This window comes from Phodopus roborovskii, unplaced genomic scaffold (assembly GCF_943737965.1).
Source record: "Phodopus roborovskii unplaced genomic scaffold, PHOROB, whole genome shotgun sequence".
NCBI lineage: Eukaryota > Metazoa > Chordata > Mammalia > Rodentia > Cricetidae > Phodopus > Phodopus roborovskii.
The window spans coordinates 438797-510885 of record NW_026126773.1 but is presented as its reverse complement, the minus strand read 5'-3'; positions in this window follow the sequence as shown (position 1 = coordinate 510885).

Here is a 72089-nt window from a genome sequence, read left to right as displayed (position 1 = left end):
AGGGATTTTCTCACATCATCTTTGAAGGCCTCTATCAGTTTTATTAAGATATTTTTTTCAGTCATTCTATTCTGCCTCATCTGTTTTCAGGTATTCAGGTCTAGTTGGTTTAGAGTCCCTAGATTCTGGTAGTGTCAAGCTTCTGTTTCTATAGTTAGGTGTTTTCTTGTATTGCCATCTTCCCATCACTTCTTCCAGTAGGTGTAGGTAGGGTCTTTCTCTCTTTCTTTCTCTCTTCTCTCTCTCTCTTACTCCCCAGCGGTGCTTAGGTGGGTCATAAGTTCGAAGTGTGTAGCTCTGTGTGGTCCAAGCTCTCTAGAAGGTCTCTCCTCAGGCAGAGATGCAGTTATGGGGTCAAAGATCCAGCAGGAAGGGTTTGGGGATGATCCTGTGGAGATAGGTGGGTCTCATATGCTCAGAGCAGCTCCAGGAAGTTCCTCGAAGGTGGCAGGATTGTTGGATCAGCCCTCTGTTCTAGTGCTCAGCCAGAGAGGGGGGCAGTGGGCAGGGTATGGCACAGGGTGGGTGGAGGTAATGCCCTTCGTGTATGTGGTAGGTGTGTATCAGAGCACCAGGAACACTCTTGCTGGGGACAGGACACAGGGGGAAGTAAGATTCAGGACCAATCCAGGGAGTTCCCAGGGAAGGATGTGGGGGAGAGGGGATTCAACTCAAACTGGTCCCAGACATACCTCTCAATAGCTTGGTATTGGCACAAAAATAGACAGGTAGACCAATGGAATTGAATTTAAAATCCTGATATTAACCCACACTCATGAATACATGATTTTTGACAAAACAGCTAAAATTATACACTGGAATTAGGAAAGCTTCTTCAAAAAATGGCTCCCTGGCATTATACAGAATATCATGTCCAGAGTGGTAATCTGGTTATGGAACTGGCAGTAACCAAAGTCATTGACTTTACCCACATCTTTCAAAGAACCAAAGAGGCATTTATAAAGATTAGTATTACAGTGTGTGTGTGTATGTGTGTGTGTGTGTGTGTGTGTGTGTGTGTGTGTGTGTGTGTGTGTACCCATATATACATGTAAATGAAAATGCCTGTAGAGGCCTGTGGTGCTGTGTCCCATACAGTTCCAGTGTGACCTTGGTGTTGGGAACCAAAGTCTGCAAAAACACTGTGTGCTTTTAGCTGCTGAGTCATTCCTACAGCCCTGGAGGAATTTTCTTAAACTAAAATAAACGAACAATCAAATAGACAGACAAAACACATAAAGCCCAACTAAAATAAACAAATCCCAGAGTAGTTGATCAGAGATTTTTTCTGATTTTTAGCCTGCATTTCGTTTTTAGTGTTAGACTTTTTTCTGCTACAAATCAAAACACACATACTTCAACATGTTTATCTTGAAGTGGAAAACGAACTTAACAGAAAAAAAAAGCTTAAGTAATTCTCAGATATGAGTGAAGAACATGAAAATGAACCTGCCTGAAATATGATGCTTCTCTTTTCCCCTACAGGACTCACAATGGCCTTTTCAGTCAACATTTTAGATCAGCTAACACACTGTGTCTTAGAATTTAACCCTTTTCAATACCATCCTTGTTGCTCCATGGCCTAAATGTAATAGAAACATTGTTTACTTTAAATAGGCATTTAGTATACCCTATGTTTCTCTTATTTTTAGGTCCTGATAAGTTACATTTAGTGAACACTCTCTTTTGCAAACCTACATGAAAACGAAAACAAAATTAATATAAAACAATTTTAAAAAGAGAATACATTAGGTGGTGTCATACTACTGTTAGGCAAATAGTGTTAGGAAACATTCATTCAGAAACCTCAGGCATGACTGCACATCTGGCAACTGACCTGATTTCTAGACTCAAAGGCTGAGTGTGTGTAAAATAGACACAATTTAGGTAACTAACTAGCTTTAGGAAGCTAAAATCTCAGAACCACCACATTTTTTTTAACAATCGGTATACATTATTAAGTTTAAAAACAAATGGGTATCTGAAATATCACAATGTGGCAAATCATGTTAGCCTGAATGAACTTTAAAGTGAACAACTATGCTCAAATGATAATGAACTAATATTATTTGCAAATTTTCTATAGTTTCTCAGTTTTTTGTGGTTATATTCTACTTATACTTATTAATTATTGTAAAAGTATGTACTCGACAGGAATAGGCATGGGACTATTGTTAGGAACTAGCAGCCAGCTGACCCTGCCCGACGATGGGCAGGATGCTCATGGCCATGTCTACATCAGCCTTACCTGGTGGCACAAGCTTTACCTAGCGGCCAGGGGACTCAGTTATGTGCTCAAGCACCCCCCTTTTAAAGCAAACGCCCCACACTCTGCTCTCTCTCTCTTTCTGCTTTCGGTTGGCCACCAGCTACCCCCTTCCTCTCCCCTCTCTCGATAAACTCCACGTGGGCACTGAGTCTCCTGTTTGTGTTTTATAGGCATTAGCTGCAGCAAAAGAACAATAAGTATAATGTGTTGAATTGCAAAGATAGCACAAGAATTTCCTGTACACTTCTCTCCCTCCCTTTCCTGTTATCAGCTTCTGATATTACTATGGTACATTTGTCAGTATTAAGAAACCAACATTGATACAGTGTTTTAGTGAAATTCCAGATAAAATTTTGTGCTTACTAAGTAGCATTCAGGGTACAGGAAGGTACTCTGCAAGCTACCAGAAAAGAAAGGCAATCATCAGCATCACCCATTCACAACATTGAGGATTACAACAGTTAACTGCCTGCAGATGTAATGGTATAATAGTGACCTACTGCTTGACTGGATTTATGATTCACTCTATCAGATGGAAACTATATCTGACAGTCCTAGGAATCAAGAACACAGGGCTAGATAAATCAGAGATTAGACAGGAAGTCTACTAATATTATTCTGGTAAATGGACATGAAACAAATTACTAGTGGCAGACTACTGGACCCATAGGTCAGTGCTTCATTCAGCCCTCATCAGAGAAGCTTCTTACAGTAAATGAGAATTAACACAGAGACCCAAAAAGCACAATATGCAGAAGACTAGGAGATGTTAGCCTTAAATACAATAATTTCATCCAACCCATCCCTTAAGGTTTAGGAATATACCAGGAAGAAGAGATGGGAAGACTGTAAGAGCCAGAGGTGGTGGATGACTCAAAAGAACCAGTGTTTGCTCAATACATGTGGACTCACGGAGACTGAGGGGGCATGCACAGGTCAGTCCCAGCAATGAGAATGAAACTGACACAAAATCTATTTGCAATTGATAGCTGCTTGCAAAGGGAAAGTTATTTTCCTCAAATATGTGTCACTGTGTATATCAACCAGAGCAGACAACATGCGTAGGAGTGGCTGGCCAACACAAAATGGGCTCCAGGTTTTCTTTGACATTGTTGCTGGATTTTTTGTGTGTTTGATTTTGAGGCAGGGGGCTTGTTTCTATTTTTTCTTACTATCTTTTGAGGGCAAGAGACAAAAAAATAAAAGTTGTGTGGGTAGGGAGGTAGCAAATGTCTGGGAGGAATTTCAGTACAGAAAACATGATCAAAATAATATTCCATGAAATCTGAATTCACTTACTTATCCACTCATGTTATTTTTCTCTTCCAAGGGCAATCCATGATGCACACTGGTTTCTTTTGTGTATGTGTGTGTGTAAGTATATGTGCGAATGTGTATGCAAATGAGCATTCCAACAATAAGAATTTCCATTTAACATCTTTATTCAAATGCTCATCCTACAAAACCTAGTAATTTAGAATGTACAATTCCATGGTTAACACTGTTCACAGAGCTATGTAATTATCATCTAATTTAAGAGCACCGTCATAGAAACAAAGGAATCCAAAATCAGTACTTTTCTATTATTCCTGAAAAAGCACTAATATCTGCCTACTCTAAAAAGATCTTATGAATGTGCCATGTACTCTTAGTCTTCAGTGATGGTTCTTTCACTTAGCAAAATATTTCCAGACCCATCCATGTTGTAGCATCATTGTTTTATTATGTTTAAAAACATTCTATTTTACATTTCTATTCATCAAGTAATGAACATTGGGGTTAGTTTGACTTTTCACCTGTTATGAATAATGAACAATCCTTCAACCAAAGAATGGATAAAGAAAATGTGGAAAATTTACACAGTGGAATATTTCTCAGAGGTAAAAAAAAAAAAAAAAAAAAAAAAAAAAAATGACACATCTTGAAATTTCCAGACAAATGAATGGATCAAGAAAGAACCATACTGAATGAGATTACTCCAGACCCAGAAAGATAAACACTCTATATATTCCCTCCTAAGTGTCTATTAGATGACAAGCATATGATAATCAGGCTATACTCTAAAACCCCAGTGAAGCTAGGTAAAAGATTTTCCCTAAGAGGGACACACATAGAAGGACCCAGGAAAGGAAAACATTTAATATCTCCTGGGTAAACTGGGAAGGGAAAGAAGGAAGTGGATAAGGGATGAGAACATGAGGGATCAAGAAGACCAAGTTAGAAGAGGGACAGACAGAAAGAGCAGTGAAAGAGATATCTTGATAGAGGGAGACGTTATGAGCTTTGTGAGAAACATTGGTGTTAGAGAAATTTTCAGGAATCTACAAAGACAACCCCAGCTAAGATACCTAGAAATAATGGAGAGTGTCTTTGCAGGGTCTTCTTCTTTCATTAGAATGGTGACTACTCTAATTGTCATCATAGTACCTACATCCAGTAATTGATGGAAGCAGATGTAGTGCCCCACAGGCAAGCACTGGGCTGAGCTCCTGGAGTTCAGTTGAAGAGATGAAGGAGGGATCATATGAACAACGGGGGGGGGGTCAAAGGCATGATGGGAAAACCACAGAGACAGCTGACCTGATCTTGTAGGAGCTCACCAACTATGGACTGACAACTGGGGAACCTGCATGGGACTTAACTAGACCTTCTGAGTGTGGGTGACAGTTATGTGACTGGACATGTTGGGCGGTGGGATGACAGTGGCACTAGGACCTATCCCTGAAAAAGAACCTGGCTTTTTGGACCCCATTGCCTATGGTGGGATACCTTGATGATAAGCACTGATAAGGGGGAGATGAAGGGTAGGAAGGGGTGGAGGTATGTAAAACAAAAATAAAAAAATAAATTTTTAAATATTAAAACTTTCTGTAGGAAACCTATACAATTTCTAAAAGAGTAAACACCTCACACATTTTCCCCTTCTTTCACTTACCATCCATATCATACAAATGTCCCAACATACCACTCGGAAGAGATGAAATGAAAAAAGCTCCCCATTGTCCAACACAGACTCCAATCACAGGGTTTCAACACTGGAGCTGCCAGTCCAACCTCCCAGCAAAATGGAATCACTTGAGGACATATGCAAGAAATGCACTTCTTCCTACTGTCAGCTTCCCTCTCTCCTCCAATGTAGCAAGTGAGGAAGGACACAACACAACAATAATCACTGCATATGGATGGTTGTCCTAGTCACTTATAACTATAAATATTTTGAGGATGTTGGAGTGTATTGTTAACTTTAAGAAAAGCAAGCATCAAACTCCTAGCTTGCCCATGTACTTTGGTCAGAGATATTTATACCCACAATAATTAGGTTTGGTCAGGTAAACAGTTATAAAACACATCTACTACATTTCTTATTTTAAACACTGTAAACTTAGTACAACTGATTTCAATTATTGCTTCATTCTCTACTTAGTGGTTTTTGAAAAGGCAAGGGATTGGTGTGCTTAAATCTCTGAACTTTGTATTCTGCTAACACCCAGTCCAGTTCAATCTTATGCAATCCAAAAAATGTTATAAAGCATAGTGTTTTCAGGGCCAGGGGAAAAAGAAAAGTTACCCTAACTATAACTTAAATACTGTGGTGGTTTGAATAAGAATCTCTCTCATAGGCAGTGTCACTAGTTGAAGTGTTAGGAGGTGTGGCCCTGTGGAGGTGGGTGTGGCCTTGCTGGAAGAATTAAGAGACTGGGGTTGGCTGTTGGCTGTGAAGTTTAAGATACCAAAGCCAGACCCAGAGTCTCTTTTTCTGTTGCCTAGGGATCAACATAAAGAACTTTCAGCTAATTCTCTTTCATCATGTCTATCAGCATGATGCCATGCTTCTCACCATGAAAGCAATGGTCTAAACCTGTGAAACTGTAAGCCAGTCCCAATCAAACGTTTTCATTTATAAGAGTTGTCATGCCAACCTTCTATGTCTTCAACATCAGAGATTACCTGTGATATCACCATTGTTAGACTTAACTGATCAGAGTGGCTAAACAAACCATAGCAAATTGTAATTAATAATAAAAATGCTTTGTTATTCTCTTAAAAAAGAAGAGTTGCCATGTTCATGGAATTTCTTTACGGCAATAGAACACTGACTATGATAGACACACTTTGCTAGTACTGAAGACAATCCATCTCTTGACATTTTGTAAACTACACAACACAGCTGTACAAAATTCTTTCCTACCAAGCCCCCTGGAGTCCCATCAAGAAGAAGGCTGGCAGGTGATGAAACAGTATAATTTCTGTCATCCTTCTGTTCGAATGACATCTTTTGAAATTTGTATAATCATTTGTGAGTTTAGCGTGGGGAATCAATGTCAGAGTGTGAATGTGGCCATCAGAGGACAGCTCTCAGGTTTGGTTCTCTCTAACTATGTGGAATTCTGGAGGATGAATACTGGTCATCAGGTTTAGAGGCAAGTGCATTTACTGACTGAATCATCATATATTCAGAAGCATCATTTTAATACACACTTTCTAAAGTTATCTGTTATATATCAAAGTTATCATTTTAGCCACAAGGAAGCAGCCAATGACACAATATTGGGGAGTATACTAAATCCCTTACTATTTGATGCATTACTAAAAACATGTAATGCTACTAACCTTGCAAGAAAAAGAAAAAAAATCTACACACATGTGAGATGCTCAAGACCTCAAAACATGCAAAGAAAAATAACGATCTGAACTGAAATTTCTATAACTACAAAAGTGTATTTCTGCTAAATTGTTCTTTCTGCCAATTTCACAATAAAGGATGGAAAAGGGCTATGAATGAATTCTTCATTCAGGACTTTAATAGTCTCATCTAGGGGGAGTGTGAAGGACAGACTGTAAACTGCCATCCTTTTCACAGTGTACCATCTGGACCCCACTTTTCTTCAAAAACAAATCTACAAATTAAAGAGTTTGTAAAGCTGGAAAAAGATAAACAAAACAGTTATTTGGTCCTAAACAAACCTAGGCAGGTTAGTCTTGTCTTTAAAACCATCCTACACAAGGATGTAGAGAATTTTCTAGCAAAGACAGGATATAGCAAAACCCATCCTCCTATAGTACTTAAGGAGAAAAAAAATGTCTAGTAGACTATTTATACTACATAGAGTCTCCATTTAGTGAAGGAAGTCAAATTCTATGAAACCCTAAAACAGAAGCATGTATTCTCACATGTTATCACAGTCCAGGGAAGGAAAGCAACTGGTGTCCTGGTCACCCGATTTTGTAGGCAATTATGTGACTCCCTTTTAAATTCCACCTTTTGCCAACATCCTATTCCTCTCCACATACAGCCAGGAAAGAAACAAAAAGCAAAAGGATCGTATGTCCTCGATTCCTGTGATTTAAGAATCATTTCTTGGTTTCATCAGGAAAAGAAGGTTGGATTTCAGGTAAAGAAATGTCAAACAAACCTGAAAACCCAGGCAATACTTGTGAAGGTTATTCACACAGAAAACAAAGCAAAATATCATTTGTATTATTTCTCAAAGAAAACTTTTAACACTAACAGATGCCAAAGTGAAACAACTGAAATTACATTGAAATGACATGTCTGACATGGTCACTGCGTTTCAGTATGATTGAGAGGATACATAAACTAGTTTCATTTGGGAACTAAAACTAATTATCAGCATATCTCCAGTCAACCACATGCTGTGGAATGAATCCACCCAAAACTTAAGAAGGCAAGAGCTTAATGCATTTTTTAAATCCCCAAGACATGAAGGTGTACAAAATTGACACCGATATATCTCAGTCCCTCACCTCATCTGAACCCTTTTCCTTTCAAGAACTGGAGCGCTTTCCTGAAATCGGCAATCCAAAGAATAAAAAAAAAATATTAGGCCACTTCTAGGAATAAAAGTGGATAAGAGGGTGAGGATAGTATTAAAAAAAAAAAAAAAAAGCATATCTGTTTGATGAACTCTCAAAACTACTTCACTGTGGAGCTGAGATGCAAAGACCAAAAACGAAAATGTTGCTCAATCCAATTTTCATTGTAAATTCCTGAATTCTCAGTAGGGTCCAGCAACTTAATGTGAGGCAAGCGTCCTTTTGCAAGATGGGATGGCAATGGGGCTTACACTTTCTCATCGAGAACAAAATTGAAGGTTTCCCCATCAATAGATGTCTTGTAAGTACTATTTACTTTCTAGGTCTGCAAGTGCTAGCTCCTGTCCTAGGGCTTGGTGGCTGAGGATCCAGATGGCACAGTTCCTGGATCATTGCTGCTTCCTGGAAAGAAAGCCTGGAAAAGCCCTGGTTACCCTGCTCAACTGCCCCAAGGAGCACATTCCAGGGCAATAGAGTACCCTAGCCTCAAGGAATAGTCTTCCCTCAGAAGAAAGCCTCAGCAGGAGACACTGAAGCAGACAGCAGGAGAATGGGGATTCTAGGAAGATGGGGTCAGCAGCCACAACTCCCATGCCAAGTAGCTGATGATACAGAGGCAAGTCCCCCATTCTCTTCACACCACTGCAACCTCTCCTCAAAATCCCAAACTGCTCTCAGGGCTTCCTGCCGGCTTATATATAGCTGCTCTGCTCCTTGAGGGCGGGGAAGGATGTAATTGGCTGCTTGCTTGAACAGGGTTGGTGAAGAATAAAGCATCGCTATGGGGATGGGAAGCAAACAACAGCTTCTCCTCTGACTCCCAACAGACCTGTGTACAGCCCTCTCACTTGGGCAGCTTGGAAACCATTAGTAGGCAGGAAAGAGCTTAACGCTATTGGAAGAATCAGCTGTCCATCAAGCGGTGTGAGCCCAATAGAAAGGCTTGCAACTGTTGTCTCAAGAGCTGGGCTGATATCAACTGTGGCCAGAGGAAAAGTTATCAACGTTGGGAGGCTAGCAACAGCTGCTGAGGAAATGCCCACTCATGTTCTCCTACACCCACCATCTTCTGGAGCTGCCCTTCCTCAGTGCTTCTGGTGTTTAACTAAGTCCAAACATTTACCACACATTAACATAATGTACCCTTCTGTTTCATGTCTAACCAAGAAATGGAGTCTTCTGAGTGTCCAAGGAGGAGTAATGCCAGCTACACAAGAAGTGCTTTGGATGGGTGGCTGGCCCATTGACAGGATGAAGAGTATCACAGTATATCTTGTGATTTGAGCTACTCGATCATCATGAAGCCATTGACTTACAGTAGCCCTGGATTTCAGAAATTATCTAGTGGCTTCAGAGAAACAAAGTATGGGCATGTGGCCAGTGATGACTTAAGAGATTATATTAATTGGTTACAGGATTTAATTTCTAATTATTACATATTTTAATGTGTTATTACGGGAAACAGGCCTATCATAACAAACCATTTTTGGCAGATGTTATCTCTTCAGTGAATAGAAAGTAAAAAGATTCTGGGGGTATAAATATCAAGGAATAAACTTGAGGTTTTCTGTGCAGACTAGACTTCATTTATTTTGTTTGAAGTAAGAATGGCAGTTTCTTAGGGGAGGGAGGATATTGACTGGGAAGGAACAGTTCAGAGTCTCTGAAGTATTGGTGCTGTAATTAGATCTAGGTTATTAAAACTTAAATATATGGAAATGCCATGCAGCTGTACCCCTTGGTGAATGCCCCTTTAGAGCTTATGACAGTTGATTGATTTTGGGAATGGGAGAGTAAGTTTTTTTTTTTTTTTTAAGAATTGAATATCAACTGGTCTACAGTGCCTCAGTGAATGGCACAACACCAGTATGTATATGTGCAGCATGAATTAAACACAGTGAATTAAAAGTTTTTAAAGAAAAAAGAGAACAAGAAGTGGTGGCCAGTGGGACGATTCATGAGTTACTGATGTGCACCAAACCTGGTGATTTGATTTGTATCTAGAAAGGAAGGTAAAAGAAATGAAAGGAAGAGGAAGGGGATAGAAAAGAAAGATGAACAAGAAGAATAAATCTGTTTCTGCATCCTGGATGCCCTATATACACTTTTCTGTAGTTCCAAGACACCGGGTGGGGCTGAAATCTGCAGGTGCTTTGCATTCTGTGGCTTTCAGGGTATTTGTGCCTTAGTGGCTTGAGTGATTTGGTGCAATGGCTGGAATTCTAATGACCAGCTCAATCTGTCTCCCTTCAGTACATTACACTGCTCTTTCTCCCCAGGAATCCACTGCAGGTACAGCAGATGCAACCGGCTGCTCCTCAGCAAGTACTGGCCTGGAATTAACTTGTCAGGGAGCATGTTCTGAGACTTCTCTGACTCATAACTGTGGGGATAATTCAGAGCACCAAGCCCCAGCCATTCACTCTTTTACTTTTTCTCTGAGTTCATTCACTAAGGGTTGAGATGTTAATTGTCAGCAGTCAAACCTGTTTATGCGTGAAACTTGGAGTTTAAAGACAATAGAAGGTCAAGTATAATGCTTCTGTCAGATTTGCTTCTCATTGTGTGATTTTCCTTGGCTGAATATATAAGAAGGAAGAAGGGATAGAGAAGAAGGAGAGATGAACAGACAAAGAAAGGAAAAAAGAGAGAAAAACAGAGAGAAATAAAGAAAGGAAGGAAGGAAGGAAGGAAGGAAGGAAGGAAGAAAAGTATTCTATAGGCCCAAATTAAAGCCCAATCTCTTCCACCCTTTTACAGTTTTTCAAGCTCATGGGAAGGCCTGTCATAAATTAAAAAAAATAATCATAACAGAAAGTTACAACAGAAAGGGAATAGATGTTGGATTTATCATATCTGAATAATTGTGTATTAATAGGCAAGTTGAGACAGAGTGCTACACACCCCAGGCTTGCTTGAACTTAGCATGTAGTTCTGGAAAATCTAGAACTTCTATTTGTCCTGCCCCTACTTCTTGAGTGCTGGGATTTTGAGCAAGAATCATTACAACTGATTTCGTAGAGTTCCTGGCATTTAACTGAAGGCTTTGTTCATGTTATAAAATCACTCTACCAAGTGAATTACATTCCCAGCCCCTCACAAGTAAGTTGTTTAACCACTTTCAGTGTATTTAGTTATAACTACTGTAAGAGAGTAACAGTGATATTTACCCATAGCGTTAAAAGTATGGTTAGAAATGTTACAATATTTAGTGCTAGGCATATTAGAAAGTATTTAAAAACAGTAGATATTAATACAGGTAGTAAACATTGCTACCACTTTTATTAAGATTCTCTTTGAAGCAATGAGAAGGTAGCCTCACAAAGCAGAATGAAAATGAAAACGTCATGCTTCTGAATGATAGCAGATTCTTCCAGGCTCCTCCTGATTTGAGATTGGGGTGTATCTGGTACCATAGTAGTTGGATACCAAGGAATCACTTAAGCTATAAGAATACACAAAGCAGTCAATAAAGTACAGATGTAGGAAATAAACCTGGGTCCTGGGTAAGGAAAAAACAGTAGAGACAAGGGATTCTCTATCATGCCAGGCAGCTCACCCATTTACTAAGGGAATCACCTCAAATAAAAAGTGTAAAGAATTGCACTTGGTCCTTCTTTCTGTATCTATATTGGTTGTGATGATTAACAGAAATCACAGGAATGGCGTGTCTATCTCACATAAGTACTTATGAAAATATCACCTCAGGGTTGGATGTTTTTGCTCATGACTGTTACCCAAGAACAAGAACAACTGTGCTAGCAACACAGTGAACTCCAGGCCAGCCTAGTCTAATCAGTAAGACCCTTCCTTAAAAATACAACACAAGACAAAATAAACAAAAACAACCAAAAACCCTTTATGTTAAAGAAAGAAAACTGACATTCATCAAGTTCAAATTGAGTATCACATATAATTTCAAGCTGTATCATGCTGCTGGTCTCAAATCTGAGTTCCACTACTGTCTGCCTTGTTTTCTCATCTGCAAAGTGGATAGAGTGACTTGTCTTCTATAATAATCTATACTTACTACATGAATTTTAAGAGAAAAAATCTGATTACGCATACTTTAGAACATTCTTGAGATATGATCTAGTACACTACTAATATTTGTCATACATGGATGAATAAATTATTGTTAAGACAAGAACAGAGATAAGATGAGAATTTTACATGCAGTGAGATTATGTCTAACAGAAAAGACCCTTAGAATCTTAATTAAAAAGGAGGAAACAGTTGCATCAACTGATGATTGTGCAGGTTTCATGGATGGTTACTTGGTCCTGTTGCTACGGTTCTATGGTAACACAAGCCTCCATGAAAGGAGAACATGGTAAAGCAGAGCTGCTCATTCTATAGTGCATGGAAGAAATAGGTGTTTTATATCAGGAACCCTCTCCTAAGTGTTCCCAAAATCCTAATGTTGTACCACCAGCTGGAAGACAACTGTTCCAAGTGTGGGCTGACCCTGTGGAAATGTCCCTGAAACACTCAGAAACAGAGCCTAAATGGAGGAAGTAGCTCTAAGAGGGAATAAGGGAAAACAACAAAGGAATACACCAGATGTCATTATCTAGCCTGCAAACACACCCATTAATGAACATAACTTGTCTGTTCTCTCTCTATCTCTCCGTGTGTCTCCCTCTCTGTCTATCTATCCATCTATCTATCTATCTATCTATCTATCTATCTATCTATCATATATCCTACACACAGAGAAATAGAGAAGGAGAGGGACCCCAGAAGTCATATTGTCACCAGAAAAAAATGAAGTGGAGATCACGATGAATGAACAGTTGCATTTGACTATGTGCCTTAGGTCTTTCAATTGGGCTTACACTACTATACATCCCCTGGGAACTAAAAATTCCTAGAGTACACAGAGCTTAGTCAAACTGTGTTGAGGTGATAGGAGATAATGTTCTCTTCAAGGCTCAAATCTGTCACCTCAAACTTCATCCTCACAAAGGCCTCCCACATCCATGGTCATCTAGTCAGCTCCCGACTGGATGCTCCAGAATGGAACAACTATCTAGAAAAATCAACAGAAATCAAGGATGGCAATGTGAATGGTTATTTAAGTGTGAACCCAGAGTTGCTCAGAAGGAGAAGGACACTTTGGGGTGCAAGAAGAAAGGAGAAGACCACTTGTCCCTAAAATGCTGACAATGGGAAACACTTACTTGGCATTGGCAGTGGGCTCCAGTCTTTGTAAACTGCTTCGTACCTGTGATTTCATGTGACACCTGAAAAGCAAATGAGCCACAGGCCACCATCCTCATCAATGAGAGCTCCCTGTACAGCAGCCTTACAGATATAATGACAGATTGTGACATGTGATCGACATATCTCCCTCAATGGACTGTAGTTTCTAGCAGAGTAGGAAGATTTGCATGCCAATCAACCAGTTTCTTGCAAGAGGAAAATTCTCCAGAGAAACTTGTGAATGAACACAGAAGTGAACAACTGGATGGTCTGTGGGTGGGAGTCTGGATGGGTGGGTGGATGGTTACATGGGTGTCTCTATGTTTATTCTTCACATGTGGGCAGTCTGCCCCTGCTGCCTCAGCCTACCTGATGCTGCTCAGCAAGGGGGTCACGGATCTTCTCGTGGATCTCCTTAAAGAGTGTCTTAACCTCCTCGCAGGATTCTTGTAGTGCCATCTGCTCCTCCCAAACTTTATGTTCTCCAGTCCCAGCATATGGACATTTCATTTTAACTGAGTCAAATATCTTAGGACCATGCTGTGGAGGGAACTGAACCAGCATCCATAAATAGTAAGCCCCACCCAGCCTCCATTAGCCAATCCTACAGTCAATTAGCACTACCCTGAAAAGTTCCAGGTCCCCAGAGCCCCCAAGACTGGAGCTCAAATTAGCCAAGCCAGCATCTCTCAGAGGGAGGCCAAATCTACAGCACAACCAGAATCCAGAAAGATTCAAACTACTTATGAAAACTCTGAGCCAAAAGCAAATTGTGCCCTAAAAAACTGGTTGTAGCCTCCAGTTGTGCTTAACTCTTCTTGGTATTCGGAAAACATAAGGAGGGAAAGGGAAAAGAGTCTCTGAAGGAGGACAGAAATCCCAACTGGAATAAATACTGTCTACATTTCTCATGGAAATGAGATCTGTAAATACCAGCCAGGGTCCCTGGGCTTCCAGACTCCCCTTCATGGTGCAAACCATTTTTCTTTCTAAGAGCCCCTGAGGCTGTCAGGACAATGATGGGAGGATCTTGGTGTTTTCTCACACTTAGCAAAACTGGGTCTAGGAGGCACAAATCCCAGAGCAACAAGGCAGGGTGCTTGCTATAGACAGGGGAGAGCCAAATCTCACAATGGGTGGCAGAATTAGCTCCACTACCATCAAGCTAAATTGGGCATTTAAATGTAGGATTCATTTTCCTCAATTAGGCCCTTGCACTTGTCCAAGGCCTCACTGATCTGTACGTCTGATATCACCTGGTTATGCTCCATTTTGAGCATCTCAAGTTCAAAATTCAGCCTGTCGTAGGCATGGTCTGTGCCACATATCTGGGCCCACCAATAACCCATGATGTGAGGTGATATATTAATTTTGACTTATTAAATCTTGCCTGAGAATTCAAAAAACAAAGTCACACACAAGCCATAGAAGCCAGACACACACCTTTAAACCCAGCAGCCAGAATCTAGGAGGTGATGGTACACACCTTTAATCTTAGGACTCAGGGTTAAGAAGTAAACAGATCTCTGTGAGTTCAAGGCCACCCAGTTCTACAAGATTGATCCAGTCCTAAAGAGAAATGGCTCACCCAGAGTTGATCTCAGCACCTAGGATTGAAAGACCACAGAGGGCGTGGACCCTCACGCCCCACTCAGGAAAGGTGCCCCCCACAAATCACTCACGAAAAGTGGTCTTGATGCAAAAGCATAAGGTCTTTTATATTCCAGTGCACTGGGGTCCACAGCCATACTCCACGTGGAATTAGGGGACAGGGTTTAGACAGCTTTTATAGGGTTACAACAAAGCCCCCGTCATAAACCAATCATCTCATAGTATCCAGTGGGGACCAATTAATTTGAACTATCCAAGCCTGTGCTTAGCCCAGGAAGTCTGCTTTCACTAGGGCTTCTGGACAGTGTGACAAGGCTCATTTCCTGTTCATTCACTCACAGGTGCTGTCATAAACTGCCCTGTTGTAAACAGACAAGAATGTGACCTTTTGCCTACTCACTGCTAGGAGGCAGTGTCTAGGGAGAGTTAGGCTAAATTTTCCCATTCTTACAGCATCACATACATTTAATCCAAGCATTATGGAGGTATGTAAGACAGGAGCAAGGTTTCAGTATCAGGCATTCATTTTTCAGCCACATTGAGAATAAGAACATTCCAGCCCTGATAGAAGTGAGTAGTACACTGTAGTAGCTTGAATGCTTTGCTTCCCTGATCTTCAGTTACAGCTCCAATATCTATCTCTGTGTCTTTTGTTATCCATGTTAAAATGATGACATTTCTCCTGTTTTCAGAACAGGGAATCTCATTCCTGGATGCCTACTGCCACACAGAGGACCAGAACACATTCAGTATTACCAGGAAGGAGACCCTTATACACTTCGCAGGGGATTGCAATTTTCCACCAAGGTGAGCACAGTGGCTACAAGTGTGCTGCTCAAAGTGTGGCTACCTGTCCTCAGCCTTGGCATCCCCTGGAAACTGGGAGCATGGCAAATCAGGCCCTGCCTCAGACTCCAGACTCCAGGCACACACTGCCAAATGTCCTGTACCCCATACACCACATACAATGAGGATGCCCATGGAATATATGGAGGTGGCACTGTCTCAGTGTATAGGGAAGAAACCACAGAGGGGCACTGATGAGCCTTAGGCCTTCCAGCCACAAACAGAGATGGATGAATGTGACCAGGTCCCTCCAGCTTCAGCACAGGAGCATCTCATGGTCAAATACAAACACTCATCACAAACTCATAGCACCTAGTCTCTTCCACAGGTCAACACCCGTGAAGAATTTTTTTAAATGCATGTTGAGAGATCACACACTACTATCCCTCTCCCCAGAGTGTGATGCAGGCCTAAGGTTCTTCTTTTCATTTAGAGGAAGCAGAACAGCTTGGGTCCCCATCTGGTTCCTACCCAGGCTCCTAATTCAGCCTCTCCAAATAACTCAGTAAAATTGGTATAGTCAGGAAGACTCCATGTATGTTCAGTCTTCTGTTTCTCAGTAAAGTTTGGCTTTACATTGTGGGGAGTGGATGGCCAGCAGAGAACTGAGCATGATGATGACTGCCTGTTGCTCACATCCTTGTTGGTATAATTGGCCTGGATACTACACAGCTCATTTTTTTCACATAACACGTGATATAAGTGAATGGTGAGGTTTTCTACCTCTTTCATCTGCTGCTCCTGCTCAATGAAGGCAGAGAGTAGGGATGGTACCTTCCCAGTAGTCTCTGCAGGTATACAAAGACAAGACAAACTATGTATTAGAAGAGCATAGAGCCAGGGAAGTTCCTGCTGAGTCTGAAGAAGCCTGAGGAAGAGAAAATGCTGGGGACCAAGTGAAGGTCCCAAAGAACAGGGCAGCTATCCCCAAAATAGAGACTGTGATCACATGTCAGTTCTCAAGCACTGTGGATAATCATATGCATCATTCAAGATTGCATTCCCCATGGCTCTGGAAGTCATAAGCTACCTGAGGCATGTGGATTTGAATGACAGTGTGAGCTGATATCAGATATACATAGATTGCTGCCTTATTCAGCCATCATCAGAAGACTTCAGCAAACTAACAAATATAGTCTGGTAGTTTGAAAGTAACTGGCCCCCATAAGCTCGAAGAGATTGTCACTATTGTGAAGATCACCTTATTGAAGAGGTTTATCTCTGTGGTGACAGGTTTTGAGGTCTCTTCTGCTGAAGTATATCTCAGTGTCACATAGCACTTCCTATTGCCTTCCGATTAAGGTGCAGCCAGCACCATGTCTGCTGTACAGCACAATGCTCCTCCCTATGATAATAATGGACTGTGCAACGGAACTGTTAAATCGCCACCCAAGTAAATGTTTTCTTTTCTAAGATTAGCCGTGGTCGCTGTGTCTCCTCACAGCAATAGAAACCCTACCTAAGACACACAGAGCTCCCCAGCCTGATCTTGGAACGATCAGTCTTAAATGGGATGTCTCCATCAAATCCCTCCCCAAGGGCTCAGGGATCTTTGCTGAAGAGGGAGGAGGAAAGAGTGTAGAAGTTAAAGGGTATGAAAAATACCATGGGATCAACGCCTTCTGGGCACAACAGGGCTGACACACAACTGTAGTCAAAGACTGAGACAGCATGCATAGGGCATGCACAAGTCTGCAGCAGATGTGGTCCTAGTGCTAAATGGAGTTGTGGAAATATGCCCACATCCCAGAAGAGGTCTCCAATTGATAACCACTTGAAAATGAGAATTTAGTTTCCTGCAAGGGAGTCTAACCCTGTAAACACACTAATCTTAAGTGTAGACTACAACATGCCCAGCACTATATGGACAAAAGAAAATGAACTCAAGGACAAGTTTGGGGGTTCCTTGTCTCATAATGTTACGTCACAATTTTCCCAGTTAAAAAAAAAAAAAGTTGCATTATTTTTTAATTTTGTTTTGTTTTATGGGTTTCTTCTCTTATTACCCTTTAGGTCCTTTAGGTATATATCATGCTGTAGCGCCCACGCTACAATCTGTTCCACGAATCGGGCGAAGGCCTAGAGATTGAAATAAAGACAAGACAGTGGGTCATTAGTTCAATGGCAAAGTCGGAACGCCAAATGCAGAATGCCATTCATTGAGGGGCAAGAACGGGCTTAAATACCGACTTATGTAGCACAGTGGAAAACTACAGGAACTTTTTGGCTTAGCTCCTCCCTGTGTTGTCACAAGTTATGGTTGTCACGGGGTATGTGTCACCAGGTGTGTGTCAGGAGGTGTGTGTCACCCGAAGACTACCAACAAAAGCCTTGGGGCAAGGAGTACCCGTCAACACTTCCGGCTAGCTCAATGTGCCTTGGGGTCCTACAGGTCCCCCTTTCTTTAATATGAACTGACACCTGTCTTAGGTGACAGAGGACGTCAGCATAATTCCTTACCTGTCATTGGCGAGGTCACCCAGGCCCATAACCTTCCTGTCTTAGGATGGATATTTGCTCCCTCTGCCTTACCCATCACTGGTGAATAGTTTGTCAGAAACACGTGGGCAGAGGCATTTTCTCTTGAGAGAAAGACAGTATCTGTCTTGTTAGAAAGTTGGCCTGGGCCTGTTTAATGCTGTGGCAAAGTAGCACCAAGTACAAGGGCTACAAACCCCAATGTTCTGCCCGCAAGTTGAAGTCCTTGTAAAAGGCCTTCTGCATTGGCAAGAGGCACTCAGGTCTCATAGATATTAATGATCTGCATGGCTAAACCATGTGTATAACTTAAAAACTCATCACTCCAGGATTTCTGGAGAAAAATGATGCATTAACACAGATATGTGTAAAAGACAGAGAACAAGAAGCCATATGATCTTCTCACAAAAATTCAAGTGTTCCTATAGGAGGTTAGTTTGTAAATTTGGTTTAAAAATGACAATTTGTACTAGATAATTAAGTGTGCTTTGGATAGCTAAGGCTTAAGCCAAATCACCTGATAGTTGATCCACTATGCTTGCAGTATTTACAGATTGGGAGAGGGCTATGGTAGAAACTGTTGCTTCAGTGGTGAAGGCTGTACTGGCAGCCTTGATAATGGAATCTCCTTTCCTCTCTGCTGCACACCCAGGGTATGTGGTCCATGACAGCTTTACAGTTGGCAGACCTGCTCAGAACAATTGAAACTTTCTCCAAAATTAGTAGCATTGGTTACAACAAAAGAATGGAACCAGAATACAGTGCCTAAGATGAAGGTGAAATTCTTGTCCTTTGGATCAAAGTGTAAATTTATATAGCCACTTGATCCAAACTGTAATTAGTGGTCAGGAAAAACGGCCACATATGGCTACTCAGACGCACAGGCATCAGGAAGAGTAGATTCTTGAAGACCCATTGGACCTTCTTTCTGGCTGTTACAATCACCATCCTTCCGCATATGGCGAATCTGCTGCTCAATCACCAAAACAGGGTTATCTGTGTCTTGTGGAAAGATACAAACTGACCCTTGGGACCATACTAGAACTGGGTCAGGGCCGCACCATTTTCCAGTAGTGACATTCTTCCACGTAACTGAGCCATAGTCAGATGACCGAGGGTGCCAATGCCTGTCAGCCGCAGATCGAACAGCACCATCAATAGTTAAAAAAATTTAAAATGTATACAAGAGAAAGGTGATTATGAGGAGATCCTGTAAACTCCCACTTTTTTGTTTTATGAAGATAGGCTTTAATTGTGCAATGTGCATGTTCCACCATGGCCCGACCCTGAGAATTATAAGGGATACCCATCTTATGTGAGATAAAAAAAAATTTTGCAGAAAGAAAACCCTGACTATTATAAGCAGGGCCATTATCAGTTTTTAATTGTCTGGGCATTCCCATATGAGCAAAGGCATGTAAACAATGGCTCTTAATATCCTTAAGTATGAGCAGAGGCAAATATGAGATGAGAATGGGTATCCACAGATACATGAACAAATTGGAGTCAACCAAAGGAAGGAACATGGGTAACATCCTTCTGACAGATATCATTAGGTGTTAACGGGGGTTAACTCCAAGGGGTGGAACTGGTAAGAACTCTGCACATAGGGGAAAATTCTTAACTATATCAATAGCTTGGTCTCTAGTAATTTTAAAATGGAATTTAAGTGACCCTGCATTAAGGTGGAAGATTGTATGAGCTTTGCAGGCTGCTTCATACCCAGACTCTCTCAACATCATGATGGCACAATCTGTTTTAATATTAAAATCAGCAATGGCATTTCCTTCACTTAAAGGGCCGGGCAAATAAGAATGTGCTCAGAAATGTCCTACAAAAATCTGATGAGAGCGCCTCCATAGTAGGTTTTATATGGCTAGTAAATGTTCTTGTACATGAGACACTGGAGCTATATAAGCAATAGTTTCTAAGGGAGCCAATATATGATACACATATTTACTGTCTGTGTATAAGTTAAATGGCTCATCAGAAAAATGTTGAAGGGCTAATTGTACTGCAGCTAGTTCTGCAAATTGTGCAGACTTCACTTTAAGTATAGAGCGTTTGATAATGGGAAAAGAAACAACTACTGCACAACCATTTGAAGAGCCATCTGTAAATACATTATGGGCCTCCTTCAGAGGATTTTGGGAAATAACCTTGGGGAAGCACACAGGGTGATTTTTACAAAAATGAGCTAACTTACTGGAAGGAAAATGACTATCAAAGCAGCAGGGTGTGGAACACAAGAAATGTGCCCACTCCTCATCAAACTGTTGAAGCCATTGTATCTGTTGTTGAGTATAGGGAGTAACAATTACATCTGGCATCTTGCCAAAAACTTGAGTACTCATTTGGTATGCCTTTTGAATAACAGAAAGCATTGCCTGAGGATAAGATCTAACTGTCTTTCTTGGGGATGCATGTTCATGCACCCATAATATAGGACCAGTTTGCCAAAATACTGCAGTAGGGGAATACGCTGAAGCAAAAACTAATAACATCAAGTTCTGAGAACAGTCAATATAATTTAAGTGTGCAGATTGGAGGCAGTTTTGCACCAGCAGGCGTTAAGGTGCGTGGAGAAGTAGGATCAGAAGCTCCTTGTAAAATATCAAATAATGGTCTAAGCTGCCCAGTTGTTAGGGCCAAACTAGATCGAACCCAATTTATGTCTCCCAATAATTTTTGAAAATCATTAAGGGTGGTCAGATTATCCAGCCTTAAAGTAATCTTTTGAGGACGGATACCAGAAAATAACAATTGATGACCCAGGTATTGATAGGGAAATTCTTATTGCATCTTTTCTAGGGCTAATCTTAAACCCGCTAGTTGAAGATTATGTTGCAATTCCCCAAAAGCCTCATTCACTTCCTTAGAATCCGGGCCGGTTAAAAGAATATCATCCATATAATGTATAATATATAGGGATTGAAATTTCTCTCTAATGGGGGCAATGGCCAATGATACATAAATTTTACAAATAGTGGGACTATTGGCCATTCCTTGAGGCAACACCACCCATTGATATCTCTTATAGGGCTCTTTAAAGTTAATAGAAGGAATGCTAAATGCAAATCACTCACTATCCTGAGGATGCAAAGGAATGCTAAAAAAGCAAACTTTTAGGTCTATAACTAATAAATGATAGCCTTGAGGAATACTCACAGGGGAAGGCAAGCCAGATTTTCTTGCTCCCATAATAGGCATACAATCATTAACAGCTTGGAGATCTTGTAGGAGTCTCCATTTTCCCGAATTTTTCTTTATAACAAAGATTGGGGTATTCCATGGGGAAGTGGAAGGAACAATATGTCCTGCCTCTAATTGTTCCTTTACAAGTTGATGTGCAGCCCATAACTTCTCAGTAATAAGGGCCATTGCTCCACCCATTCTGGGTTATCAGTTTTCCAGATAATAGGAATGGGAACAGGCTGCATAGCAATAGCCCCTAGGGAAAATTTCCCAGCTCAGAGCTATCTCTGGCTTTTTTGATAATTAAATTTTTGGATGCAACAGACTGAGGGTCACCTTGTAGGAATTTACCCAGTCCTTTTCCTTGTACATAACCTTGGTCAGCCAGAATATTTTTAACAGGTTCAGTAGTAAGGACTGCTCCCATGCCCTGAAGCACATCTCTCCCCAAAAGATTTGAACAGGTATATGACTTAACACAAAAGGCTGAAAAATTTCTGTATGTCCTTCATCATCTGACCATTTAAGAAACTGAGTACTACATTCTGGAGCCACAGCAATTCCCACTCCTTGTAAATGAGTGGAGGCTGGCTGAAGAGGCCATGCTTGTGGCCAATGTTTTTTTTTTTTTTTTTGGCTATTACTGAGGAGTCGGCCCCGTGTCCCCAAGACCAGAAAATCATCTACCTTGTATGGTAAGGGTGAGCATGGGGCACTGTTCAAGAGTTGATACCAAAAAGGCACCCATGGAGCCTGTGGACCCAAAACCAGCAGATCCCCTGATGGCCTTTAAAAAGGGATTGTTGGTTTTGAACATAGGGAGAAGGACCAGTTGCGCTATCTGAGCACCCTGTGGTATCATTAATACCCCCATTTCTGCCCTAACCATGATTTTTATTTCTCCTTGAAAGTCTGACTCTACTACTCCTAGAATAACTCTAATTCCTTTCAATAAGGCACTACTGCGTCCTAACAATAGCCCTATTGCTCCTGGGGGAAGAGGCTCAAAGACTCCTGTTCTCAAGGCTTGAGTACCCATTCGTGGTGTTAATATTGCTCCGGTGGCAGAACAGAGGTCCAATCCTGCGCTTCCTGGAGTACCTCTGATAAGGTCCTGGACATAAAGGGGTTTCTCTGAGGGATCATCTGTATTGGTTGGGTTATAGCTGTATCCATTTCCCCGTACACTTGGGCTTGAAGGGCCTGAGGCTGGCTCCGATTCCAGTTTCCCTGAGCTGGTAAAGGGATTACCAAGGGCATCTGTCTTTGACCTACATTCCTTGCTCCAATGATGATCCTTACTGCAACGTGGCCAAAGCCCTGGCCTAAGGCTCAATTGGGTTGCCACACCCTGGGGGCAATTCCTTTTGAAATGTCCTGGCTGTCCACAACCAAAACAACTCTTTGGTCAGGCTCCTCCATTGTTCTCCCCTCTTTTCATGACTGAAGCTATAACCTGGCCCATAATGTGATGACCATCTATGTCCCGACATATGCGTATATAATAGTCATTAAGACTTTTGGCCTATGGGGACATAAAGCCTCTTTACAATATTGTTTGCATTTTTGAATGCCAATTGTTTAACTATGGGCATGGCATTTTCAACATCACCAAAATGCGGCCTGCCAGCTGTAGGAGGTGGTCTGCAAATTCTGAATAGGGCTCAGACAGTCCCTGCAATACCTTAGAGAGTTGATCTCCTGCAGCCTTATTAGGCAGGGCTTTCCAAGCTCTAGTAGCAGCAGCAGCAATTTGTGCATAGACTGCTAGGTCAAAAAGTATTTGAGCTGCAATGATAGCATATTGCCCAGTGCCTGTGAGCATATCTAAATTCCTAGCAGGAAATCTGGCAGCAGCATAATTTTACATGGTTTCCTTGCAAAATTCTTGAAATTCACCTCTCCAAAGGAAGTAGTCACCCCCACTCAGCAAGGCTCTACAGAGCTGCATCCAATCACTAGGGGTGCAATTTAACACTGCGAAGGACTCAAAAATTGTCTGAGTAAAAGGAGCATGAGGTCCATAAGCAGTTACAGCCTCTTTAAGCTGTTTTATATCCTTAAAATTTAATGGGCTGTGTTCCCTAACCCTGTTATCCTGAGGATCCACTGTCTCTATTACTGGAAACACCTGTCTTTCCTTTTCTAATTCTTCTACCTTGGTTATTAAATCTTTGACCTCTTCTTCTAACCCTCGAGTTGTAGAATCCCTACTAAAGGAATCAGAATCACAAAAGGAGTTGTGCCGTGGCGGACAGCATATACACTCATCAGCTTCAGTTTCTGATTCCGAAGTATCCTCCTCATCAGTTACAGTAGGACTATCATCATCTAGTTGGGATCCCTCTTGTTCCCTGATAGATTTCACAGATTCTAAATTTTGTACTTCCTTAAAAATCCTATTCATCCCTGCCAAGTGTTCTTTTACTTATCATTGTTGCTCAAGAGTGCACTTTAAACTAGACGCCAAAAGGAAAGGGTGGCAATAGGGAAATTATCAGGCCCCTGTTCTTTATAAGCCTTTTTGAGGTCTCCTTTTACCTCCACAATCGGGGATGTTAAAGCCTCCAGACTGCATAAACCAGGGGCTATGTTCCTCTAACATATCAAAAAATTCTTTAGCTGCCTTGGTTTTAATCCTGGTGCCCTGCCTTTTCAATAGGGCCACTAATTGCCCGCTGAGCTTTTCCTTACAGTTACTGGCACCCGTCCTTCAATACACCCTCATTCACTTACTTTTGCCGGCTGGCCTTCAAGGGAGATCTCTTCTTAGGTGATACTTTCTTTCCCGATCTCGGTGGGATCTCCACTTGTAGCGCCCTTACTACAATCTGTTCAACAAATCGGGCGAAGGCCTAGAGATTGAAATAAAGACAAGACAGCGGGTCTTTCGTTCAATGGCAAAGTTGGAACACCAAATGCAGAATGCCGTTTATTGAGGGGCAAGAACGGGCTTAAATACCGACTTATATAGCACAGTGGAAAACTACAGGAACTTTTTTGCTTAGCTCCTCCCTGTGTTGTCACAAGGTATGGTTGTCACCGGGTGTGTGCCACAAGGTGTGTTGTCACGAGGTGTGTTGTCATGAGCAGTGTGTCACCAGAAGAGTACCAACAAAAGCCTTGGGGCAAGGAGTTCCCGCCAACAGCTTCAGGCTAGCTCAAGGTGCCTTGGTGTCCTACATTATGGTTTCTAATTTAGTGCTTTCATGGTATTCCTGAGTGTGCAAACCAGTACATCTCTGTATCTACCAATATTACTTCCGCATTTTCTTGGGCTCATTACCTTCTGTTTGTTTGTTTTGTTCTAATGCAGTATGTTAATTTTTATTTTCTTTTATTATTAAACTGTTGAGGTCTGTTTTTTTTTTTTTTTTAACTGAGACAGGAAGGGGGTGAACCTGGAAGGGAGGAGGAACTATGAGGAGTAAAAGGAGGGAAACTAAATTAGAATAGATTATGTGGGGGAAAAAACTATTTTCAAGAAATGGAAAGAATTCAAGAAACAGCTCATATGCAAAAACAAGCAAGTAAAAATGGAAATGGACAACAGCCAGTGATTAATGAAGCTAATTTCATCAATCAAAAAAGCTGGCATCAGTATCAGCAAAAGTCCAACTGCACAAATAAGAAGGATTAATAGCTACCTACTAGTACGATGAATTCAAGAGGGAAAAACCACAGATTACAGACACTGGAAGGATAACAAAGGATTAGTATAAACACTTTGTATGAAATATTAAATCTAATGAAATAATAAAATTTTGTACAAGAGGACATAAATGACTAAAATATTCATAGTTAAAAAAGTTTCCTTAGGCTGGTAAAGTTGGTGAATGCTTTGAATTCAAGCACTCAGTAACCCAGGGCTGCTGGATCTCTGTGAGTTTCAGGTCAGCCTGTTCTACATAGTGAGATCCAGGACAGCCAGGGCTACAGGACACAGTGAAACCGTGCCTTGAAAAACGAAACAGCAGGAATACAAAATATGCACAAAATAGCAAGCCCAGTATAGTCATTCAACAGGAAAAGTATAAAGAAATATAATGGAAATATTGCTTCCCTGGTTAGTGATGCCTACTCATCTTCAGAAGAAACCTACATAAGGTAGCTTAGAACAGCCTGTTCACTCCAGCTCCAGAGGATCTGATGTCATCTTCTGTCCTTGTGGGTTCTTACATAAACATGCCATGCACACACGCATTTTTAAAAAAGTATATTTGTTTATTTTACATATCGATTCCAGTTCCGTCTCCCTCCCTCACTTCTCCCCTTATTCCCCCCCATCCATTTCTCCCCTCTCTCCCTCTTTCCAAGCCTTCCATGCCTCCTGACCACACTCCTATCCCATTTTCCCCTGAAATTCACAGGGACGATGATGCCTTCCAGGAGGTGTCAACAAAATCTCTCAAGTCATTTGGAGTAAGGATTGTGCCTTCTCTCCTGCCTCTATGTTAAGGGAGTATCCCTCCATGGGGAATGTGCTCGCAAAGTCCTTTTGGGCATCAGAGATAATTCCTGGTTTCACTGTCAGAGGTCCCTTAGACTGCCCAGGCCTTCTAACTGAGACCCATGTTCAGAGGTCTGAGTCAGTCCAATGACTGATTCCGAGCTATCAGTCTGGGGGCCCATTAGCTCCTCCTTGTCCTGGTCAGCTGTCTCTGTGTGTTTCTGTAGCCTGGATTTGTCCTCCTTCTGTGCATCTGAGTTCCAGTTCAGCTCAGGCACACATACATTTTTAAAACATTAACAGCAAAAAAAAAAAAAAAAAAAAAAAAAAAAAAAAACAGCAAAAGTAAGGACAAAAAGTACAGAGTGTAGGCTGGAATGTAAAGTAATGGAAACAGGAACATTCTGATGATGTCAGAGAAAAGGAAATTCCCATTTTGGAAACTAGGCTAGCAATTCCTGTAATTTCAATCACAAACTTATATACTTATATTCCATCAAGTAATGGTCTAGCTTATGAATTCAAGCAAGATCTTTCTACTCATTAAATGAGATTGATGAATAAGTAAAATGCCTTCCTAAAGCCTTAATCCAGTAACTGATGGAAGAAAAATCAGAGATCCAAAACTATGCACTGAGCAGGACTCCTGAAAAACAGTTCTAGAGAGGGAGGAGTGATGAGCATAGGGGTCAACCTGGGGAAACCCAAAGAAACAGTTGACCTGAGCAAGTGAGAGCTCACAGACCCCAGCACAGACTGACCCACATCCCCTGAGCAAGATTGTCACTTTGGTGGCCTGGGCATTCTATGAGGCCACTGGCTATAGAACCAGTATTTGTTCCTAGTGCACAATGGGCTTTGGGAGCTCATTCTCCACAGTAGTGTATTCTCTCAACCTAGATAGACCAGTTTGGATGCAGGCCCTGCACCAAATCATGTGACAGGCTTTGATGATTCACCAAGAAAGGCCTCATCCTTCTTGGGGAGTGGATAGGGCGTGGGATGGGGGTTCAGTAGTGGACATGGGAGGATAGGAGGGAGAGGGATTGTTTATCATTTATATAAAAATTTATAACAAAGGTAAAAAACAAAATTATATCACATGGTGTGTGTGTGTGCATGTGTGTGTGTGTGCATGTGTGTATCTGTACACTCAAGTCATTGTGTATGTTTGGAGCTCAGAGAATATCTTGAGGTAGATGATTCTTTCACACCACAATATGGATTCATTTTATCAAATTGAAGTCATCATACTTGGTAAAAATCACCTTCAACTGCTGAATAATTTGGCTAGCCCCAAAAATATTCCTACACACACTAAGACTTTTTAACAGCACCTTAACTCATGGTAGGCTCTGATTAACATAAATAACCATTCATATATCCATATAACGCACTTCTCCTAAGGAATGGTCCATTGACTGAATCAAAATGGACAGACCTCAGTAACATTATGCCAAGAGGGCGAGGGCAAAGTCCAGACCTAGGAGCCTACCTATAATAAGTTTTAACCTGTATGTGACTTTAGGAAAGTCAATGCTTCAGTGCCAGAAGTCATGTTAGTGACTGAAAGGGAGAGGGGAATACACGAGAGAGGAATTTTGAGCTTAAATAATGTACTCCCATTATGGAATAATGACTTTCCAATTTAATATTTGCTAAAAATCACCAAGATGCAAAGCTATCTGTGTGGTTATATACAGATTTATCTATGTCTTTTGGAGGGAAGTATCAAACCATGGGCTTTGTGTCCCATAGGCAAATGATCTACCATTTAACTATATGCACAAACCACTAAATTCTTTGCATATAAATTGGGCCCTCAATGAAAGTATATAATTTAAAATGGTTTTATATCACATTAATTTTCTAATTTCATTAAAATTGAACTGAAATTCTAAATAATACAAACAACTTATCATACAGGTGAAGAATTACAATGACAAAAGACAAAGGCCATATATATGTTGTATTTGTGGTATCAAGTGAGAAAAACTATACCACTGTGCCACTGGAGTCCCACCAAGAAGACACCTGACAGATGACGAAACAGTATATTTTCGATCATCCTTCTGTCCAAACGACATCTTTTCAAATTCTAATCTTCTGTGAGTTTAGCATGGGGAATCAGTGTTGTGGTATGAATGTGGAGGTCAGAGGACAGCTGTCAGGAGTTGGTTCTCTCCTTCTATATGTGCGGTTCTGGGTGCTGAACTTGGGTCATCAGGCTTGGGTGCAAGTGTCTTATTGACTAAATCAACATATCTCAGAAATATCATTTAAAAGAAACTTTTAAAAGCCTTGTATCATGCATCAAAATTATCATTTAGGCCAGGAAGCAGTCACCTACACAATATCAGACAGTTATTTAAGTCCCTTACTAGTTGATTAATTTCTAAAAACATGCAATGCTATTAAACCTTACAAGAAGTAAAAATATAACACGGAAAAACAAACAACAAATAAAAAGAGCTCAGAGTTTAACTAAGATGTTCAAGGCTTCAAAACCAGACAAAGAAAAACAAAGGATCTGAATGTAAATTTATATAAGTACAAAAGTACATTTCTTCTAAATTGATTTCTATTCTAACTTCATAATAAAAGACTGAGAACAACTATGAATGAATTAATTCATTCATGATTTTAATAATCTCAACTATTATCCATTCTGGATGTTCTCATTGTACCAACTGAACACCACTTATATTCATGAAAAAAAAATCAACAACTTAAAGTGTTTTTCAAGCAAGGAAAAGTGGTAGAAACCTATAATCTAGCCCAAAAGAAACCTAGGGAGGTAAGCCTGGATTTCAAAGCCAATCTACACAAGTATGTAGAGACTTTTCTAGGAAAGACAGTATATAGCAAAATACTGCCCATTATAGTCCTTAAAGAGGAAAACCTCTAGGAAAGACTATTTACACAACATACTGTTTTAATTTAGTGCAGCAAGTTAAATTATAATAAACCCTAAAACAAAAGCTTGCGTTGTTACATATTATCACAGTCCAGGGAAGGAAATCTCCTGGCCTGTTGGTCTCTGGATTTTGTAGGCAACTATGTAACACTCTTGTAATTTCCAGCTTCTGTCAACCTTCTGTCCCTTACTACACAAACCCAGGAAAGGAAAATTAGGCAAAGGATTTGTGGGTCCTGGATTCCTTTGACTTAAGAATACTTTCCCTTGTTTTCATCAGGGAAACAAAGCTAGATTTCAAGTAAAGAAAAGTTAAACAAACCAGAAAACCCAGGCAATGCTTCTGCATGTTATTCATACTGTTAACAAAGCAAAATACCATTTGTACTATTTCCCAAAGAAAACTGTGAACTTTAAGAGATGCCAAAGAGAAACAACTAATATGACCATGAAATGATATGGTTGGCATCATCATTCAGTTTCAATATAAATGATAGGATATATAAGCTAGTTTAATTTTGGTAAATAAAACATATTTATCATCATTGCATAAGTACAGTGAATGAAATCCAGTGGGATGAATCCACCCAACTTAAGAATGCAAGGCTTAAACAGTTTGTTAATCCCCAAGATTGAAGGTGTGCAAAAGTGACATCTATTTAACTCTGTCCTCTCAACTCACCTGAACTCTTTACAGACGATGACCTTTCAACACCTGAAATGCCTCTCCTTACCTGGGCAATCCAGAGGTTTAATAAATTAACCACATCTCTACAGAGTGTTCTAGAAATAAAAGTGCATAAGGAAGTGAAGTTGGTAACCAAAAGATGCTCACCTCTTTGCAATGAACTCTCAAAATGACTTCACTGTGGAGTGGAGAAGCAAACACCAAATACTAAAGTGTTGCTCAGTCCAGGTTTCACAGTGATCTCCTGAATTCTCAGTGGGGTCCAGCAAATTAATCTCAGGCAACCTTCCTGTTGCAAGATTGGATGGGAATGGGGGTTACACTTTCAGTATGAGAAGAAAATTGAGTGTTTCACCATCAATAGTTTTAAATGCCTTGCAGGTCCTATTTACTCACTAGGTCTGCAAGTACTGGAGGATGCCCTAAACCTTGATGATTGAGCTGTCTGAAACCAAGAACAAACCACCATACCTTTACCGCCTCCCTTACTGTACTTGCAAATGTTCCCTGGCTCTAAGTTGGAGCACTCTAGGCCAACAATAGCTGTCACTATTGGGTAAGTTTGGCTATTTGGATTTCTGTTCTGGAGTTTTCTTTGGTACCAACATAGGATGTATCTACATGCTGCTCTTCCCTGTAGAGTCAGAGTCCTAGCAAAAAGCATTTTGAGACATGAATTACACCTGGGTGGTGGTTTCCCAAAACTTTAACCCAAGCACTCTGGAGGAAGGGGGCTCAGTGATGGGCAGTTCTCTGATTTCCAGGTGATCCTGGTCTATTGAGGAAGTTCCAGTGTAGTTTGGGCTACATACAGAACCTTGTCTCCTAAAAACAGTGAAAGGTAGAGAGGGAGGGTCAGAGTGAGGAGGCAGGGACAGGGTGAGGGAGAGGGACAAGGAGAGTGAGAGAGTGAGAGAATGAGAGACAGGGTGAGAATGAGGGAAATAGGGAGAGCCAGGAGAGGAAGCAATCCCTATCCATTCTGGAAGTGAGTGGCCGCATACACCAAGGGGTCTGATGAGGTCACTTTTATCCCTGTCCTGTCACCATTGTCATCTTTTCTATAGGGCACTAAGCTAAGGAAGGCAGGTGGCAACCTCACTATATCCTGATCATGTGTAGGATTCCTGATGTCTAAGCAGATTCTCAAAGGCTATCTATCCTGCTTTATACTCCTGTTGAAGAAAGCTGACTGAATTGACTTGTGTTGACTGAAAGACCTTACCTAACAAAGAAATGAAGAGGAACCCAAATAATTGGAATGCAGGGCAGTCTGACTCAGATATCTGACCAAGGCCACTGTGACTGTGTTCCTGGAATTTGCTAACCACCTGCCATTTATCCCTAACAAGGCCATTAGATAGCGGGATTACAAGATTTTACAGATGGGACCTAGAGACCTAAAGAGATAGCTGCAACTCCCATTTGGTTAGGCAAAATTGATTAGTACATCCTGAGGCCTACTGACCTAAATAGTGAGACCATCTAAAAGGATAAAGAGCATGCTAGAGCCCATGACTCTGTCATGTACTCAATGTTCAGAGGGTCATGTCTGCTCCCTAAGTCTGTGGGATTTGACTTTAAAAATACCCGTGCCCAGACAATGAGGCTTCTCTCTAGTGTGCTTGCTAAGGAGGCTCATTTGTGCAAACATTTCCAGTTCATTAAAGTCTCTTGGGTGCTGCATCAACTGGACTTTGAATTCTTGGGGGAACAGGCAGAAATGGGGAGACTCCTCATTCTGAGGGTCTTACATTGACATGTTGGCTGAAATCAGAAACCATCATTCCAGAGACAGTGCACCTCGGATGCCCCCCTAGTATACAAGGGAAGGAAAGTGAAGATACAAGTTCAGCCAGGGAATACAGGGTAGAGTTGGTCCTCAGATCCCAAGCCTGGAATCCTTATTCAGTAATGTTCCCCCACTTCTGTGAATCCAGCTCTCTGACTTTGATTCTGATTGCTCCTGGTATGTCTGCATGCATCATAATGGGAAATCCAGTGAACATCAGAACTGGGCTATTAAAGTTATTGCACAGGGCCAACAGAGATCCAACATGACACAGGAAGCCCATGATTGGTAACACAAATGAATTCCACATCCCACTTGTAACAATGTTATGGTAAGAGGTCACCGTTCCTGACCTTGGCTCCTTCTCCTGTCTCTTGCTGAATAGAAGAACTTTGCACCCCAGCATTATTTGTAAAAGCCGGAACCTGGAAGCAACTGAAATGCATCTCAACTGAAGAATGGGTGGAGAAAATGTTGTACATTTCTACAATGGAGTACTCTTCAGCAGAAAAAAAAAAAAAAAAAGAAAATGATTCTTGAAATCCATAATTCATGATTATGTGCCTGCAATCCACACGACCAGAAAAGCTAGGAAACAAGGAATACCCTAAGACAGACATGTATTTTTCTAGGAAGAAGGGGGAAAGTGATATCTCCTGAGCAAACTTGGAAGACAGGAAGCAAGGATAGAGAGTTAGAAGAAAGAGAAGGGGAGAAGAGGGCATTGGGGAGCAGTAAGATTGAGACAGGGAAGAATACAGAAGAGAAAGAAAAAAGACACCATAAAAGTCAGCGCCATTATAGGTTTAAAGACAAATCTGGCACTAAGGATATCTGTAAAGGTCTATAAGGATGATGTGCATTATCCTATCAATCTAACCTTAATGCCCTTCCCTGATAATGAGATTTATGACTACTTTATATGCCCTCTTATAGCCTTTATCCAGTATCTGATGAAAGCATAAGCAGACCCTCACAGCTAAATACTGACCCAAACTCCTGGAATTCAGTTGCAGAGAAGGAGGAGTGAGCAGCAAAGGGATAAAATTCATCCTGGAGAAACCCAAAGAAATCGCTGACCTGAATAAGTGGGAGATAAAGGACCCCAGACTGTTAGCTGGGAAATCAGCATAGGACTGACCCAGACCCCCTGAATATGGGTGAAAGTTACAAGGACTGAGCTGTCTTTGGGGCCTCTGATAGTGGATCCTTATGTATCCCTAGTATGTGAATGGACTTTGGGAGCCCATTCCACATAGAAGGATACTTTCTCTGCCTATTCACATGAGGGAGGAATGCTTAGGCTCTGCTCCAAATAATATGACAGACTTTGAAGACTTCCTATGGAGTCCTCACCCTCCCTGGGGAGCAGGAAGGGGATATGATAGGGGTTTTTAGAAAGAGAGGGGATTAGGGGAGGGTGCAGAAACTGAGATTTACAGGTCAAACAATCTACATTGTAATGTAAATAAAAGTTATCACAAAGTTACAGAAAGAAGAACTTTGTATCCCTTGGAGAGACATGATTGACTCTTATGGTAGACAGCATCACACAAAGAACATGCCCTCAGCAGGAGCTTCTTCCATGGAAAAATTGGAGTTTGCTTGTACCCCACCTTTCAGAGATAAGGATGGCTGCCAGCTTGCTATGCCCCAATTCCCTCTTACTTTGTCCCTGTAGAGGAGGCAGACCTGGTTCTCAATCCTCAATTAGGCTGAATTTTCCACTGACTTATTCATATAAATTCATTACTTTTATTTGTTCTCTATGAGACATATACAGTAGGTTTTTGTTGTTTTGTTTTTTTTTTTTTTTGTTTTTGTTTAGTTTTGTTTTGTTTTTGGTGATTTTACTTTGAAGCCACAAGCAATACAACCATGAAAACCAGTTTCAAATCATCTAAAATATGAAGTCCATTGTGCAATGGCTATTCACTGCCTAGCCACTGATCATTTTACTTTCAGTGCATTAAAAGCAAAGGAAATAGATAATCCCAGTTTCCTAATATTATGATCTCCTTTTTGAAGGCTCTCTAACCTTTAATTCCCAAGTGAAGTCTGTTCAACATCTTTAATAGACCTCAGGAAAAAGAGGAGTCGTCCCTCTAAAGTCTTTTAAGGATAGAGATCATGGTCAGGGTAGCTCTTATTCACTGCAACACATCTACAAGCAGTCTTATTTCAAATGGGTGTTGGTCCGTGTACCTGGTATGCATTTGAGAGGAATGTCCATCAATTATACCCTTAAATGGATGCTAAGTTAATGGGGTATCAGCTATAGTCAATAGCAAACCAGGATTGGAATGGGCCATCTTGATTTAATTTTGGTGAAGGAAGTGTATTGTTTCTCATGGTTTCTGTCTACTCCTTGAAGGGATCAGTGGAGTTTGGCCAGAGACCCTGACACTTCATACTTGGACAGCACAAGGTAAAGTCAGAGATTGCCATAGGCACAGTCCCATGTTAACAGCACTGGATATTACAAAAGACTACTTACCTATGGTTTCCTTGTGGACCCAAGGGAAGACAAGAGAAATGTCCTGCAATTAGAAAGATCACTCCTTTCTTTTTCTGATCACTGAGAATCTCACTGTGACTCGCAGCAGCCTGAAACTAATACTGTTTGTTATTTGATGTAGAGTTCACAGCCCCATACTCAGCCTGAGGGCTCACACTCTTGATGGATCCAATATGTCAGGTTCCTTTCTCAATAGGTCATCACACTTTCCCAGCAACGTGATGGCTCCATGTTCTATCTGCTAAGGGCCACTGGGCAATTTTCAGAAGCTAAGCAGATGGATTCCACGACTGCAAACTTGAAACAATACCCACACTGTAACCAGTTATGCAGGTTCATCCCGAATGTGCTTTCAAACACTTGTTTTGAGTAAGGTGATCTCTCTGCAACTATATTTATGCCAACATGGCTTCTCATACTGATGAATAGAGGGATTTTGTGGAGGAATTGCGATATTCTTATTTAATGTTTAGAAAGTCTAGTTTAGGTCTCAACAAGGGATGAACTATGGGGCTTCCAATCAATCTAAGGAAACTCTGGATTGGTAAGGAGGAGGTGCTGAATGCCTTACCACATATTCCAAGAGAGAATCTTGGAGGGGAAACCTGAGATTCTGGTTCATTTACAGAGAAAAAAAAAGCAGGGCTGAAAAGGCTATTCCTCATGACATCATGACATCAGCAGTCCCTTCCTCTGAATTCTATGGTATCCTGGAGAGCTCATGGAATTCCATGATGTCACCAGTGTTGTAGCAACACCAACTGCCATTAGGGAAATACTTCAGTGCCTCGTGGTTATATCAATTAGCCATGTTGTCAAGACTGAGGTCTCTGTTTGGAAGAGAAAATGGAGAACATCCAGCAGCCAGAGAGAGGCAGAAAGAAGCTGCTGTTAGGTCTCAAAATAAAACACGCCAAAATAAGTGGTCCTGGCCTAGGCACAGTGAGTGCTCGGAGGAGATGGGGAGATTACTGCAGGATGTGGGCTTGAGCTGGGACTTCCATTAATGGGGTAGAGGTTTGCAAGCCACTGACAATCAAAAGAACATTCCTGCTTCTCATAATTACTGAGACTTTGTGATTCCCTAACATTGGTTTGTCTCTTCTCTATGCCAGGACCTGGAGAAAGAAATCTATTGTGCTGGGAGCACCTAGTTTTTACTTTACTGTGGTTTGGGTTTATAATGTCAGAAGAGGAGGTATCTAGCAGTGGACAGGCAAGGAACAGTGTGCTTCCAGCTTAGGGCAGGCATCAATGAACTTCAGCCTCTGCAGGTTTCTTTAGGTGTAATGAGTTTCTGACACTAATCTCATATAGAGGAAAGAGCACCTGGATAAGATATTATGGTCTCTGGCTGTAAAGCAGAACTGTAACTATCATCCCATGACAGTGGCATCCATTGGCCTTGAATTAGCATTTGAGGGTGTCAAGCAATACTCCAGTGTAGCAAAAAAAAAAAAAAAAAAAAAAAAAAAAAAAAATGTCAGAGTCATTTGACCAGGGTAGCAATAAGCTCCTAAATATTAGCTTCCATGTTTCTGTGCTGTCAATGTTGTGGGGTGACTTGGTAAGGTTTTGACCATGTTGGCTTTCTGCATGATTTATCTATCTACATCCGTGGGCCTAGAATGAACAGGCAGGAGAACTGGGATCCTCACATCACCTGTGTTTTTGTGGACTTTGTCATTTCTCCTGGCATCTGAAAGCATGGGCAAGGTTCAGGGCTGTGGAACATATTGCATCCTGTACCACTATATTTAATCCAGAAAGATGATCTTTGTATTCACTTGAAACTTTTGTAAGGAGGTAGAGGAAATACCTAAATGCTTACATAACCACATCTCTACACAGTGTTGTTAGAGCTGAGATCTACCAATGGGGTATCTCATCCTGGCCCAAACTTGGTATATTGTCACGGGGTTCAAACATGATCTTTCTCATCAGTCCTCTGGGTGTTCTGTCCTTTCTCTATGGCTTTCCCCATGTCACCATATAATTTCACTTGAGGTCCTCTACTCACAGAAAATGCTACAGAGCCATCATCTCAGCCAATGCTCCTCACCAAGAAACAAGTGAAGAAGGAAATGGAGAGGCTGAGCACAGACTTGCAGCTGATGACCAACCACAGAAATGAGCTGCGAGATCGCCTGCTCTTCATCAGTGAAGGAAAAGTTGACAACAGGTATCCATCCTTTCAGACTCTAAAGGACTGTCTTCACTATCGCCCTCTCCTAGTTTATTGTAAGGTCTTATTTTCCACAGAGACATATGACCGTATCTCATGGGAATTCATGTAATCTGGAAAAACAGTTAGAGAGTCTCCATGGAGCCCATCTCAGCCCTCTACATGTGTGTGAGACTGTGGTATAACTTTTTGTCAATGTAGAGATACTAGCAGTGATATCAAGACCTGTCTCTGCATCTTAGCTGTCTTTTGAGACCCCCTTCCATGTACTGGATTACCTGCAATAGTCTGGATAAAAGTTGAGCAGCTCAGTCCTTTACTCAAGCCCATTGGAGGCTTATCCCATTCTGAGCTGAGATGCAGGAGACCTAGAAGGAGTTAGTAGGAAGTAGGGTGTAGGTGTGGGGATAGGGAGGAGTGGAAACTGCATACTTATGAACAAGAAAATATGCTATTTAAATAAAATAAACCTATATATTCTACTTGATTTTTTAAAAAAAGTTCTGAGGTTCTGTGAGACAGATCCTCCACAGTGACTCAGTAGTCACCTCATCACCTAGTTTCTTCTCAGTGATGAGGCAGACCTGAAGATTTGGAGGAAGTGAGATGGTTACTCTATCTTCAGGGTTTTCTCTAAATGGAAACCAGAGTTTGTGTTGTAAGTCATATAACTCAGGAATTGTGGCAGTAATGTACAGGTTCCCAACATGCATTTGGAAAGTCCCTGATAGGTGGTGGCTTTTGGAGATAATAGCTGCTATGAGTTTATGATGAGTCTTTGATCTTGCCTGCCATATTATGTGCTGGAAGCTTTTGGTAGCAGCTGGACAGGCATGGTCCCACTTTGTCCTTCATAGGGTAGTACAGGGAGCATTAGGACAGTTGACAGTTTCTTTCTCATTCTGTGCCTTAAACCACAGTGCTCTGTGCATTTCTTTAGAATCTGATTGTGAATGTTCTCTTCTCTCTGTGGTTTCTCCATTCTTTCTTCTTTGCTTCTCTCTCTCTCTCTCTCTCTCTCTCTCTCCCCCAATCTACCTACCTCTCTCTGTCTTTCTCTCTTTATCCCCCCTCTCTCCCTCCCTCATACGTTCATACATGCATTTGGAAGTTTGTGTGTTTCCAAACAATCTGGAGGACAGGGCTATGTTGTGGGTCCTAAGGATTCAACTGCGTTACTTAACAGGCTATGATGTTGCTGAGTTCTTTGATCCCTACTTTAAGCATCAGTGCTCTTGTCTTAAGTTCTTTCCATGGAGGTACCTACCAATAACTTGGGAAGTTTGTATATCTGTCCTGAAAATGGTCACAGCACATGAATATGTGTTGTTACTTTTCATAAAATCCACCTTGGACATAGATTCTATGTTCTAAAACATGAGAAAACTCATTGCAATATCTGATATGTTCAGACATTTGGAATAGACTCCTGGTAAAACAGAGAGCATCGAGGACTGCTGAGTGAACTAATGCTAGCCAGGGCACACTCCATTTGAACACACAGAAACAGCTAACCCAGGGACAGGATAATAGATTTCAAAGCACAGGGAGACTCCAACACTTAGGAGCCAGAATGTGGCATCCACAGGCTTATGGCAGAACAACAAACAACTTGAGTTCACGTGATCCTTGAGGTCTGTGTACATGTGGTTCTTTCCCCCTGTTTCCAGACCCTATCACAAGCCAAATCCATTCCATGAAAAATTGAAGTTCGATCATAAACAGGTCATGTGGGAACTAAAGATCTTTGAAGATGAGAAAACAGAGGCATCAGTGAAGTTCAGTGAACTGACCAAGGAGACAAAATTCTATCGGTAAGTGCCCATCTTGGCAAGGATCCCATTAGCTGTGGAATGGCTTCCTATCTGTGTTATGATTTCCCTGACAGAAAAGCCCTAAGCTCTACTTCTAGGCTGTTTGCGCTAGGATAAGGAGCCATAGCAAGCTGCTCATGGACTTGTGCTTCTTGGACTCAGTTAGCTAGGTGTGACAAATATTGTTAGCCACTGCCACCACTGTGCTAGAGTCATAGGAGCCTCTATATAGAATTGGGATTTACATGTGAATGGAATGCCAGTCAGCCCTGGTCTTCTGGAGCTCACCCAAGCTTTACAGATCTGGTGGATGTGGAACCTGTAGATACTCACCTTGGGTTTCCTGTCCTTAAAAGAAGCCCATGGCTTCCTGATTATATGCCCTTACAATGGTCCATTAAGGAACATGAGGGGAATCTACCTTCTATTGAAAGTACATGGACCCGTTTTGGGTATAGGTACTCTCTTTAGTAGTTTGGCTATTTGTAGAAGTATGTCTTCTCACATTTTAACCACCTGAGTAGAGATGTTATGGCTGTATCAGAATCTGGGTATGTCTTTCTGGGAGTTGGGTCCTGGAGTCAGGGGTACCAGGGGAAGCTAGCAGGCCCTTACTATGTAGACTCTGTCTCCAGAGGTCTGCACAGCCGACTCCTGATGGAAGAGAGTCAGGTGAAAAGGAAGGTGGACATGCTGAAGCAGGAGAAGAAGAAACTACAGGAGGAGTGGGTCCTGCTGAAACACCACTTGGAGGACTTGAACTTGACCTATACAAACCAAGAAGAAGAGAGTGACCTAAAAATCCAGAAACAACAGGTAAGGGACAGGATGATGTTACAGATGAAGGTTGGCACCATTTTGACCTTTGACTGCAAATTTTCCCATCCACACATCTGTACTTTCACACATTGTGTTATTCATCCATGCTCCTTCCTAGTCACCTATTTAAGACATCCAGGTATTAAATTCATTGTCTATGTACAATTACTTCAGGGAAGTTAGCCTGTTCAGAAACTAAATTATTGGGAAACCATTGCTGATGCTCTGCTTGAAGCTGCAGTCCAGTGAAGGAGATAGGTCAGTTACATATCACACATGTACTTTTCATTATGATAGATAGGATTCTTTTCTTTTTCAAGACAGGGTTTGTCTATCTGTTTTGGAAGTGACTTTGTAAACCAGGTTGGCCTGGCTTCAAATTCACAGACATCTGTCTGCCTCTGACTATAAATGCTGGCTTAAATGACATAGTCCATCACAGACCCAGGATAGTTATGATTCTAAGCATAGAGTTCTGAGTGTATGAGTTCTGGAAACTGGGGCTCATTTAACTGGCCAGGCTATTGTCATATACAGTGAGAACTGGTTCACATGGAGGAGAACCTCATCCAAGTACAAGATGTGTGCTATTGAGAGTCAATGATTTGGGTGATCATCTGGGAGCTTTAGAAAAGCTCATTATGGAAGGTGGGGATTTGGGCCTTTTCTGGAAAAATTCCCTGTATCTCAACATAATCTAGCCAAGAAAAGGAACATAGTTTTCCACAGAAGAATCAGTCCCCATGGACTGAAAGCTGAGTTGTGAGACTATTTTAAAAGTATTGCTAAGGTTTGTTTAAATTCAACAGCCATTTTGGCACGGTATTTCTTCCTCCTAGCTCTCTTTTCTCCTAGTTCTTTCTTTGACTTTTTCTCAGATACACACACACACTAACACACACACACACACACACACACACACACACACACACACACACATATATATATATATATATATATATATATATATAGTGAGTGAGAGAGGCTGTGGGAGGGAGAGAATTTACATTTTAGTCAGCCTTAAGCCTGTGGGTATGGTGTTATATCATGCATGTGTGTATTTTTCTGAGAACACCACTGAATTTTATGTCGGTCTCCCTCTTGAATCAAGATATCTTACTTCTCTGAATGCTGATATTTTACTAGCCATTCTGCCCAGAAAGTTCTTGGGATCACTTGTATGTGTTTACAATTATATGACAGTGTGTAGCCCTCCTTAAAAACACAATCTTCTAATGAACAGGAGCTCAAGACATTGAAGGAAAGACTTGAGGTCCTACTGAAGCAGAAGGAGATAGTGATTAACACACATGAACTTTCAGAAAAGCTGCAACATCACTTTGATGTCTCCCAGATGAGGTAACAACCATGGCTGGGGAGGATAGGTAGAGCCTAGAGTGTCTTATCAATTTTGGGCTTCCTCTCACCTGCATGTGTCTCAGCCACAACAAAAGAAATGCACTCTCAGATAAATGTGCCATTCATTCAACAAGAGCATCCATTAGGAAACCATATGTTTGACATCAGTGTGTCTGTAGAATTGAGTCTCCCTTCCTGTGTTCTCACCTTTCTATGTTCTGAGCAGTATTTTCTTGAAATGACAGTGATTTGTCCTCCTTAACCTGCCAAGTTTTGGAATTGAGTGTGTAAAACACCACGCATGATGAATTTATTTATGAACCTCCGCTATAGTGAAGAGATACTCAACTTTGAACACTGCGCTCTGCATCACTGATTCATTTCCTGTTCAAATTGCTCTCTTGTTAGAGATGATTAAGGACTTTCCAGGTTGAAACAAACTATGCCTTAGCTACAAGCAATACCAGAAACTTCTTGGTATTGTCCTTTCACAATCATCCAAAGGGAGTCTGGATGTTGATTCTCAGGTCTGGTACTAAGACCATCACAATTTTCTGTTTGGTTCCAGCCAGGGCCAGGGTTCACAGGGACACATCACAGAAATACTTCTCTCTCATGACAGGATCTATCTTATGTGCTGTTCATGTTCAATTTGCCTCCTGAAAATGACAAGTGAGCTAATTCAATGACCTTGTTCTGATTTCCATGATGCAGGCTATATTACATCTATGTATAAAATGATGCTGTCAATCAATTCTCATCATGTATAACTTGTACAGTTCTTATGCTGTGGACTGTTGTATTAATATACTCTTGTTATTTATGCAGTGATATGCCTGAACTGCAGCAGAAGTTCCTATTCTTTTTAGTAGAAAGTAAAACACACAGGGCTTAGTTTAAGTCATGAAATGTGTTTAGACCTGGGGACAGTAACACGTCCAGCTTCTCTGTGATTTTTATTCTTTAGTGGCGCCAACAATGACATTAGGCAAATATTCAGTTTTGACTGATGAAGATTTGAATCATGTCAAGGAAGGGACTTGAACATGACTCAGCAGTTTCAGTCCTGGCCTGAGTCTTACCTGATTTTCTTTTCCAGGTCCACACAACTACAGCCTGAGATGGAGCAGGATACAGCCCAGGGTGAGAGTCACTTGCAGAAGGAACTACTACAGCAAGAGCCACCTGCTGAGTGCCATCCCCACCAAGTACTGAACTCCTGAGATTCAAGGGAGGAATTGATGCACTCAGCTTGAAAACACTGTTAACATTGGTGACTACCTTGTAAGGCCATCCACAGGCTGGAAGTCTGTGCCTTTTAATCTGTAGCAAGAGAATGCTGCTCATCTCAACATTTCCTTTAGTTTTTGCTTAACATTTTTGCTCTTTTGATATAGTTTTGATATTTTGATTTTTTTCTTGTTCTTGTTATTCATAATTTGCAAAAGAATGCTGTTCATTACAATGTTTCCATTAGTTTTTCATTTATGTTTTTGGTATTTTATTATAGTTTTGGTATTTTGATGTTTTTTGTTCATGTTATTGTTTTTCATAATTTGTTAACTCTGTTAACTCTTTATTGCCAGCCATTTTAAAGCCCTTTTGATGAAAATGTATTTTTATACGTAAAAGAACAAATTGTCTCTTTTCACACTTGACCCCATGCTTTTTATTCAGGTTTGGTGAAACAATGCTATCTATCCACAGATCACATGTATATGTGTGTCTCTGCCAGTTCTATGCAGTAAGGGCAGCATAGATATTTCCCTGCCAGGCAGCACCACATAGACAGTTGGTGGCCTTAAGTGTAGACAGGATAACATAGATAACATAGTCCATGGATACACACTTCATAGTGAAATCAGTATCCATTCCGTATCCATGCTGCTATGTTTTTAGCTATACCTAATATATGGTACTCTATAGACATGCTGTCATGAATTGGTCACATAGACCAAATTATTGAGAAATGTACACATATTGTTCTATGTACTCAAGCAATAAAATAATTGAAAAATTATTTCATAAAAGAAATATGAAAATCCTGAGATATCTGCTTCTGTTTTTCTTTCAATATAGCATTAATTATTAACACACAAGTCACCTGGGAAATAGCTTTTTTAAAAAGTACATATTATATTATTGTTCCTTATTTTCAATATCGATCCCTGATCCCTCTCCCTCCCTCCATGCCTGCCAAACACACTCCTGTCCCATTCCCCACACTCCATGGTGATCGTGACACCTTCCTTCAATGAAGTCATTTGGAGCAGGGTCCAGGCCCTCTCTCCTACCTCTAGGTTAAAGGAATATCCTTCCATGGGAAATGTGCTCCCAAAGTCTTTTCATGCACCAGGGATTCCTGATTCCAAGTAAGAAGTCTCTTAGACAGCCCAGCCCCATATATTCAGGGGATCTGAGTGAGTCCAATACTTGTTTCCCAGCTATCAGTCTGTAGGTCCATGAGCTCCCCTTTGTTCATTTCAGCTGTCTCTTTGTGTTTCTGAAGCCTGGTTATGGACCCCTGTTCATATCACTCCTCCATCTCTGTAACTGAGTTCAGCTCAATGTTTAGCTGTGGATGTTTGCTTCAGTTTCCATCGGCTACCAGCTGAGGGCTCTGTGAAGGGCATGTAAGTTATCAATCTCATTATCAGGGAAGGGAATTTAAGGTAGCCTCTTCAGTGTTGCTCAGATTGTTAGTTAGGGACATCATCTTAAGTCTCTGGACATTTCTCTAGAGTCAGTTTCTTTTCATACCTATAATGACTCCCCTTTTTTCCTCTCATCTACTCATCCCCCAACTCAATATTCCTAGTCCCACATGTTCTCCTATAATCCCCTTCTCATTGTCCTAACTCCCTCTCCTTCTCGCCCCCACCAAACCCCACTTGCAATACATTCAGGAGATGTTGTTCCTTTCCCCTTCTGTGAGAGACCTGTATGAAACTTTTAGGTTCTTCCTTGTATCCTAGTTTCTATGTCAGTGTAAATCCTTTGCTCTATGTCTAAGACCCATATATGAGTGCGTATGTACCATATTCTACTATTTGTGACTGGGTTTCTTCACTCAGAATGGTCCATTCAAGTTCCATCCATATGCCTGTGAATTTCAAGATTCTGTATCTTCCTCCACTTTGTAGTATTCTAGTTTGTAAATGTAACACATCATCTTTATCCATTCTTCAGATGAGGGGCATTAGGTTGTTTCCATGTTCTTTACAAATAATGCTGGTATGAGCATAATTGAACACATGACTTTATTGCATGGATGTGGATCATTTTGCTACATGCCTAAGAGTGGAATTCTGGGTCCTGTTTTAGACTTATTTCCATTTTCCTGTGTAACCACCATACTGATTTCTAAAGTGTACTCCCACCAGAAGTGAAGGAGTGTTTCCTTTACTCAACATGCTCTCCATCATAAGCTGTCATGTTGTCTTAAATTTTAGCTATTCTGACAGGAGTTATATGGGAATCTCAGAGATGTTTTTTTTTTTTTTTTTGCAATTCCCCTAAAGGCTATGGATGTTGAGCACTTACTTAAGTGTCTTTTAGCCATTTTGCATTCCTCCCTTGAGAACTCTCTACTCATTTCTGTACACCACTTTTTAATATAGTTACTTGGTGTTTTGTTGTCTAGTTTCTTGAGTTCATTGTATATTTTGGACATCATGCCTCTGTCAGAACTGGGGTTGATGAAGATCTTTTCCCAGTCTGTGGGCTGTTGTTTGGTCTTATCGACTGTGCCTTTTGCTTAGAGAAGAATCTCAGTTTGAGGAGTTACGATTTACTAATTTTTGAGTTCAGTGTCTGTGATACTGGTGTTATGTTGAGGAAGCAGTCTCTTTTACCAATTTTTTCAAGGCTACTTCCCAACTTTCTCTTCTAAGACGTTCAGTGTGGTTGGATGTATTTAGAGGTCTATGATCCATTTGAGCTTATGTTTTGTGCATGAGACAGACATGGGTCTATCTGTACTCTTCTATTCATCATCATCCAGTTGAGCCAGCACCATTTGCTGAAGATGCTTTCCTCCTTCCATATGCTTGCAATTCTTACACAGTCCGGCAGTTGGCACTGGATCCATTGTCATAAATGATAGGTAGTGGCATTGAGAGATAGGAGCACATGCTGTTAAACTATGTGGCTTTTGGCTTTGACTTTTGGTGTTCAAGCTCTAGGTTCTCTATTAATTAAATTAGATCACCCCTAACTGTTGTTAAAATTTCCAGGTAATTTAACTTATCCTACATGTTACACCGCTGGTTAAAGCACATGTGTGTATGTTTGTATGTATGTATGTATGTATATTTGTATATGTATGTCTATATATATATATGTATTTGTGTATGTGTATGTATATATGTATGTATATATATGTATGAATATGAATAAATGCATATGTTATCAATAATTAGAGGCTATTTTCAATAATACTACTTATATCTAGTTTTTTAGATAGGGTGTCTAGGTTCTCAGAGATGTACTGAGCATATATATTTAAACTTCAAACACTTCTAAGCCCTACAGAATATGGCATTTAATACTTTAATAATTTCAAGTGCTGTTATAGGAGACAGAGTTGTTCCTAACAACATGGAGATATTCCTGATTATATTGTGGTCACGAGACCCTCCATTTGGAGTTTGTTTTCTTCTTGGCTAAACTGTCATGTTGGGCAAAGAACTTCCCTTGCTTCCACTGCTGACATGGACTTACTGTACTAATGGGATAAGTAGGATACAAGCAAAAAAGAGAATGCTACATCTTGCCAAGGCAGTCTTTCATATTATTCATCCTTGTAATGATCTGTGAAATATTCAAGGACTTAGTGACAGTTGATTGCCTAGACATTTCTAAGAGATCTTAGGTAGCCACCTGATTTTGTCATTTCTTACATGTTTAGTAATTGACCTGCCTTTACTGCTTGCTTAACCAAGTAATGCTATTTTCAGTTTCATGTCTTTGAAGATGTTAACAAGTGTATACTCGCAACTAATACCCTCTTTTACCTTGTATAGAGCTTCCACTTTCTGGAATAGGAAAGCTATTGCAGTAATCTCTATAATATTCCATTTACCCTTGGCCTGGATAATAAATATGTGTTTCTTCCTTAATGTTGTTCTTGTGAGTTTCAGATATAATCTTTTTTTACCTTTCTCCTAAAGTAAATATGATATGTTATCATTGTACATAATGTGTGTTCCAAAGTTATTTAGACAAAGGTAAGTAGTGTAGGGGCAACATGTTCAGCCAATAGATTTTGCCTTATGGTATGGATTCTGTGTGCAGATGTGATCCCTTATAAGGAAGAAAGGAGTCTTACTCTCTCTGTGGTGGTTGTCCTATCATCCTGCATCACAGTGTCTAGTGCCTTAGGGTCACATGGTCTGATAGCTATTTATCTTCATTGAGTGAGTGGCCTCAAATAAATAACTGTTACACTTTTATTGGGACTTTCCTGTACTTTCTTCATCTGTCCTCACCCAACCAAAGTATGAAGTTTCTGTTGACATGCAGGGATATGTGTATGAGGCAGACATGCTAATAGTCTTATGTTGCCAGCAATGCATGCAGGTTTGTAAAGTCCCCACTGATTTCTGAGGGTTTAGGATCATGCTGCATGATCACGTATTATGGGTGTTGGAGCAGATCTGTCACCTCTCACAAGGGGGAGAGTGTATATTGGAACATCTGATAAAATACAGAGTTGAAAAGACCTTCCACGACATGTCTGGGTTTGAGGTATGCTGTCCTGATGACAAGAAAGATCTCCAGGTAAACAGTGTTGGGAGGAAGCTGCAGTGCAAACACAGTGCATGAAGCCTGCAACAGAGGACAAATGCTTCTGATGGAGCTCCTGGCCGTGCAAGACTGGGATATGAGAGGGGACAGATAAACCTGCCATTTCCCATGGCAGATCTCAGAGTAAATTAAGGAAGTGTTTCTTCATAGTTATTGTTTATAACTGTAGAGCTCCTGGGAGTGGTTCAGACTTCTAAGATGGAGATGAGTCATACAGAGCCTTAAAATACTGAGTAAAGTGTTCCTGTGGATCCCCAGACCGGTGCCTAGGAACAGGTCTTTTGCAAGGTCAACAGTGAGAGAAATGGGGGAGAGGATTTGGTTACACTGTGCCTTAGTCCATAGTCTCCTTTTGAGCTGACCCTGACTCAGAAGCGCCATTCCTAGACCTAAGGAATCTGGGTCAGCCTTGGTTTAGACTACACTACCAAGTTACTACTATCTATACTGATGACTCTCCTTGTCCATCTTGATAGTATCTGGAAGGTGCCTAGGTCAGCTTACTTACATGTGGGTGCTCAGCAGAGTGTTTGGCTGGTATGGTAAATGCTGCTAGTTGGACAGATTAACCTGGTTTCCTCATCTTGCATTTCATCAAGTAGGTAATATTTGCATATAAGCATTGTCCGGGCTAAATTGTCCCCCAGAATGCACTAGTCCTTCCAGTAGGGTGTTTAGATTTTCATTTTTCTGACATAGGGTTTCACTGAGTGACAGTCCTGGCTATTATGGAGAGGATTCTCATTGTAGACCAGGGTAGCCTTGAACTCACAGAGATAGGCCTGTGTCTGTCTCCCTAGAATAGGGATTAAGTATGTGTGCCTATACTGCAAAGCTAAATTCCTAGAACTTAAAGCACTTTGTTAGGCTTTCTTTTATTATTATTATTATTATTATTATTATTATTATTATTATTATTATATTTAAATTAGAATTAATCTTATATTACGTATAAATCCCAGTTCCCTCTCCCTCCTATCCTAGTTGATCCCCAATGCCATCCCTCTTCTATTCCTCAGTGTGGTTGAGGCCATCTATGAGGGATCATCAAAATATGTCAAGTCATTTGGGGTAGAGCCCATGCCCTTCCCTGTGTCCCTAAGATAAGGAAGTATTTTTGCATGGGCGAAGTGTTCCTGAAGTAAGATCATGCACAAGAGATACATCCTGGTTCCACTGCCTGAGGCGTTATGGTCTGCCTAGTTCTCCTAGTTGAAACCCACGTTCAGGGAGCTTGGTTTGGTCCTATGTTGGTTCCCCAGCTATCAGACTGGGTCCATGTGTTCACTGTTGCTCAGATCAGTTGTTTCTGCGGGTTTTCCCAGTGTAGTCTTGACCCCTTTGCTCATCACTCCTTCCTCTCTGAAACTGGATTCCAGGAGTTTGGCTCAATGCTTAGCTGTGAATCTCTGCTTCTGTTTCCTTGAGCTACTGAATGTAGGCTATAGGATGACATTTAAGGAAGTCATCAATCTCCTTACAAGGGAAGGACACTTATGGTGCCTTCTCCATGATTGCTTAGAGTCCTAGCTGGGGTCATCCTTATGGATTTCTGTTTAATTCCTTAGTACCACATTTATCTCTAAACCTATAATGGCTCCCTCTATTGATGTGTTTCTCCACTTCCTTCCCGCTTGCCGCATGCTCCCAGTTACTTCAGGGGCTTTTGTCCTTTCCTCCTTCAATAGGGGACCATGAAAGTCTCTCTCACATTCCTCCTTGTTTCCTAGCTTCTCTGGGATTTTGAATTGTGAGGTGGTAATCTATTGCTCTATGTCTAATATCCATATATGAATGAATACAGACCATGTTTGTCTTTCTGTTCCTTGGTTACCTCACTTAGAATTCTTTCTTCTAGTTCCATCCATTTGCCTGTGAATGTCAAGATTCTGGGTTACAGTTAGGGTTAGAGTTAAGTTTTTAGTTTTTTGTTTTTTGGGGTTGTTTTTGTTTTTTTGGTTTTTTTTAACCTAATGAGTAGTACTCCATTGTGTAAATGTACCACATTTTCTATATACATTCTTCTCTTGAGGGGCATCCAGGTTGCTTCCATTTTCTAGCTGTTATAAATAATCTTGCTATGAACATAGTTGAACAAATGTGCTTGATTTATGATTGCACATCTTTTTGATATATGCCTAATTGCTGAGTCTCAGGTAGACTAGTTCCCATTTTCGAGAGGAACTGCCATACTGATATTGAAAGTGGCTGAACAAATTTGCTCTCCCACCCACAAAGGAGGAGCATTCCCTTTTCTCCAAGTCTTTCATTTTAATCATTGTGATGGGTGTACGATGTTCACCACAGGAGAAATCCATCAGTACAAAGTCTCAATTCTGAATAACTATGCCCCAAATATAATGACACCCATATTCATAAGAGAAATGCTACTAAAACTCAAAGCTCACATAAAACCTCTACACTCTTAGTGGAGATCTCAACACCCCACTCTCACTACTGGACAGGACTACCAGAAAGAAACATAAAAGAAACAAAGGAACTATTAGAAGTTAAGACCTAATTGGGCTTAAAAGGTATCTATAGAACATTCCATCCAAACACAATAGAATATAGTTTCTTCTCAGCTTCACATTGAGCCTTCTCTAAAATCAGCCACATACTAGGAAACATAACAAACTGCAACAGATACAAAAAATGTATCTTATCAGAGGGGGGGGGGAGGGGGGGGGGGGAAGAACCCCCCCCCCCAAAAAAAACAACCCCCCGGGGGGGGGGGGGGAAAAAAAGGGCCAAAAAAACAAAAAAAAAAAAAAAAAAAAAAGAAGGGCAACAAAGTAAGACCAACAAGATAGACAAACCTTTATCCAAACTAACCAAAAAGCAGAGAGAGAACATGCAATTCAACAAAATTAGACATAAGGAGGGCACACCAACAGACACAGGAAATCCAGAGAAATTTCAGGTCATACTTTGAAAACCTGTACTCCATAAAATTCGAAATCTCAAAGGAAATTGACAAGTTTCTGGATAGTCATCACTTACCAAAATTAAATCAAGAACAGACAAGCAATTTAAATATACCTATAACCACTAATGAAATTGAAGTAGTCATAAAAAACCTCCCAATCAAAAAACCCAGGACCAGATGCCTTCAGTGAAGACTTTTATCAGAAATTCAAAGAACATCTAATACCAACACTCCTCAAAGTGTTCTACAATAGAAATAGAAGGATCATTACCAAACTCTTTTATGAGTTGGCTACAATTACCATGGTACCCAAGCCATACAAAGACACAACTAAGAGAGAACTACAGACCAATATCCCCCATGAACATTGATGCTAATATACTCAATAAAATACTGACAAATCGAATCCAAGAACACATCAGAGAAATCATGTACCATGACCAAGTAGGCTACATTGCAGAGATCCAGGGATGGGTTCAACATATGAAAATCTATCAAGGAGATACAACATATAAACAAATTGAAAAAGAAAAACCAAATGATCATTTCCCTAGATACTGAAAAAGTCTTTGATAAAATTCAACACCCTTCTTGCTATTGTAAACACAGCAGCAATGAACAAGTGTCTTTGTGATAGTTGAGGGGTCATTTAGGTATAGTCCAAGAGTGGTACAGCTGGGTTATATTTTATTTCCAGCTTCCACATAAACACACTCACCCATTTTCATACTGGATGTACAAGTTTGTATTCCCACCAGAAATGGATGACTGTTTCCCTTTTGCAACATCCTTGCCAATATTAGCTGTCATTTAGTTTATTAATCTTTTCTATCCTGACTCTTGTTATGTGAAATATTCACATAGTTTTGATTTACATTGACCTGATTTCATAATATATTGATCATTTTTAAAGTTTTTCCCAGATATTTGAATTTCCTCTCTTGAATTAATTCATCTTCCTCTTTCTCTACATTTCCACTCTCTCGTTCTCTTTCTCTTTCCCTTTCCTTTCTCTTTCTGTCTTCCTTCCTTCCTATTTTAAAGACTCAGTTTCTCTGAAGTTTTGGAGCCTTTTCTGTAACTAGCTCTGTACACAATGCTGACATCTAACGCACAGAAACATACCTTTCTCTGCATCCCATGTGCTGGGATTGAAGCCATGTACCACAAATGCCAGGTAGTTATTTGTTTTCTTGACTCCAGTTTTTTAGTTCTTTATATATTTTGGATATTAGCCCTATATTGGATATATAGTTGGCAAAAGTCTTTTCCATTTTGTTGCCTGCCATTTGATATAAAACACTATTACTGGCAAATTAGTTGTGCTCTATGGGTGAGGTCACAATATTGGCAGACACATTGAAGATAATAGAATTCATTAAATTTAATTAATGAAAGATCCCTATAAAATAAAACATTCTTTACATCAAAAATTAAATAAATATACTTCAAAATGTTTTACTTACTTCTGGAGTCTTTCATAGAATGCAATTTGGTCATATTCACCCCCCCACACACACACATTTCAACCAATTTTTTTTTTTCTCCAAATATGTCTCCACATCTGTGATGCCCAATTTTGTATCTTCTTCATTCAATTAATTTTAATAATTTCAGGGCTAGAATTTTGAAGGAAATTGACTCTGCCTCTGCCAGAAGCCATTATTCCTTTTTAACTCATGTGTTAGGAGGATGGTCTCATTCCCATTTCTGACCCCATGCTAGATAGTGTTCTAGTGACCACAGCTGATGAGTCATGACAATAGTTACTGTGGCATGGCTAGAAAAAGCTCTTTGCTCTAATCCTCCATGACCTATGGCTGCTATAATATTTTTGCCTCATGTTCTATGATGGCCTTTGACACTCAAGGGAATGATGTTATGCAGATGCCTCATTCATCATGAATGAAAGCAGTAATATAAAATCAAAAATATAAACATACTTGAAACAAGAAGTTGGTTCTTTGAAAACATTAACAAGATGGGCAGACCTTTAGCTAAATTAACCAAAATGAAGAGGATCATAAAATTAATATAGCAAATGAGGAAAAAGGAGACATCGAGAAAATCAATTGTTCAAAATTCCCATTCCTCCAACTGGAAACATCTTTTCAAAAATTAATGAATTTCTATCTCTATATGTTCAACCAAAATTAAATCAAGATAACATGAATAATTTAAACAGCCCCAGGCTGACCAATGATATAGAAGCAGATTTTAAAATCTCTCAGAAAGATTCACTATAGAATTTAACCAGACATTTGAAGAAAAATGAACACTTTGAGAATATCTATTCCATATAATAGAAAAAGAAGGACCCCATCAAAATTCTTTTTTAAAAAAGAGAGTGAGACAACCATAGAGATAGATCCATAATCCACTTGCAAGTTTGAACATACACACACAAATTTTCAATAAAATCTTGCAAAAACACATTTAGGATATCATCAAAACATCATCCACCATGATCAAGTTTTTTTTTTCTTCAGACCTGCAAGGATAATTCAACATAAATACATCAAAAAATATATTCTAGTAAAATGCACAAAAAAACAGATGCCAGGAGATGAGGCGATCACTTACAAAATAAGAAAAAGAAAAGGACATTGTAAAAATCTTGACAAAATACTGGAGAATTTATGGATATAAAGGACACAATCTGTATATCCATATATGGTTATAATTTTCTTTAGTTAGGATTAAAGATAAGTTACATATAGGAATTTAGAATCACAAAGATAGAATAGATGATGCACTATTTTCTTAAATCTTGCTAAATGTTAATGGACTAAATATTGTTAACTGTGATTCTTACATGATAACTGTTGTGTTATATATTTGCTATGTTAAGGTTAAAACCCTTCTTTTAATTTAGACAGAAAAGTGGATATGATGGGAGATGCCATTTTCTACATGTTTCTCATATTGGTTAATGAATAAAGCACCTTTGGGCAATAGGAAAGCAAGACAGGTGGGACTAGGAGACAAGGAGGAAAGAGGAAGCAGTAAGGAGGGTCAACATGGAGAGTCTGGAGAGAGCAAGATGACAGCCAGCTCTCTGGTAAGATAAGACCACGTGGAAATATTTAGATTAACAAAAATGGGTTAAAACTTAAGACAGAGTTAGCCAGTAAGAAGCTACTACCTGAAAAGCAGCATTATATCAAATACAGAATCTCAGAGTGTTATTTGGGGCTGGCATGGCGGCAGGACAAGACCAGCAGGGGGAGGAAAACCTACTCCTTACACAATCTAACATAATGAAGCCATTTTAAAACAAGACTAAAGCAATACACTGTGAAATACAGAAAAATACAAAGCAATTTCAGTAACATTAGGAGCATGACAAGGACAGGATGTCCACTCATTTCAATTTTATTTAAGACAGTAGTTGAATTTTTTTTTTTTTTTTGCTGGAGCATAGAGACAACTGAGGGAGATAAAGGGCATACAAATTGAAAAGGAAAAACTCAAGTTTCCTTATTGTAGATGATACAATTCTAATACAATACAAATAAAAAGTTGTTGCAATTCCCTGAAAGCACATACACTGAGAGAAAATCTCAGGTGCTGAAGATAAATTAGAGGAAATAGCTTCATCGACCAAAGAAAATCTTAAATCCAACAAATCCATAACACAAAATATCCAGGAAATGAGGGACACAGTGAAAATACCAAACCTAAGAATAATACGTATAGACAGAAGGTGGAGAAGCCTAGCTCAAAGGTGCAAAAAACACATTCGACAAAAGTCATTGAAGAACTCTTTCCCACCCCAAAGAAGGACATGACTATGAAGTACAGGACGCATACCAAACACCAAATTGCCTGGACCAAACAAAAATGTCCCCTTGCCACATAATAATCAAAACACCAAACATACAGAATAAAGTAAAAAATACTAAGTACAGAGAAGGAAAATGGCCAAGTAACATAAAAAGCAGACCTATCAGTATTACACCTCAGTTCTCCTTGGAAACTCTGAAACTCAGAAGGTCCTGGATAGATATTCTACAAATACTAACAGTTCCCGGATGCCAGCCCTAACTACTATACACAGCATAACTCTCAATCATTATAGATGGTGAAAACTAGGTATTACATGACAAAAACCAGATTTACACAATACATATCCACAAATCCAGCCCTACAGAAAGATATGGAAGTAAAACCCCCTACCCAAGGAAATTAACTACACTCCCAAAAACATAGCCAATAGATAATCCCACCTTACGAGAAGTCAAAAGAAAAGCAGGGAAAATACACTCACAATAACACCACTACCATATTCAAAATGAATGAAAATTAACAATCAATTGTCCTTAATTTCCCTCAATGTTGATAGTCTTAACTCACCTAGAGAAAGACACAGGTTAATAGAATGGTTACAAAGAAAGTACCTATCCCTCTGCTGCATACAAGAAACACACCTCAGCTTCAAAAACAGGCAGTACCTCAGAGTGAATGGTTGGGAAAAGATTCTCCAATCAATTGGACCCAAGAAAAGAGCAGGTGTAGCTATCCTAATATCTGAAAAATTATACTTCTAACTAAAATCAATCAAAACGGATGAAGAAAGTCATTTCATACTCATCAGCAGAAAAATGCATTAGGACAAAGTCTCAATTCTGAACATCTATGCCCCAAATACAAAAGCAACCACGTTTGTATAAGAAACGTTAGTAAAACTCATCTCACATGAAACCTCACACACTAATAGTGGGAAACTTAAACGCCACACATTTCCACACTAGACAGGACTACCAGGCATAAATGTAACAAATAAACAATAATACTAAAGCAAGTTATGCCCCAATTGGGTTTAATGGACAGCTACAGAGCATTCCATTAAAACACAGAAGAATATACGTTCTCAGCTCCTCATGAAACTTCTCTAAAACTTGGCAACAAACAAAGCTCAACAGATACAAAAAAAAAAAAAAAAAAAAAAAAAAAAAAACCAAAAACAAAAAACGAAAAGCCTTCTGTATCTTATCAGACAACCATGATTTAAAGATAGAATTCAACAACAACACAAATTGCAGGAAAGCTACAAACTCATGGAAACTGACAATGGGCAATTGTGCCATTCCTGGCTCAAGGAAGAAATAAAGAAACCGAAAACAGAGTAAAGACTTCCTTAAATTCAGCAAGAATGAAGACACAATATACTGAAATTTATGGGGCACGTTGAAAGAAGTACTAAGAGGAAAGTTCACTGCACTAATGCCTACATGAAGAAAAAGTGGAGGATAGTCACGTTAGGGAACAAACAAACAGCAAAACTGAAAAAAAAGAAGCAAACTCACCCAGAAGGAGTAGACGCCATGAAATAATCAAACTGAGGGCTGAAATCAATAAAGTATAAAAAAGAAAACAATACAAAGAATTAATGTAACAAAGAGTTGGTTCTTTGAGAAAATCTACAAGACTAACAAACTTTTATACAAACTAATCAAAAGACAGGGAGATAACATACAAATGAACAAACTCAGGAATGAAAAGGGGAAATCCAAAGGATTTGTAGAGGAAATACAGAGAGTCATCTGGTCATAATACCTGTATTTCAGAACATCTGAAAGCTCAAAGGAAATGGACAAATTCCTGGATATATATCACTTAACAAAATAAATGTTATTTATCTATTCATCAAGTAATGTTTGGGGGGTCTTGACTTACCAGCTGCCATGAATAATGCTATGAATATTTTATACAAATATTTATACAACTTTTTTAAGGACATAAATTTTTATTTCTGTCGAGCCAATACCTATAAGGGGAATGCTGAATTATGCACCCAGTAACTTAGATTTCATTTCGGAGAATATGTGTGTTGTTTTCCAAAGTGGCTAAAACATTTGGCAATTTTGCCACATTTTCCCAACATTTTTGTTCTTATCTGTGATTTTTGATATTATCGTAACAGGTGTGGCTTTGCTTCTCTCCTGAAGCATACTTTTTTATGAAATAGAAAATATCATTTTATTTTGCTACTTTCTTGAAAAAGGAGGTACTAGAAGATACTTATCATGGGTAGCTTTATTATTTATTCCCTTCCTTCAAAAATATTAAACACCTTCTATTATCAAGCAGTATACCAAATATCAAAACTGTACTTCAGGCCTTGCCCTCAGAGAGCTGTGAGAAGTTGTCACTGTGGTCAATAAGCTTGCCTCAACATCCTGTTAAGTAACCACCATATATTGACCAAAATGATGTGTGTTATTGTGTACAAAATTTCTATCCATATATATCTTTTATGGTCAAGTTATTGTTTTTATTTAAGACAGACAGACAGATATGCACAAACACACTATAGCAGCTGTGCTGACTCAGAGATTATACACACTACCCTAGAAGCTACAGAATTGTGGGACATTAGTTTTCTGAAATTAAGAAAGCAATAAGCTAAAAGGAAAGCCAGGTCCACTATACATATTATTACTAACACTCAAATGAGAGCTCACAAGAGTCTGTAATTTGAGCCACATGTTTAAAAAAAAAAAAACTATGAGCAAACAAGTTAGGACACCTCATATCACTCAAAGAGACCGAGACAGCAGCACTGGGTCTGTACCAGATGGGACCCAGCAGGAGAAGGATGGACACACTCCCCAGTCCCTAATACAACTGACAACCACTTGTAAATGAAAATTCAGTTTTCTCCAAGGGAATCTCACTGAACCAACAAACTACTCCTTTTTATTTTTGGATTTCAAGGTAGGGTTTCCTCTGTGTAACAGCTCTGGTGGTACTGGAACTCCCTTTGTATATCAGGCTGGTCCTGAACTCACTGAAATCCCCTGTACTCTGTGTCCTGAGTGCTGGGATTAAAGGCATACGTCATCTGTTGTTGTTAAATATTACTGATTTTTTACTTTATTTTTCTTAACATCTTTTCTTCTCTCATTTTACTCTACAGGATCTTTGCATATACATTATGGCTTCCAGTCTAGTCTTTCATGGGATTTCTGAAAGTACTTTCAAGAGGGATTCTGCATCTATATTTATTTCTTGTGTGTTTTCTTGGATTTTACCCCTGTTTCTTTGTTTTGTCCTATTTTGATGTTTTAACTTTTGTTATATTTATAATATTTTATTTTATTATCCCTTAGAAGCCTAATGAGAAACATAAATTGGTTGATACAGAAAGGAGTGAGGTGGAGTGGGGTGGAGCTGGGAGGAACCATAATCATGGTATACAATGGGAGAAAAAAAATATTTTCAATAGGAGGGTGCAAAAGACACTTCATAGCTTATTGAGTGACAAGACTGTCAGGAATCTAAGGGAAGCTATAATATCACTGTTGGGCACATGAATCACGTGTATTACAAACCAGGGCTCTTGTGTCTACGTATATAGTCCAGATTAGAGACTTCTGTGTCAGTTAGATATAGAAGCAAAAAAGTCCCGTGCTTTTCACATGTAGTTTCAATAAGCAAATTAAAGGAGCCAGGGCTAAAATGAAAGCATGCTTTATTGTCTAGGATTGGCAATGGTGACAAGATCAGTATTGTACTGAAAAAAATCACTACAGTAATATAAACAAACACAGAATAGGTAGGTGGGGGCTTACTGAAGACAGAGACCAGACCGCAGAAGAGTATTCTGAACCATGATGGTTCACATGTAAATGCAGTCAGGTTCACTTTAGAATACAATAAAGATGCAAATGGAAAATTTAGGAAAAGGCAGAAATCATAAAATGAGAGATGCAGAAAGGTACACAATAAATGGATACAGAAAATCCAGAGGAGAAGATTTCCATGATTTAGTTAACTGAATAGGATTCAGGAAATTTTAAGAGCCAAGTTCACAATTGTTTATTCTTGGTGATATTGATGATTATCATATCAAAAGCATCCAAAGATCAACTTTAATAGTCGTGTTACCCAGGCTTCTAAAATTTACTGAATGCTTTCCTTGTATTGCTGGAAGCAAATACAGCTGACTATAAAAACAATGCAACTGTAAATGATTATCTAGTTCTCAATAACAACAATGAGAACAAAACCACGTTTAATTATTCAAGCGATGATAACAATGTTCAGTATAAAGTTGAAAGGTAAATAAACTAAGGATTCGTAGAGCTACAGTGCAAGAGCAAATCTATGTATTTATACACAGCAGAGTATTCACTCAATTTGGAAGCTTTTGTTGATCATAAGACAAACTGTAAAGCTAAACAGAAAATATTTTATATACATTTTAAAATGGGGGAAATGAGTAAAATGACACAGTATTGTGGATGTGCAATTTTAAAATTTTCAAATGCATATGTGCTCTCAAAGAAATGCTCCAGAAGACATTCATAGAAAATGTTGACTTGCACTGTTTGAGACATACAATGCGAAAATAAATTTTATAAAACAGAACTAGGCTGGTTCAACAGGGGAAGCTATTACTATTCCAAAGTATTTGAAAACATATTAGTTTTAATATGTGTATTTGTTTAAAATGTTCACACTGGTCTTTTCCTCTTATGGATATATTCCCAAAATCTTGTTGAAACAGTAATACCAAAGAGCATGCCATTTCATTATATATAAATTCAGTGTGCCTGAAGCCTATCTCTTCTTTGTACTTCTTTCATATTCAAATCTTTATACCTCAAAAGAGTACATTACAAGATATTTAAATTACATATTTACTCAAACATAAAACAGTTATTCAGTATTTACTATACTATGAATCTAGATACTAGTTATATATTGATGAAGGGTCCTCCTGAAATAGCTTCTTTACGGAAGGATACAATTTAGATTCCTCATATACGTCATTAGTAACAGCTCTCAGAGGAAAAGATGAAAACTGCATTTAATCATAAAGAATCAGTCAGTAGAGTCCATGAACTGATAATTTGAGGGAAGCAGCACTGATGAGTAAAAAAACCTAAGGTGGTGATGAGCTAGTAGTGAGGCCAGGGCCAGGGTAGCTTTGCAGAGAACACAATGGGGATAGGGAAAATGACTATGGAATAACTCCCTCGAGTTGTGTGTGAGAGCAGTGTGAGTCTTGATGGGAAATGGGACTTTATTCTTAGCGATGGTGACATAACACTGAGAAAGTAAACAAAAAAAAAAAAAAAAAAAAAAAGAATCCAAAGGATAACATGTTCAAACAATATTAGATGCTTAGTAAGAATCTAGATATCCGTAGCCACCTTTAATCCTAATAACTCTGAGATTAGTATCACTGAATTCACATTGTCCATTTAAGGAAATTTAGATTTGAGAGATCACTGACCTCCAGAACATCAGATAACAAATCAAAAATGTCAAAAATTGTACATAGACTCAATTCCAAAACCATATGCCTCATCTTTACTTCACAACATAGCTTAAAATAATAGCAGTATACAATATATACAAATATTTGATGTAATATATAACAAAAGTCAATCAGGCATATCAGGTATTTGTTTTCATAAATTTTCCAGGTTCTAAAACCAGTGTTTTAATTATAGAAAAATATAAATGAAAAGTCATTCTCTAGAGACACAGTTATTGCATCCAAATTGAGAGTCTATACTGGCACCAAATCCAAGAGTTTGCATATGCATTTCAATGAAATTCAATATGCCTACAGTAGACTTCAACTTCTAAGTAACATAGCTACTACACATCTGTCAAATATTTATCTCTTTACACTTTCACCTTGCAACTTAAAAAATATCAAGCCTAAAGTTAACATACATGAAAAACCCACCTAATTAACTACAAAGAGAAGCATTTCTCCAGAGTTAGTAACACTAGTCATTCATGAAAAGTCCAAAGCTACTTCTTGTTCAATTACAATAAAATCATAGAAAAAAAACATTACTAGATACCAATAACACATCAGTTTGAAAGCTGATACTCACACTTGTCTGCACAAGTATCATGAATACGTTCAGCCCATCCTATTTGGGCCTTGAACTCATACCATCATGATAAGAAAGGTTAAAAAAAAAAAAAAAAAAAAAAAAGCAAAACACTCAGATTAGCCTTCACAAATGCAGTATTCTGCCCTGATCCTACTTTGGAACTGCAACATCTGTTTTCTTATTTGAGAGGTAATACAGTATCTTCCATGAAACCACATCACTGTAACATTTTCAAATCTTAATGGGGTTAACGAAATCAACCATAACTTCACTGAACTGGAGCTGGAAAATCTAAATTCCAGAAAGGGATCAAGCAGACCAAGGGGAAAAAACAGTTATTCTTCTCACAATGGAGTTACCATCTTACCTAGGTATTGTCTGATAAATATCCAAATATATGCAGATTCACTAGGAATTTCATTGGCTTTTCCCTTCTCCCTTTTTTTAAGGGGTGAATGTGGGATGGAGTGGTCCATTTTCATTACTCTAATGAAATATTGAATAGGTATAAATAAAAAAGGTTAGTTAGCTTAGTTTAGAGGTCAAAAGATAAGGTAAAAAGATTTGCATGTGGGAAGACTCCTTGGCTCTGTCATCACATGGAACAGAATTACAAAACATAAATGGAAGCAGGGGTCAAAATACTAGACAAAAGACAAAAAATATTACTTGAGTTCAGGTTTAGAATTTTTAAAACATTCCCATCTTTCCCCAATTAAAAAAAGTATGGTTCTCCAGTCATACATACCATGCTTAAAACATGTACTATAGACATCTGTAGCAAAGGAAATCATTTTGGCTGCTTTATGGCCCTGAATGTACCCACAACAACAGGGAAATATTTTACAAATCTCTCTATGGAGACATAACTCACCTGATCATAGCAATCCAAAGGAGCAGGGGACTACTCCATGGTCATCTTGCTCAAGTGCTGTGTGTTAGAAAATGTCACACAAGTCATTCATGGAGAAGTCGCTGGTATAGAAATTGACCTTGGTGTGCTGGAAATATTTGTTGAGGGCAGGTAGGAGTACACTGAGCTTGGAGTCCTTTATCTCACACCCCTGGAATTCCAGGGTCTCAAGAGTATCTGAAACATTCTCCAGGGGAAACCTCAGTTGTATCCTATATGTATGGGATGTTGTGACAGAGTCCATATCTAGATGTTTTAGTTGATGGATGTCCCACACTGGGAGGATTGATGCAAGTGTGACTGTAAAAGGTGGCAGTGAGTGACAAAGAACATTACCAAGGGGGTCTTCAGGTTCCTAAGACAGAGTTTCATGTGGTCAAAACAACACCAGAACAGCCAAAACAACCCTGTTTAAGGCTACTTTCGAGGCATTACTTTCCCAGCTAAGATTTCATGCAATAATGGAGAGGGTGTCTGATGGGCCTTCCTCTTTCATCAGATTATTGACTACTCTAATTGTCATCATAGTACCTACATCCAGTAACTAATGGAAGCAGATGTAGCAACTAACAGCCAAGCACTGAGCTGAGCTCCAGGAGTTCAGTTGAAGAGATGGAGGAGGGATCATATGAACAAGAGATGGGAGTTCAAGAGAATGATGAGGAAAACTACAGAGACAGCTTTCCTGAGCTTGCAGGAGCTTATTGACTATAGCCTGAGAGCTGGGGAACTTGAATGGGACTGAACTAGACATTCTGATTGTGGGTGACGGTTATGTGACTTGAACCGTTGAGGGACAGTCCTAGCAGTGGCCCAAGGATATATCCCAGAGGCACGAAGTGGTTTCTTTGGAACCCAATCCCTATAATGGGTTACCATGATCAGCCTTGATATGGTAGGAAGGAGTTTTGTCCAGCCTCAACTTGGTAGAACAGACTTTGTTGACTATCCAAGGAAGGCCTTACCCCCTATGAGGAGGGAATGCACCATTAGGAAAGGGTGGAGGCAGGTGTCAGAAGGGGAGGCAGGGAGAACCATGTTTGGTAAGTAAAAAGAAAAGTAAATTTTTAAATTAAAAATACCCACAAGAAACGTATACCATGTTTTAAAGTGTAAACACCCCACACCTTTTCCCATTCTTTTACTTACCTTCCATATCATACAAATGTTCCAAGATACCACTGTGAAAAGATAAAACAAAACAAACGAACAAAGAAGTACCTCAGTGAATAACAAAGAATTTAATCACTGTATTTCAGACTGGATCTGCCAGTCCAACTTCCCAGCAAACATGAAAATATATCCTTGAGGATATATGCATAAAATATCTTTCCTTCTACTAATAGCTCCCCTCTGTCCTCAATGTAGCAAGCTGGGCAGAACCCACAACATAATGACAATCACTTCCATATGGATGTTTGTCCCAGTCAGTTATAACTATAGTCCTAGGCTGTTCAAATTGTACTTAAAAGTTAATTTAAGAGACACAAGCTTTGAAGTCCCAGATTGCCCAGGTAACTTGGTCAGGGTTATTTACACCCACAATCTTTATGTTTGGTCAGGTAAACAGTTCTAAAACTTATTTACCTCATTTCTTATTTTAAGCATTGTAAACTAAGTTGATACACTGACTTAATCAATGCTTCTTTCTGCACATACTGGCCAGTGAATGGTGTGCTTCAGTCTCTGAACTGTGTATTGTGCTAACACCCAGTCCAGTTCTATCTTGAGCAAACCTGAGAAATGTCTTAAAGCCATGCATACTGTTGTCAAGGCCAAGGTAAAGAGGAAAAATTAAACTGTCTGTAACTTAGACACTGTGGTGGTTTGAATAACAATGGCACCCATTGGCTCATGGGTTTAACTGTTTGGTAACCATGCAGTAGCACTAATTGAACATTTAGGAATTGTGGCCTTGTGGTAGGTGTGGCTTTGCTGGAAGATGTCCCTGGGTGTAAAGTCTGAGGTTTCAAAAACCAAAGCCAGACCCAGAGTCTCACTTTTCCTTTTGCCTGAGGTTCTATATGTAGAACTTATACTTACTTCTCCAGCACCATGTCTACCTGCATGCTGCCCTGCTTCCCACCATGATGGCAATGGTCTAAACCTTTGAAACTGTATTCAAGCCCCAATCAAATGCTTTCCTTTATAAGAGTTGCCATGGTCATGGTGTCTCATCACAGCAAAAGAAGACAGACTGAGACAGATGCAGTATTGCTAGTATAGAAAACGATCCATCTCTTGCCATTTTCCAAACTACACAGCTGTACAGAATTCTTTTCTATCAAGCCACATGCAGACACACCAAGAACAGGCCCACCTGACAGATGATAAACAGTATAGTTTACATCATCCTGTCCAAATGACAACTTTTGAATTTTTTTTATTCATTTGTGAGTTTAGCATGGGGAATCAGTTTCATAGTGTGAATGTGGAGGTCAGAGCACAGCTTTCAGGAGTTGGCTCCCTCCTTCTACTATGTGGGTTTCTGGAGGCTGAACTAGGGTCATCCTGCTTGCGGGGGGGGGGCGGGGGGGAGGATGGGGGCATGGGAAAGTGTCTTTATTGACTGAGTCATCATGTCAACAAAAACAACATTTTTAAAACACTTTTAAACGCCATATATCATGCACCAAAATTATCATTTAAGCCACCAGGAAGCAGTCATCTACACAATATCAGTTTACTAAGTCCCTTACTGTTTGATACATTTCTAAAAAAAAATTGTAATGTTATTACCCCTTACAAAAACTGATGAAAACAAAAATTAAAAAGAGCTCAGAGGTTAAATGAGATTCTCAAGGCATCAAAACCAGACCAAAAAAAACTTAGGATCTGAACTCAAATTTATATAAATACAAAAGTGGATTTCTTCTCCATTATTTTCACTTCCAACTTCATAATAAAAAACTGACAACAGCTATCAATGAATTATTCATTCATGAGTTTGATAAACTCAACAAGGGGGTGTGTGAGGGACAGATTGTAAACAACCATCCGTTTTTGAAGGTTAACATTGTACCATCTGAACACCACTTATATTCAAAAACAAATCAACAAATTAAAGAGCTTCTAATGCAGGGAAAAGTGATATAAACCTATAATCTAACCAAACAGAAACCTAGGCAGGTAAGCATTGAATTTAAATACAGCCTTCACAATAATGCAGAGATTTTTTTCTATCAAAGACAGCATATAGCAAAATACTGCCCATTACAGTCCTTGAGGAGGAAAAAGTCTAGGAAAGGTCATTTACAGGACATAGAGTTTCCATTTAGTGCAGCAAGTTAAATTTTAAGAAATCTTAAAAAAGAAAATAAAAAGAGAGTATGTATTGTCACATGTTATCACAGTCCAGGCAAGGAAACCAAATGCTGTGTTGGTCACCTGATTTTGTAGGCAATTATGTAACTCTCTATTAACTTCCATCCTCTGTCAACATCCTGTCCCACACCAATCCAGAGGTTTAAAAAAATTAATAAGCAAATTCTGGAAATAAATGTGGATAAAGGAGTAATGGTGGTAATCAAAAAAGGCATACCTCTTTCTAATGATCTCTCAAAATATCTTCACTGTGGAGTGGGGAGACAAAGGCCGGACACTAAAATATTGCTCAGTCCAGTTTTCATTGTGAACTCCTGAATTCTTAGTGGGGTCCATCAAATTAAGGTGAGGCAACTTTCCTGTTGCAAGATGGGATGGGAATTGGGGTTACACATTCTCAAAGAGAAGACAATTGAGGGGTTCAACATCAATAGTTTTATGTGTCTTGCAGGTCCTATTTACACACTAGATGTGCAAGTGATAGCTTCCTTGTTGGCTAATTAGCCAGATGCTCAGTTCTTGGATTATTGTTGCCTCCCAGGGGAGAAAACTTGGAGAAGGCTTACCAGGTTTACCCTGCTCCACTCCCACCCACTTTGGGGAACTGATGCTTTGTAGGAGGGTCCCTCATCCTCTTTCCACTGGTGAACCCCCTCCTCAGAATCCCAAACTGCCCTCAACTCCCTCGACTATGTTGCTCTCTCAATGTGAGGATTCCAGGACTCCCCAGGACTTATCCAGAGGCAGCTCTGCTCCTTGAGGGTGAGGACTTAGGCTGCTGCTCCCTTGGATGCAGCTGGGGCAAGAAGAAAGCATTCCTGTGGGGATGGGAACCAAACAGCAGCTTCTTTTCCAAGTCCCACACTAACCTGTACACAGTCCTGCACACCTGTGCATGTGCTGCCTTGGTACAGGTAGTAGGCAGGGCAACAGGCCAATGCTAAGAATTCCTACTTGACCCGGCTGCCCATCCCCCTGTGTTAGCCCAATAGAAATGCTTGCAACTGTTGGCTCAGGTGCTAGTTTGACATCACCTGTGGCTAGGGGCAAAGTGATCAAAGGAGTGGCTGGCAGCAGCTGCTGGGGAAATGTCCACCCATGTTCTCTTACCCCTAACATTTTCTGGAGCCTCCCTTTCTCAGTGCTTCTGGTGCTTAAGTAGGTCAGAGCACTTACAACACATTGACAAAATTCACCCTTGTGTTTCATGTTCAACCAAGAAATTGGGTCTTCTTAATGTCCCAGGTAGAGCAATGAGAGGTACCCAATGAATGGGTGAATGGCCCATTGACAGGATGAAGAGTATCACAGTGTATCTTGTAACTTTGAGCTACTAGATCACAACAAACCATTATCTTTAAGTAGCCATGGACTTCATAAATCATCTAATAGCTTCAGAGAAACAAAATATGGACATGTGGACAACTGTACCCAAAAAGTTATATTCATTGTCAGAAGACAAACATCATTGCTTATGGCAACATGGTAAGGGAAAACAGGCTTATCATGACAAATCATTTTGACAGATGTTATTTCATTGGTGAATAGGAAGCTGAAAAATCCTTGGGAGTATAAATATTGAGCAAGAAACATGAGATTTTCTGTTCAGCTCAAAATTAATTTATATTGGTTGAAGTAAGAACAGTGTTTTCCTGGAGGATGTGGGAAATGGTATTGACTGGGAAGGAACAGTTCAGAGTCTCTGGCTCTGTGTTTTGTTTAGGATATAAAAATTCAATGAAAATGTCATACAGCTGTACCCCTAGATAAATTCCCCTTCTGAGGTCCAGGCTTATTGTGGAGCTATTGACAATTGATTCCTGTTTAGGATGGGAGAGTCCCTTTTCTTTAAGGATTGGAACCCATTGCTCTACTGTGCCTCAGTGGATTGCCCCACACCTATGCATATAAAGGCAGCATAAACGGAGCAAAAATTAAATTAAATAATTTTTTAAAGCAAAGAAAATAAGAAGTTGATGTTGAGAGAGATGTGGTGGGTAATATGAAGAATATATTTTATATGAATATGTGAAATTTTCAATTAATTATATAAAAAGATTAATCTCATTACTAAGGTCAGATTTTTAAAAAATACTAATACAAGATATGGAAATGCAAAAAAACTCCAAAAAGGAAAATCATTACCATTTGGGAAGTTTAATTCAGTCTAGCTTACTACCATCCAACATCCCTATACCTAGAAAGGCATTCTCTTGTAAAATCATGCTTCCCTTTTAAACAATTTTCTAATTGAAAGGAAAAAAATATCATACAACATATTTTCATTATGTTTTCCTCTTCTCAATTCCTCCTATATCTTCCCCACCTCCCTCCCCATCCAACTTTATGTTTTCCTTTCTTTCAAAAAATTTTAAAATTAAAAGAAACAAAAAATTGCAAATCAAACAATCAAAATACAAATAAGATTCCCCCTCCCCCAAAAAACCAAAGCCAAGCAATATGAAACAAACAAAGTCCACACAATTACAACTGAGACAATTATTTGTTCGCTAATTACTCCTCATTATGGGACCTGACACGAATTGTGAATGATAGCTCTATTAGAACTACATTGGAGAAAAACCATCTATCTTGTCTTTCTTCCTTTCTTCCTTCCTCTGAGTGTCCAATGCTGGATTCCCAGCTATCAGTCTGGGGGCCCATTATCTCCTCCTTGTTCAGGTAAGCTGTCTCTATGTGTTTCTGCAGTTTGGTCTTGCACTCACTCTCTGCATCTGGATTCTAGTTCAGCTCAGTGTTTACTTGTGGGTGTCTGCTTCTGTTTCCATCAGCTACTAGATGGTGGCTCCATGATGGTGGATAAGTTATTCGTTGATCTCATTATCAGGAATTTATGATAGCCTTTCCACTGTTGCTCAAATTGTTAGTTGGAGTCAGTCTTGTAGGACTCTGGCCAGTTCTTTAGGTTCAGTTTTCTCTTCAAACCTATAATGGCTCAATCTTTTATGCTCTCTCTCTCTCTTTTCTCTCTTCTATTCCTCCCCTGACTCAATCTTCCTAGTCCCCAGTGCTGTCCTCTCTTCCCCTTCTCTTTCTCCTAGTTCCCTCTCCACACACTACCCCCTCCATTTCTGTCTTTTCTTTTTTTCCTTCCATTCCCCCCCTAACTTTTCATGTAGTCCATGCTGGTCTCAAACTCCCTATTGCAAGTACCAGGGATGACATTGAACTTCTCATCCTCCTACCATCATTTCTTTGTACTGAGACTACAGGCGTGCATCAACACACCCAATCTTTTCTGCCCCAGACCTTTCAGTGGGCGATGGGTCTGTGGGGAGACCAAGACTGGGATGAACAGATCAGGAGTGGCTTAGGCTTGACAGACACACACAAACACACTCAAGGAGGTGTGCAACTGCTGAGATTTTTACTTCAGAGCATCGGGTTTTTATGCAGAAAGTTCAAGGAACAGATCTTTGGCCACAGTTTAAAATTTACAGACATACTATAGAAATATCAGCAATTATTTTGGAGCATGATATCATAAATACATCTCATATTTATTTTGGCCTGCTTGTGGTCAGCATACCAGGGATTTAATTTACTGAGTTTAGAGAATAATCATTGTCTCTGGTCAGTAAACTTTTAACAGCATTGATAAGAACTCTTGTGCTGTTTTATTGATTTAGGGGCCCTAAAAACTCAGTAGTAAATCCCACAACAGCTTTACTGTGGGCGGGCTAATTAGGCAGGGTCATCTGCTGTGCAAATTCCTATAGCTTTAGGTATGTTAATTTATTAGGCCTTGGGCTGACACCTGTAGTCTCCACTGGCACCCTGGGATTTGTAGCTGAGGGCTGGTCTGTATCTCTTTCTGTCCCTGAAACTATATCTAAGTGTTTTCTGGGCTTCTCTGAATTAACAGTGGAGCTACAGGACAAAGCACCCATGATCAAAAGCATCAAAGCTATCATAGCACAACAAACACCTAGCACCAGTTCCAGACTGTCAGTTGGGCGATCACCTGCAGTGTCCTGAACCACTTTTCCCCAGGAGGCATAACCATGTGTGGTGCAAACCTTTGGACAGGTAGCCATTGAGATTTCTCTCAGCCATTGCTACACTGTCTCCACTGGGGCTGGTGTGGCACTTTTCTGTTTATTTATTTATTTATTGTTTTGTTTTGTTTTTTGATTTGTTTTACTTTGAGGCAGTTTCTTAACACATAGCCTTTGTAGGCCTGGAACACATCATGTAGACTAGGTTGGCCTGGAACTCATAGAGATCCACCTGCCTTAGCCTCCCATGTGCTGGGATTACTGGCATGACCACTACCAAGGCTTCAAACTGTCCTTGAATCTCAATAGCCCTGACAATAAATTTGATGAAAAAGTGACCTTGGAGGCCAGTGAGATGGTTCATGAGGTAATGATGTACACCTGGTGATTTAAATTGTATCCAGAGGGGAGAACCACACAGCAGACCCAACTCCTGTAAGATGTCCTCTGGTTTCAAAGCACTCCACATAATCCCTTATAGTCTGACCCTCACCAAAAATATACATTAAATATCAATGTCCAAAACAAATGTTCACATGTATTATAGGACTATTAAAATGTGCTCACAAACCATTCCAGCCACTTCTGTAGACTTCTTAGATGAGTTAAGTTTACTTGAAAGAGAGAAACTAGCACCTTTAGTTATAGTCAGAAATAGAGGACAAGCCTTGGAGTGCCTTAATGGCAGGACCTTGTGGTCCAAACTGCTTCTACTAATGCAAGGCTGTCAAAAGCTACTTTCTCTCTGGTGTCAGGGTCTCATCTGGTAGGTTGGTTTTGCTAGAGTCCAGAGTGTCCCTCTTGAAAGTACCAATCCATTCCTGGGAAATGAGGAGTGTAGTCCTCTACCACTCAATGAGGAGGGCTTCCTGTGCCTCCTGGTGGCTCTCTCCATCCCTACAAGGAACAGCAGTTGTGACAATATCCCTAGGCTGTGCTCCCAGCTCTCTTCCCATTTGGCTGTGTGTACTCCAGCTTCCACCAGATGCTGCCTCTCATTTTCCATGAGGGAATGGTCCTACTTTGCCTGGTATGCACTGTCCCCTATGCCACTATTTCTCCCTGTCCCAACTGGCCAGAGGCCTCTTCTCTTGTCAGTCCTTACAACCTCCTCCAGTAATCCCCTCTCATAACATCTCTCCACAGGCTCCTGATTTTCTTTGGGGGAAAACTTTGTCCACCAGTTTGTTTTCAGCTCCAGGTTCTGAATCTGGTGGAGCAGGGGCATGGGAAATGAATGATGAGTGAATTAATGATTATATAACCAGATGAAACAACTGTGATTAGGAATGAGGCTGCCTGATCTCTGGGGGTTTACCTGGGATCTGAGCTCTGTTGCCTAATGATGGGCAGGCAGCTGGACTCAATCATCTTTGATGGAAGGGAGGAAAGACTCTGGGTGATCCTAGAGAAAGAACCCTGTGCCTGGCAGGCTCCTGTGAGCCTTGGTCTCGTGACTCTTGCTGGGTTTGGAAAGGTGGGTGCTGCTCCAGTTCTTCCAGTGGTTCCTATCTCCATGTGTGGTCTGCAGGGGACTCATCCATGACCTTGCTGACTGGGGCACACAGACTGGGGACTTTGTCCCTCTCCCTGTACCTGCAGTGGCATCCATGAGATGATTTCAAAATGACTCCCACCACCCTTCAGTGCAACTCATCAAATCTAGGAGAGGGCTGTACTTATCCTCACATATACAGGGACATGGAGGGGACTGCCTTGTCTTGTTCCTAATTTTAGAGAAATCCCCTCAAGCTCTCTCCATTCAGTTTGATGTTGGCTGTACATTTACTTTATATTGCTTTTATTATGTTTAGGTATGTTCCTTTTATACCTGATCTGTCCAAGACCCTTACCATGATAGGCTTTTTCAGCATCTAGTAAGATGATCCCGTGGTGTTCATTTTCCATTTGTTTATATTGAAGTTTATATTGATAAATTTTCATATGCTGAATCATACTTACAACCCAGGGATGAAGCCTACTTGGTCATGATGAATGATTTTTCTGATGTGACCTTGAATTATATTTGCCAGTATTTTATTGAGCATTTGTGCATCAGTGTTCACAAGGGATTTTGTTTGTAGTTCTCTTTCTTAGATGTTACTTTCTGTAGATTGGGTACCAATCTTTGTGGAGATTGGGTACCAAAATAATTGTGGCCTCATTAAAAGCATTTAGAAATGAATCCTTTGCTTATTTGTTTTTGATTTACTTTCGTTACGTATCCAGAAAGTTTTCCATTTCCTTTGAATGATCAAGTATTGTCGAGTGCAGGTTTTCAAAGTATGACCTAAATATTGTCTGGATTCTTCAGTGTACATTGTTATGTCCCCCTTTTTGTTTCTAATATTTGTAATTTGCATATTTTTCTCTACTTTTTGGTTAATTTGGATAAAGGTTTGTCTATCTTGTTGGTTTTCTGTAAAAAAGAACTCTTTGTTGCATTGATTTTTTTTTTGTACTATTTTCCTGACTTCTAATTTAATTGATTTCAGCCATCAAATTGATCATTTCCTGGCCTTTGCTCCTGTGTGGTGAGTTTGTCTCTTTTTGTTCTAAGGCTTTCAGTTGTGCTGTTAATTCTCTAATGTGATTATCCTATGTTTTTTCATATGGGCACTTAGTGAAATGAACTTCCCTTGTAGCAATGTTTTCAAAGTGTCCCATAAATTCGGGTATGTTGTGTCTTCATTCTCGTGGAATTCTAGGAAGTTTTTAATTTCTTTATTTCTTCTGTGATACAGTTATGGTGCAATTGCACATTGTTCAGTTTCTATGAGTGTGTAGGTTTTCTGCGATTTGTGTATTTGTTGAATTCCAACTTTAAAGCATGGTGGTCTGATAAGATACAGGGGACTGTTCCAATTTTTTGTATCTGTTGAGGTTTGTTATGTTGCCTAATATGTGGTCTATTTTAGAGATGGTTCCATGTGGAGCTGAGAAGAATGTATATTCTTTTCTGTTTGGAAGGCATGTTCTATAGATGTCTGTTAAACCCAATTGGAACAAAAAGAACATTCCTTCTTCTCATAATTACTGAGAGTTGGGTGATTCCAGAACATTAGTTTGATTCTTCTCCTAGCCAGGACCTGGCAAAGCAAGTCTGTTGTGCTGTGAGAGCCTAGACTTTATCTTACTGGGGTTTGAGGTTGTAATGTGGGAAAGGAGGAGGCTAGCAGTTGTCAGGCATCACAGGAGCAGTGTTTCCAGCTTAGGGCAGGCATCATTGAACTTCATTCTCAGCAGGTTTCTTTAGATTTCATTAATTCCTGACAATAGTCACATGCAAAGAATGGAGCACCTGCCTAAGATATTATGTCCCCTGACTGTGCAGCAGAACTCCTATAAGTATCTTTCCTTTTGATTGGCATCCTCAGTGTTCTGAATCAGCAGTTGAGGGTGGCAAGCAATATTCTAGTGTAGACAAACAACTGTCAGAGTCATAGGACCAAGGCAGCAATAAGCTGCTAAATACCAGGTTCCATGTTTCTGGTGTGTCAGTGGTTATTGGTGAATTCATGCATGATTTTCAATCTACATCCAAATGCCTGGAATGAACACGCAGGTGATCTGGGCTCCTCACAGAAGTTGAGTGCTTGTGCACTTTGTCATTTCTCCTGGCTTATGAAACAACAGGCAGGGGTCAGGGTTCTGGAACATATTGCATCCTGTACCAGTGTAATTAATCCTCAAAGATGGTCCTTGTGTATATGTGAAACATTTATAGGGAGGTAGAGGAAATTCCTAAGTGCTTACATTAGCACATTTCTACAGAGTTTTGTGAGAGCTGAGATCCACAGATGGGGCATATCAAGCTGTCCAGAATTACTGTATTTTCCCTAGTTTCCAAACGTGATCTTTATATTTGGATCTCAGGGTGGACTGTCCCTCCTATATGCCTTGTCACCATGTAATTTCATTTGAGATATTCTACATACAGAGGCTGTTATGAAATCATCATCACATGCAGTACTCCTCACCAAGACACAAGTGAAGAAGTAAATGGAGAGGCTGAGCATTGAGTTGCAGCTGATGACCAACCACAGAAATGAGCTGCAAGATTGCCTGCTCTTCATCAGTGAAGGAACTGTTGAAAACGGGTATCCATCCTTTCAGACTCCACATGACTGTCTGCACTATCACCCTCTCTTGCTTTCTTTTAAGGTCTTGTGTTCCACAGAGACATCTGACCTTACCTCATGGGATTTCATAGACTCTGGACCAACAGTTGAGGAACATCCATGAAACCCACCTAGAACCTCTGCATGTGTGTATGAACTGATGTAACTTTTTGTCAATGTAGGGATACTAGCAGTATTATCATGACCTGTCCCTGGAGCTCAGCTGGCTTTTGGGATACCCTTTCACATACTGCATTACCTGGAATAGCCTCAATGAAAGTTGAGTCCTCAGTCCTTTGCTCAAGTCCATTGGAGGCTTGCCCCCTTCTGAGCTGAGATGCAGGAGTACTAGAAGGGGTTAGATATGAGGAAGATTTTATGTGTGGTTCATGGGAGGAGGGCAAACTGCAAGTTTATGGACAATAAATAAAATATGCTATTTAAATAAAACAAAATGATAAATTCTGCTTATTTTTAAAAAAAGGTCTTAGGTTATTGAAGGCTCCACCTCCATAGTCACTCTGTAGCCACCTCATGACCTAATTTCTTCTCAGTGGAGAGGCACACATGATGCTTTGGAGAGAGTGAGATGGTTACACTAACTTTACTGCTTTCTCTTAATGAAAACCAGAGGCTGTGGTAACACTCACACAATTCAGGAATTGTGGCAGTAATATACAGGTACCCAGCATGCATTTGGAAAGGACCAGACAGGTGGTGGCTTTTGCCAGATAATAGGTGCTGTGAGTTTGTGATGAATCTTTGATCTTGCCTGGCAAGTGATTGTGTGCTGGAAATTCCACTTGGTCCTTACCAGTGTAGTACAGGAAGTATTGGACCACTTGACTGTTTCTAGTTTTGTGCCTTAATACAAAGTGTTCCATGCATATATTTAGAATCTAATTGTGGGTGGTCTCCTCCTCTCTCTCTCTCTCTCTCTCTCTCTCTCTCTCTCTCTCTCTGTGTGTGGTGTGTGTGTGTGTGTACTCCTCCACTTTACATGTTCATACATGAATTTGCAAGTTTGTGTGTACCCAAACAATCTTGGAGACAGTACTATGTGGTGTGGCCTGAGGGTATGCCTGTATCACTTTCCATGCAATGATACTGCTGAGGTCTGGGAGCCCT